Here is a 69,744-nt window from a genome sequence, read left to right as displayed (position 1 = left end):
GTGGGAAGTGGTCTTTCTGGCCACCAGGCCCTGAGATGGTCTAACTACTTGCAGCCTCCTCTCTGCTCCATGGACCTCTCTGGACTTCCAGAAGCCCCATCTCACCCAGTGGGGTACCCATGGGGGCGTGGGGGTGACTGTCATTTGATTGCTGAGCTTCTTGCTCTGTGTGGTACCTGTGGCCTCTCCAGCCAGGTGGCAGGCCCCACTGATAGTAGACCAGATTTAAAGTCAGCACGAGATCTAGATTGGAGATGCTTTCCTGACTGTAGCTAATGTCATTGGTGCTCTGCCTCTGCCCCTGTCCTTTGCCACTTCTGAGCACATCTGTCCACGTCGAAGCTGACCACTGCGGGTGTTCTTGCTGGAGGCCCCCCACCCCCACCTCCAGGCAGGTGGGACCTACTGTGGCGAGAGCCCCCCACCCCCCAAGGGCGCTCTCCAGGGTGCTGCCTAAGCAGAGGGACAAAGACCCCAGCTCCTGAGGGGCAGGGTGACTCAGAGGTGTGTGTTCTCCTCTGTCCCCTACCTTGCCTGACCAGTTGGACCCTGGTTGCCCACTGACTGGATGACACCCCCCCCCAACCTTGTCATCTTGTCCCTCCCCTGAAGGTGGGGAGTCACCTCACACTGTTCCTGGGGTCTCCCTTCCTAGAGGCACCTTCCAAATACCTCCTTTTCCAGGAAAACCCAAACTAAAATAAAATCACGGTTTACTCTGCCCACTCTGAAACCCAAACATTAAGGCAGGCAAGTGAGAAGATTAGAGTACCTCCTCTTAAAGCCAGGTGGTAGAGTTCTGCTGTTTGTGTCTGTTTTTATTATGTTTGCTCTGTGGACAATTTTGTCTCCTGCCTTAACCATTTTCCTCATATTCTTCATCCTTGGTTATGGTGATTCTTTTTTTCTCCCTATTTCCCCAACCCAGGAGCCCCTGATAAGTATGTTTCTCTTGTTTCCTGGGGGAGTTGGACTTTACTGCATCTAAGGGATACCACACACTATCTGTCTTCCTTTGTATGGCTCATCTCACTGAACATAATGTCCTCAAGGTCCATCCACATTGTTGCAAATGGCAGGATTTCCTCCTTTGTCCTGGCTGAATGATACTCCATTGTAGATATGTACTACACCTCCTTTATCCATTCATTTGTTGAGGGATACTTAGGTTGTTTCCATGTCTTGGCTGTTGTGAATAAAGCTACAGTGAACAGGGATGTGGAGATAGCTTTCTGAGATCCTGTTTTCATTTTCTTCGGATAAATATGGATAGTGAGATTCCTGGATCATATGGAAGGTCTGTCCTTAAGTTTTCAAGGAACCTCCACCCTGTTCTCCACAGTGGCTGCACCAATTTACATTCCCACCAACAGTGCATGAGGGTACCCTTTTCTCCACACCTCCTCCAGCATTTATCTCTTGTCTTGTTGATAATAGACATTCTGACAGGTGTGAGGTGATTTCTCCTACCTTGTTCAATTGCTAAGTCATGTCTGACTCTTTGGGACCCCACGGACTGCAGCATGCCAGCCTCCTCTGTCTTCCACTATCTCCTAGAGTTTGCTCAAACTCACATCCTTTGAGTTGGGGATGCTGTCTTACCATCTCATCCTCTGCTACCCTCTTCTCCTTTTGCCTTCAATCTTTCCCAGCATCAGGGTCTTTTCCAGTGAGGTGGCTCTCCTACCTGCGTGGTGGAAAATTGCACTTTTCTGATGACTATTGATGCTGGGCATCTTCCCTTGTGTCTCTCAGCCCTTCATATGTCTTCTTTGGAAAAATGCCTATTCAGTTCCTTTGCATGTTTTTTGAATTGGATCATTTGGGGTATTTTTTTTGCTATTGGGTTGTATGGGATGACTTTTAATGGCCTCATAGGTGGGAAGCTCTGGCTTGGCCTTGACCCGCTGGTTCTGTGTCTGCCCCTCGCCCCTGCAGGCATTCGCCCCTACAAGTGTGATGTCTGCCACAAAGCCTTCACCCAGCGCTGCTCCTTGGAGTCCCACCTGAAGAAGATCCACGGGGTGCAGCAGCAGTATGCCTATAAGCAGCGCCGGGATAAGCTGTACGTCTGCGAGGACTGCGGCTACACGGGCCCCACCCAGGAGGACCTGTACCTGCACGTGAATGGTGCCCACCCAGGCAGCGCGTTCCTCAAAAAGACATCCAAGAAACTGGCAGCTCTCTTGCAAAACAAGCTGACGTCCTCGCTCCAGGGAAACGCCAACCTGAGCGAGGAGGAAGAGAAGTAGGAGAGGGGCGTGGATGCCAACTCTGCCACGTGTCCACGGATTCCTGGTCTTGCAGGTCCCCTCCCCCATGTGCTATTCCAGAGTCCAAGTGGTCCGTTCATCTGTCCTGGGGGCCTCATTGGGGGCTCCGTGCCAACACTGTCGTTGGTAACAGTGGCATCAGGCCCCTGTTACCTGGGCCCTCAGGAACGCTGTCATACTAATGGAAGCTTGTGGAGGGCTGTGATCACCGTCTGGGTCTAGTTTTCGTGTTTTGTTTTGTTTTTAGGATTTTCACACATGGAGACAGGGGTGTTCTGAGAGAAACACCCTTGGAGAGATTGATACGGTGCCTTGAAATAAAACTACTTCCACTTGAAATGCTACTCCAGCAAGGAAAACGAATTCTGTTATTCTGAAAGCATTGGCCGGAATTATTCTAATAAAGGGAACATCCTTGTGGAATTATCCGGCTCAGAATGCAACAGGAGAGTGCTGACCTGGTGCTCCCTGTCCAGGGCTTATCGCGGGACCTTTGACTTCAGGTTGTTTGGGGGTCACTGTTTTGTATTAGTGGGTGGGTTTGAAGAAGCAAATCTTGAGCACTGGGTAAAGGTAAATACATGGCTGGTGAGCTGGGCAAAGGCTCTGGGCTCGGCTTGGATGGGCTCACAGACACTCTTGGTGGCGAAACATCCTGTGGAGATGCTCTAGCCTCCTGGGACAGGCCTGCTGGCTGAAGGCCGTCTTCCACTCTCCTTGAGCCTGGCACTGGGGCCGAGGCTGGAGCATGAGGAGCCCTGGAGCATGCTCAGTGCCCTTGAGTGGTGCTGGTGGGGAGACGACGGTGGCATCAGTACCTCCTTCAGGGCCTGTGAGTGCTGAGCGGAGTGACCTTTGGCCACCTGCACCTCATGGGACATGAGCGATAAAGTAGACCGGGACTGAGATGGAGCAAAAGGGAAACCGGGGTGGGGGGAGGGGATGTGAGGTGGTTTCCAGGGTTCCCCCCATGCCTGGAGGGGAGGGAGGAAGGATCTGGATCTCCTCAGAGCCACAGTGGCCAGGAAAGTTTTACCCCAGTCCCAGGAGCTGCCAGAACCAGTCAGGAGGTCTGATCCATAGCACCTCGCTGGACTTCGCTGCCCCTTGGCCCCTGGGCGCTGGCTGAGTGCACAGGTTCAATCCCCCTCTGGAAAGTTAAGAAAACCTTGACTTTGGGGCTAGTCTGGGAACGTTGCGACGACGTGGCCGTTTTCTTCTTGCCTCCCTGCCCGCATCGTCCTCCCCCTCTTCCCTCTCCCGTTGCTTCCACCTTCTCTCCCCAACTCCCTCCCCCCCGCCCCCAACACTGTGGTCAGGCCTCAGGCTGCAGTCTGGTTTAAGTGGTACATCCTATAACTCAACACTTCTCTGTGGAGTCAGCAGCACTTTTCTTCAGAAGGAAGGCAGGAGGAAATAAATTCTCTTTTCACACCTATGATGCACCAGGGACCAAGCCAAGCATGACGTTCTCTAGTCGCTCCTGTAGGGTCAGCATCTCTGTGCCCGGAGCTGCGGCTGGAACTGGCCGCTGGAGGAAGGGTCCAGGGATCCTAAATCTGGTCAGAACTCCTTTACCCCCCTCTCCCCACCCTCCCTTCAGAAAGGAAAGACAAGGCCTCAGGCTCAACGTCGGCTGCACCTGAGGCTGGTGTGAGACAAAGGCAGGCTTTGGGGAATCCTCACCACCTGTGTCACCTGCCCTGGGGCAGTGGCGAAGGGCAAGACAGCACTGTGCGGCCACAAGGGTCCTGTCCACTGTGTCTGAAGCTCTGGCTCTGTGGGCCGGGGCAGTGGTGCCCTGTGGTCTGAACAGTACATTCAAACATCAGCCGTGGCAGGGTTGCGACACGTGGGGTGGGGTGGCTGGCTGCCGGGTGCAGTCTCCTGGGACAGAGTCAGTGCTGAGGGCTCAACCCTGGCTCCAATGGTCAAGTGGTGTTGGGTCTCAGCACTTGACGCAGGAGAGAGAAGCTGGGAGGCAGCTGGTTCTTTTTCCTTAGTTATCTGACATCCCTGTAAGGGAATACCTAAGTGACTGTCTGGACCAGCTGCCCTGTGGCCGGTTTTGCGCAGAGAATTGTGAACTAGCTGACATGGTGTTCTCTTTAGGGTCAGATTTTTATTAAACAGAACTCTTCTGGTTGCAAGTGACAGAAAATCAATTTAAAATGACTTTAATGGACAAAAAGAATGTATTAGCTGTAACCGTCTGGGGTTTTTCCAGCTTCAGGGTGGCTGGGCCTAGGTGCTTAAATCATTTGATCCTGTATCTTTTTTTCTTTTAACCAGTTTTCCTTCAGGTGGCTTCTTTCTCAGGCAGGTTCAAATGGGGGCTGGATGACCATCCACTGTTCCAGACGGGGCTTTATCCTGGGCTGATGCTTCTTGTCTCTGACTGACCCAGTTTCTCTCTCATCACTGCCTCCCCTTGACCCCAGCCAATCATGTGCTCTGTGCCCAGGCCTGAGCCGGGGCTCCTGCCTCCTCTGAAGCAGGGCTGAGAGGGCAGCTGACTACCCCTCTGGCCTAGGAGAGGTCTGAGTGGGTCTCCAGCAGGAAAGCAGGGTTCTTTGACCAGAGAGGACATGGATATTGGGCAGGTGTACCAGCTAAGACAGGGCACAGCTGTGGGAACAAAGATTCCCAGCACGTGATGTGACTTAAAGCAGGATGTTTCCTCCTCCCCTGGTGGCTCTGGGTTGGCAGGTCACCTCCATGCCATTACTCAGGGACCCGGACTTCCCGTGTCTGTCGCTCTAGGACCTTGTGAATATGTGCTTGGTTGGAGCTGAGCCTCTGGGTTTCGGCCAGTAAGAGAATTGTGGTTTGGTTTCCTCCAGAAGCTGCTTCTGAGGTGAGAATTCAAGGTCAAGTTGCTGGCTTGGGAGATGATCCCAGGAAAGAACAGATGTAGGGTGTTAGGGAGTGGGACAGGAGAAGGAAGACAATACAGGGACCGTAACTAGGGAAGTTGGGCTTACCCAGGTGCCACAGTGCCAAAGAGTCCGCCTGCCAATGCAGGGGATGCGGGTTCGATCCCTGAGTTGAAGATTCCCTAGAGAAGGAAATGCAACCCACTCCAATACTCTTGCCTGGGAAATCCCCTGGACAGAGGAGCCTTATGGGCTACAGTCCATGGGGTCGCAAAGAGGGGGACGTGACTTAGCAACTGAGCATGCACACACAAGTACAACCAGGAAAGTTACTGGTGTCCCAGCGGGGGGGTCTCTGGGAGGCAGTTGCCCCCAGGAGGGGCACAGCAAGCCATTGTCTACTGGCTCCGCATGCCTGGGGTTTGGTTGAGGATGCTGGCATGGGAGCATTCATTTCTGGGCCTTTCCATCTTGCCCTGTGCACTGACCAGGCATGCCTCAAGTGCCAAGAAAACCCTCCGGCAGAGCCCGAGGGCTTGGCTGTGAGCAATGTTAATACACCAAGTACAGCAAATGCTGAGGGGACATGGATGGGGAGGCACTGGGTCTGGTTCAGGGGTGGACAGGTCCCACCCACCCTCTGAATCGGCTGGCCAGAAATGGCACATAGCCCTTTTAGTCACATTCCAGGGTGAAGACTGCCATGTCAGGGAGGGGGACTGGGGAGGGAACACAGGGTCTCAGCCATGGGCTCTCGTAGGCCAGGACAGAGGGGACAGATGATGGGAGCAGCTTGCAGATTCTGCCGCGGCAGGCAAAACCAGCTGACAACCACCCAAGCCTCTGTCCCCTCCTCCCACTCGTTTGCTTGTCCTGCTCTCTGCCAGTTGTCAGGAAATCCTGCTACAGCATCCAGGATCAGGATTTAGGGCACTGGTTCTCAGGTTGGCAGCCCTGGAAACTTAAGTCCATCGTGGTGAAGATGAACATGGATGAACTGTTGTCAGTATCTTCTGCCCTCATTGGAATCCATCCATTAACCTGTACGAAGTCAGGCTAGGTCAGGAAGGTCTTTGCTGTTGGTTGATCTTCGGTCGGCACCGAGAATGGAAACGAATTCTTGTGCTCGTCAGAAGTGCCTCCTGGCGGTTTGTTTTGGAAAGAGGGATCTGTTATCACCCGTGTGCTGTATGTGCTTGATGTCCTAGGTTGGGTTCCCTGAAGCAGAGCCTGAGACCGGGAATCGAGGGCATGTGGTTTGCTGAGGTAGGCTCTCAAGAGAAACCAGGAAGGAGGTGAGGGATGCCAGGTACAACGGAGAGAAACCAGGCGAGGATGTGGGTGCAGCTGGAGTCTATCCGCGGCATGATCTCAGGAGCCACACTCCGTGTCTCTCCCCGAGGCCGAGGGAGGCTGTTGGCTGTGGCTTATCCCTGGGAGGTGACGGGGAGGCAGGACCATCGGGCTGTTAAGCAGCCAACACTCTTGGAATCCAGGGGTGGTTCACATGGCAGTTTCCAAGGGGAGGGAGGGAGAGATCATAGGAATGGATTCTTAGCTGTGAAACCGATTGAGGTCCAATATTTACGTTTTGATAAGGGACCTCTTTTGGAGCTAAAGGAGTGAATCACTTATTGCAAATTATCTTGTGTTTGGGAGAGAAATAAAAAATAGTTTTAAATGTATGCAAAGACAAGTCCTTTCCTCACACATGTCTCTCATCTGCCAAGCCTCTCTACCATCCATCATAATCAACCACTGTTAGCTTCTTGGGAAACTTCTGGAGTTTCTTTACTCCTATAGAAGCAAATACGAACATATGTGTCCTTGTTCTCTACTGTTGTTTTTTAAAATTAACATATAGCATCATGCATACTCTTTGGAACCCTGCATTTTTCTTTTTTTCTTTATTTTTTATTGAAGTATAGTTAAATTACAGTGTTGTATTAGTTTCTGGTGTACAACAAAGTGATTTACTTATACTATACATATTCTTTTTCGTATTCTTTTCCATTACAGTTTATTAAAAGATTGAATATAGTAACCCGTGCTATATAGTAGGAGCTTGTTGTTTCTGTTTTATATATAATAGTTTGTATCTGCTAATCCCAAACTCCTAATTTATCCCTCTCCCCACCCCTATACTTTTCTTTTAATAATACATCTCATAGCTCTTACGGTAATAGTACAAAAAAGAAACCTCATTCTCCTTTATAGCTACCTGCTATTGTATCTTTTGGATATACCATTAATTTCTACTGATGGGCATTTATGTTGTTTCCAATATTTTGCTACTATAACAAATGCTACAGTGAGTAACTTTGTACATTTGTCATTTCACATATGTGCAGACATATCTGTAGGGTAAATTCCTAGAAATGCAATTGTTAGGGCTAAGGATAGACCCTGCATAACATTGATCAATATGGCCCAATTTCCCAACACAGAGATATACCAATTTGATTAGCAGTCTCACAAACAAAGTGTAAGATTGTCCTCTCCCCACACCCTACCGACCTTGTTTTGCCATGGTTTGTGATTTGGACCAAGCTGATAGGGGACAAATAGATTCTCAATGTAATTTTGTTTTGTTGTTATTGTTCAGTCACTAAATCTTGTTCAACTATTTGCAGCCACATGGACTGCAGCACACCAGGCCTCCTTGACCCTCACTGTCTCCTGGAGTTTGCCCAAGTTCAAGTCCACCTAGTCAGTGCTGCTGTCTAACCATCTCATGCTTTGCTGCCCCCTTTTCCTTTTGACTTCAATGTTTCCCACTATCAGGATCTTTTCCAATGAGTTGGTTCTTCCCATCACGTGGATGAAGTATCAGAGCTTCAGCATCAGTCCTTCCAGTAAATATTCAGGGCTGATTTCCTTTAGGATTGACTGGTTTGATCTTGCTATCTAAGGAACTCTCAAGAGTCTTCTCCAGTACCACAATTCAAAAATATCAATTCTTCAGTGCTCAGCCTTCTTTATGGTGCAATTCTCACATGTTTTGTTTCACATTTTTCTTATTCTGTGTGAGAGAAAGAGGTTGCATGCTTTTCATTTGATTAAGGCCTGTTTGTAGTTCCTTTCCCCATGAACTGAATGCCCATTTTCCTGTTGAGATGTTGGCCTTTTTTTCTATCCAACCAGTAGAAATTTGTTTGTTTTTTGCTGGTTTTCTCCCAGATCATCTTTCATCCTTCAATTTTGCTCATGCTGGCTTTTCTTGGCCAAGCAGGTTTTGTGATGTTTCTGTAGTTTGAATTGATCCATCTTTTTCTTTTATGGCTGCTGGAGTGTGAGTCGTAGTTAGAAAAGCCTTCCTACTCTAAGGTTGTATCGGAATTCTGTCATGCTTTTTTCTAGGACTTTAATGGTTTCATTTTATCGCGTATAAATCTTTGATCCGTTTGGACTATTTCCTGGCGTATAGTGGGAGGTATGGATCCAACTTTATCATTTTCCAGATGGCTGACAAGAGATATTTTTTAACAGGGAGCTGGTCCAAAACACACCAGAGAACGCTGTCTTCAGGAAAAGGTCTTATGCCTCGGCAGAAGGTATTGCGAATTATAGTGAGGAGCAGTTTTCTTTAATTAGCAGAGATTCGTGTGTTCAACGAATATTGACTGAGTGCCCACTGTGTGTGTGGTACTAAATACCGAGGCTGGAAGGAATGGGCCCAAGTCCTTGCCCTCCAGGAGTACTGTCTCTCTTTGGGGAAGACAGATGAGACACAAGCAATAAACATATACTTTTTGGGGGGCTGCGCTATGTGGCTTGTGGGATCTTAGTTCCTGGACCAGGGATTGGACCCAGGCCTATGGCAGTGAAAGTACCAAGTCCTAATCACTGGACCACCAGGGAAGTCTCCTATGTTACATAGTATAGAGAAGATCAGACTTGGTGTTCCAATCACTACGACCATAAACATTGTGCCAAACTTGGCTGGGTGGGGGGCAGGAACGGGGACAGGGCACAGCATGGGGTGGCGGGGGCGGCCGCCCTCCGCTGTGGGGAGTCCGGGCCTCAGGCCCATCTGAAGGCTGGTTCTCTTGAGCATCTGGTACCTGATGCTGGCTGTTGCCTGGGGCCTGTATTTCCCTTCCCGCGGGTCTCTCATCATCTCTCTGCGGGTTTCCTCTGATGTGGTGGGTTCCTAGGAAATGTTGAGTGTCAGGCTGCTGTCTCCTGTGAGGAGGCTGCCTCCAGAGTCCTGCTGGGTCACTTCTGCCACATTTTCTGTCAGAGGCAAGTCCCTAAGGCCGGTCCACATTGAGGGGAGGGAAATGAGTCTTCCCCTTTGATGGGAGGATGGTTCTAGATGAGCTAATGAGAACCATTCATGTCTCTGTGGCCCTTTTTGGGCAACAAAATCTTGCCATCTACAGCAAGGACGGTGGGACAAGGGAAGAGCGAGGGACAAGGGAAGACAGAAAAGGTGGGAGTTTTGGTGTTTTGTGTTGGGGAGGTGGGTGGGGACGTGTGGCCTGGAGAAAGTGAGGGCAGAGAGGAGAGCCAAGGCTGAGGCTGGGACAAGCATGTGCTCAGTTCAGCTTGTCTGAGAGCAGGGGCTGAGGAGAACTGGGTGAGTATAGACAGGTCAGTGAGGTGGGGCAGCAGAAGGCCGCTGCAGACCGTTGCAAAGATGGCAGCTTTTCTTTTGAATGAATTGGGAGACCATTGAGAGTTCTGAGCCGAAGAGAAAAGTGATCTCACCGAGGTTGGAGTGGGCTGGTTGTGGCTGCTGTGGGAACAGATTTGGAGGCGGGAGGCTTGGGTGGATGTGGGGAGACCAGCTCGGAGGCCACTGCAGAAATAAAGGCAAGACACGAGGAATGTTTGGACCAGGGTGATGGTGGAGGAGGTGGTGAGAATGCCCAGATGCCGGGTTATGTTTTTCAGAGTTGAGCTAACTGGGTTTGTTGATGAATTGGATGTGGGTTATTGTCAGACCATACATCTTTCTTTGTCTGGGGCAGTTTCATTTTAAATATGAATGACACGATCATCACCCTGGAGTCAGGGATGATAACAGAGCTTTTGTGCAAGAGTCGAAATGCCATTTATGGATCTGGGGATGACCAAGCATGAGGAGTTGGGTCCGGGGAGGTCTGGAGTCAGGAGTTCTGATTTGGATCTTTTCAAGTTGATGAGACAGACGTCCAGGAGTCTGGGAAGGTGAGAGCTCTGGCTCAAGTTTGGAGTTGGATACAGGAGCCTGAGCCTTGCTAGAGCAGAGAGAGTGTGAAGACATGAGTCTAGATGCCAGCGTTCCAGGGAAGAGAAGTGCTATAGGTTCATAGGCATGTGGGCAGGCCAACATGGTGGTAGGGAGTGAAGGAGGGCCCAGTGACAGGGAATACGAAGGAGCTGCCATCAGAAAGGAGGGACGCGGTGGGGTGGGCACAGCTTCACAGGTATTTTCTGTCACAAGCAGGTGAGCACCTGTTTGTCCCTTCAAATGAAGATCTTTCCCAGATGTATGTACTTCCTCATCTTAAACAGAAGATGGTGAACACAGTCTGATCTGTTATGAGTGACCCGGTCACTTTATAAACGTCGCCTGCTGTCACACCGTTTGTGGGCAAGGCTTCCCAAGACACCATGGCCCACAGGCTGCTTGTCTCCATGCCCTGCAGCTCAGGAGGCCACACCTGCGCTGGCCTCACTTTCTTCATGTCCTCTCACCGCCCCTCTGCCTTTAACCCAGGACTCTCTTGGCTGTGATGGTTGGTCTGAGGACTGGCTTGTGGGGCACACTGGGGTCACAGGTGAAGTGGAGGTTGTCCTGTGACCTGCAGTCTTCATTGAGGCTGTTTCCAAGGCTATCTTCTTTACTTCTTCTTTCTCCCTGGATAATTGCTTACTGGAAGGTGACTGAGATAAACGGAGTGAACTATTAATATAAGAGCTATTCTGTTGCCAAGTTAATTTAGTTATTCATTATTTACTAGGCAGTCCCGCCCCATATGTCCCAAACATTGTTAGATCAGGACGGGGGTAGGGGCGCTGCAGGGAGTGACCGATTAATTTGCTCAGACAACAAGTATTATTCATGGGCCTGCACACATAGCCTACCCAAATCCCTGCCTGTCTGTTCACAGTACATTTTAATTTACAGAAGGTCAGAAAGATCCCCTGGAGGAGAGCATGGCAACCCATTCCAGTATTCTTGCTTGGAGAATCCCAATGGACAGAGGAGCCTGGTGGGCTACAGTCCATTTGGTCGCAAAGAGTCGGACATGACTGAGTGCACATGCACACAGGACAGAGGTAAGATAAGTGAGTAAAACTTGGGAGTGTGTAGGGGGTGCTCAGAGCTGTGGAGACGTCTTCCAGCAGAGGCGGTACATGCAGAGCTGTAGAGGGGAGGCTGCAGGTGAAACAGGGTGGTCCTGGGGCCTTGGTGAGAGTGATAGGGAGTCTGGACCCAAAAGCCCATGATCCAGCAGCACTGAGACCAGAGGACTGTTGTGGGTCCTGGCAGGTCACAACTCCCCTACCCCCTTCCCTGGCCTGCAGACATGGCCCAGAGCTTAGCTCCAGCCACAGTGGACTCTGCTTTCCTCTCACAACCCAAGCACATCCCTGCCTCAGGGCCTTTGCACGCCCTGGATTGCTGCATGCTCACCTCTTCACTTTATTCTGGTCTCTGCCCAAATGTCACACCATCATCAAGGCCTCTGGGTGACCAGCGCCCAGTGAACCATGCCCCTCAGTGCTCTGTCCCATCAGCCTGCCTCCTACGTGGAATCTGAGTTGGGCCTGTGACTTACTTTAACCGACAAGATGTGTCAGAGGTGATGCTGTGCCAGCTCTGGACCTAAGCCTTAATGTGGCCTGGCAGCTTCTGCCTTTTTTTTAAAATAAAATTTTATTTATTTTTATAATTTATTTTGTTATTTTTTGGCTGTGCTGGGTCTTCATTGCTGTGAGGGCTTTCTCTAGTTGTGGTGAGTGGGGTCTCCTCTCTAGTGGCAGTGTGAAGGCTTTTCATTGCAGTGGCTTCTCTTGTGGTGGAGCATGGACTCTAGGAAGCTGGCATCAGTAATTGTGGCACACAAGCTTAGTTGCTCCGTGGCATATGGGAACTTCTCAGACCAGAGATTGAACCTGTGTCCCCCTGCATTGGCAGGCGATTGCTAACCCCTGAACCATCAGGGAAGTCCTGGCACCTTCTGCTTTTGAATTTGGGGCGCCTTGAGCTGCCACATAAGAAGTCTGACCACCCTGCTGGAAAGGCTGCAGGAAAGGCCATATGGACAGGCCAAGCAAAGAGGGAAGAGCCCTGAGACTGCAGGCAGAGGGGGCTCAGCCTTTTTGACATCCGAGCAGGGCCTGGGCTTCTCATCATCCAGCTGAGATACATGTGTGTGAATGAATCACCCCGAATGTTCCCACCCAGCGAAGCCTCATACAACAGCAGCCCCAGGAAAACTCTACAGGGAGCAGAAGAGCCACCCAGCTGAACCCAGTCAGCCCACAGAATCTTGAATGATAATAAAGTGATTGTTGCCATCACTCAGATTTGAGGAGGTTTGTCATGTGGCCCCGTGGAGCTGGAACACTGGAACACTGCCTGATTACCAGTCAAGATGTAGCCTCTATCTCTGTTTCCTTTCCTCTGGGTTGTTTTTCTTCACATCACTTAAAACTTCCTGACATTTATACATGCATTTGTTTACTATCTGTCTCTTTCACTGCCCTGCAATCTCTGCGAGGTGGGCACTTGGTTTGTTCTGCTCACTGTGTTATCCCTGGGGATGAGGACACTGCCTGGCTCATGGTCGGCTCTCAGTACATACTTGTTGAATGGATGAATGTGTAAGGACCCACTCTTCTGAGATCAAGACAACCTTGATGAGAATGACCCCTTTCCTCTGAGGAAAAAAAATCCCATCTCCAGCTCACAAGAACACAGAGATCTTAGTTTGGTCCGCCTGCAGCCCACTGCAGTGGAAGCATGAAGTCCTAACCACTGGACCACCAAGGATGTTCCAAGAATCCTCACACTCTTATTGTACTCCTGCCACCATGTACATGGAGGCTTGATTGGAAAACTAATAGATAAACATATTTAATAGCAGCTTTAAACATATCCAGTTTTATGTCTGGGGGGTTGCCTCTGTTCCCAGAGAGGGGACAAGAAGCAGGAGGGAAAGGAAGTTGAAGTAGGGCGGAGGCACCAGGCACCAGGTAGATGAGTGGAGGGAGATGGCCCAGCTGTTCACACCTCCCAGGGCCTTCCCTGCACCCCACACCATGGAACAATCCCCTTGGAGAGGCCTCCTGGGCCCCGGAGTCCGGCCTTCTGTGCCGAGGCTCGAGCCCTGCGGCCGCCACGACAGTCCACAGGGTTGCTATTTCGGGTTTCTCCTCGGTTCCATCCGCCTGACGTTTTCTCAACCGGTTCCAAGCCCAGTGCACCATTTTAGCTGACGTGGGGGAGTGTTTCGTGGGGACAGCAGATGGATGGGATGACAAATAGCAGGCTGGTGGGGACAGCTGAGAAGCGCTTTTCCTGTGCAGGAGCTGTAGGCTGCGCACGTGCCCCGTGTGGTCTGGACGCGCTGGGAGCAGCAGACTGTGTGGGGTGGTGGGCAAGCTGCACCCCTGTCCTTTGCTGCCAAGCGTCTTGTCCGTTCATCCAGTTGACCAGCTCACGACTGTCCAGGCAGCAGACAGGGCTGTGATGTGGTCCCAGGGAAGTTAAAGGGAAAGAGAAGACAGCCCAGAGTTAACCAGGAGCAGGTTACTCAGGAGCTGGGGGTTCAGGGCACCCCGAGGGGTGGGAAGCTGGCTCTTCATCCACCGCGTGTGATCTGTTGGTGGAGGGTGGCCCCAGGGGCATTTAGCCCCATGGAGCTTTGGTCCACCTGCAACACCATGAAACCTGCAGGCTGACGTTCTAAGCTTCTTACTAAGAAGCCTTAGCTCAGGCTGCTAACAAAGTACCATAAATGGGGTGGCTTAGAAACAACAGAAATGTATTTCTTCCAGTTCTGGAGGCCACAAGTTCAAGATCAGGGGTCAGCATGTTCTAGTAAAGGTCCTTTTCCAGTTGCAGATGGCCACAAAATTCTCATTGTGTCCCTGAGGTGGGAGGAGAGCAAGCCAGCTCTCTGGCTTCTTCCTGTAAGGGCACTGATTCCATCACCAGTGTGCCCACACTTGGTCATCTATCTATACCAGCAGCTAGCAGGCAGGCTCTCCCTTCCTCTAACTTCACCCCTTTGTCCCCACTTCTTCATGCCTGGCCTCAGGGACTATCCACACGACCTGCTCTGTTTATACAGTAGTTTACAGATTAAGAAGCAAAGTATATTGTAAAGTAATTAGCCTCCAACTGATAAAAATGAATGGGGAAAAAAAAAAGAAGCAAAGTGACATACAGGTTTGTTCACAATTGGGTCTCATGGCCACTCCATGAGGCACATGAGAAGTTACCAGCTGCATTCTGCCATTGAGGAAACCAAGGTTTCCTACATACCAATGGATGGGCCCATGGTTACGTGGCTAGGAAGTGACAGGTCCAGGAGGCACACCTGAGACCTTGTCCCACGTGTGTCCCCCATCTTAGAGCCCCTCAGAGGCTCATGGCCGTCACGAGGGTGGGAGGGGGCCAGACAGGCCATTCTCTCCCTCTGGTCACTGGTCTGGACTCGGTGTTTTCCTAATGACTCGAGACCATTCTGTGTGCTGCTCCAAATAACCTAAGCGCACTATGGAAAAGGCCTCTTGTCTCTCCAATTATACTAAGAAGAGAACCTCTATAGGCTGTAGCTTTTGGCGCTTCTTTAACCAAGAGAAAGTGGGCCTCAGATTTGACCTTCAGAAAGCAAGGGAACTGAGAATAAACAGCACTGTTTTGTTTCTGTTGTCTTTATTTTACATTGCCTTCTGTTTACAGCAGGTCATAGCTCTTTTTCAGAGTGGCGGTGAGATACAGTTTGCTTTTGAAATAAATTTCTTCAAATAAGAAGAGCGAGAGTGTTGAAAGAAAAACATTGTGTAAATAATTGTCTAAGTGGTCCTTGGGTATGGTGAACGTCCTGGTGGTGGTACAGGATTGACAGAAGTTTAGGAAACACTCGTGCCCAATAGAGATGAAATGTCTTCATTACTCACAACAATAACTCAGCTACTATTGAGTTTCGGTTATGTGCAAGGGACTTTACATTTGTTATTTCTAATCTCTATAAAAATCCTATGGAGTAGTTATTATCTTGCCCATTTACAAACTGAGGCTCAAAGGCTTTGTGTAACTTGTCTGGGTCATGCCATTAGCATGGTGGATTGTAAAAATAGCCCCATTTCTTCCCTTCTCTGGATTCATGCACCTTTGCAAGGTAACTTTTTGGCCTTTCTTTTCAAGAGGTGGAGTTTAACACTGGTATATTTAAAATGGATACCAAAGACAACCTACCATACAGCACTGGGAACTCTGCTCAATGTTATGTGGCAGCCTGGACGGAGCGGGAGTTTGGAGAGTAACTGAATACATGCGTATGTATGGCTGTGTCCCTTGCGGTTCACCTGAAACTATCACGATGTTATTAATCGACTATTTGCCAATACAAAATACAAAGTTTAAAAATTAAAAAGTTTAAAAATAATAATAAATAAAACAGCAACAAGAAAAGAGGTGGAGTTTATTTCTGTAGCTCTAGACTGTAAACTCCATGTCTGTCTTGCGTCCTCGGCGTCTTGCCCAAGTTGTCACAAAACAGACACTCAGTAAACATTTGTTGGGTGAAAGGGTGAATAAACCTCTAACTCACACCCTGTGCTTTTCTTGTCACGCTGTCCTCTATCCTGCCTCACAAAGCCCACTCTACAGGCCTGTCTCCTAGATATAATACCTTTCAAATTGCCAAGCTCAGGAGTGAAGCCACAGCCTCTCAGCAAAGAGCTGACCAGAACTAACCAGAACGTCTCTGGGGCCACCCTGACCCCCAGGTCTTTTCCTGCTCTTCTCGGGCAGGCTAGTTCCCTTTTGTTGCTTGTCCTTCCTCTCATCGCTCTTAAAACTGTTCCGTGTGACTTTATCAGCCTCTTTCACTCTCCTGGCCTTGCGTTCAGGATGCACCCAGGTTCACAGCTTGTGCCACCTGGCCCTTGGGTCGTGTCCTGTGGTGGTCACCAAGTCTTGGATTTTTGAAAAATTCCCCACCCTGTGTGTAACTGCTGATCATGGTGATGGATACATAAGCATTCACACGTGGGGCAGTTTGATGAGCACATACACGGATGTACTGAAGACCCCGCATCTGTCCGGCGCTGTTGATGCGTCCTGTGAATGGGGAGGTGACACAAACATCTGGAAGGGTGAAGTGAGAGAAACAGTAGGACACGACTAAGCATGCAAATGGGTGGTGACAACAGTGGCTCCAGAGGCCAGAGGAGGGTGGAACCCTCACGTGCTGATCGGTGCCAGCTCCAAGGAGGAAGGAACGGAGGCTTGTCCAGTACCCCTTCCATCTCCAGCATCATCACACGTTTCCTTGCATTAGTTTTCCCGATAGCACTGAGGTCAGAACTGTCCCCACGTTACCTGATGAGGAGAGAGACACAGGGGAGGGGAGTGACTCGCCTGACACCCGATGCTGAGGCTCCCCGTCTCTGTTCTGTGCTGGTCAGGGCAGGCTGGGGCTCAGGTCCAAGCACTTAAAGAGCTAAGGCTCGGTCAAACAAAGGGATGAAGGGAAGTTGTTTTCAGCAAAGGCTTCGGTGCAAACATCAGCTCAGAGACGTGGGAGCCCATGCTATAGACAGGACTGGCCCGAATGTATGTTTCTAATCACAGTTGACCTTTGCTTGTCGTTTAGACTTTGTTTTCTTTTTCTATCGTTTCCTATCCCATTTAGTGACAGTCCTGACTTACAGACATGTTATATGACATCTTAGCATCATTGCTTTTTTTAAAAAAAATCATTTAATTAATTAAAAATTTTATTGGAGTACAGTTTCTTTACAGTGTTATGTTAATCGTTGCTTTAAAAAAAATAATTTTATTTATTTTTGCCTGTGTGGGGTCCTTGTTGCTCTGTGTGGTCTTTCTCCAGTTGCAATGGTTTTGTGTGTTGCTGATCATGGGCTCTAGGGCACATGGGCTTCAGTTGTTGCAGCTCCCAGTTTTCAGAGCACAGGCTCAATAGTTGTGGCACACAGGCATAGCTGCTCTGTGGCACGTGGAATCTTCAGGGACCAGGGATTGAACTCATGTCCCCTGCATTGGTAGGTGGATTCTTATCCACTGTGCCACCAGAGAAGTCCCAGTCATTGCTTTTTAACACTGTATTGTTCATGGAACATTTTTTCAGAGATCTTTTAATATGTATCTCTAACTTTGATAGTATGGATTAATATTTTCGTGTTGGAAAGTGTCAGATTTCATTTTCTTGGGCTCCAAAATCAGTGCAGGTGGTGACTGCAGCCACGAAATTAAAGGACACTTGCTCCTTGGAAGAATAGCTATGTCAAACCTAGACAGTGTTTTAAAAAGCAGAGACATCACTTTGACGACAAAGGTCCATCTAGTCAAAGCTATGGTTTTTCCAGTAGTCATGTATGGATGTGAGAGTTGGAACATGAAAGCTGAACACCTAAAAATGGATGCTTTTGAACTGTGGTATCGGTGAAGACTCTTGAGAGTCCCTTGGACTGCAAGGAGATCCAACCAGTCAATCCTAAAGGAAATCAACCCTGAATATTCATTGGAAATACTGATGCTGAAGCTGAAGCTCCAATACTTTGGCCACCTGATGTGAAGAACTTACTCATTGGAAAAGATCCTGATGCTGGGAAAAATTGAGGGCAAGAGGAGAAGGGGGTAAGAGAGGATGAGATGGTTGGATGGCATCATCGACTCAATGGACATGAGTTTGAGGAAACTCAGGGAGTCGGTGATGGACAGAGAAGCCTGGTTTGCTGCAGGCCATGGGGTTGCAAAGAGTTGGACATGACTTAGTGACTGAACAACATTTTCGTGCACTCATCTTTCTCAGCTGTAATCTTAGAAGTCTTCACAGCAGAACATCCAAGGCCCTGGTTTGGAAGGACATCGACTGGGGCTCAGCTCAGCCCTGGGAGGCAGTTTTCGGCACAGCCCTGATGACTGCCTGCTCCTGAACCTCCCCCCATGGGAAGATGTTTGCTCAGGGAAAGCCTCCCTGGCTGGAGCCTCAGAAGCCTCCGTTCTGTAAACAGCTTTGTTCCTAATCTACCCCACTGCTCTTGTGAGCCAGGGACCCAGAGTCATTGGCTGGAAGAGGCTGCCCAGCTCTGGGCAGCCAAGTCTCCACAGTCGTACCAGAAAAAGTGAGGAATCACAAGTTGCCTCAAATGCGAAGAAGAGAAGAGAAGAGCTCTCATGTGGTTTGCTTCAGTTCAGATGTGTGTGAATGACTGAAATACCCAATGAGGTACGCATGGGTCCACCTGTACTTGGGCTTCTTGCCCTAACTGCAGGCCATCTTCTCCCACCACTAGGTGGCAGTCCCGTTTTAACACAGATTTTAGAGGAGCCTGGCGGGCTCCATTTATTGGGGTTGCAGTCGACACAACTTAGCGACACAAACAATTCGAGCAGTAATGCTTTTGAAGCTATAAAGTAAAAATTTTCACCCCATCATGTTGGCATGTTACACGCTCTTAATAGTAAAGATGCAGGAAAGCAGGACATTTCAGCAGCACTGGTGGGAGCAGGAAGGGCTTCCCAGGTGGCGCTAGTCGTAAAGAACCCGCCTGCTAATGCAGGAGACATAAGAGCCAAGGGTTCGATCCCTGGGTCAGGAAGATCCCTGGAGTAGGAAATGGCAACCCACTCCAGTATTCTTGCCTGGAGAATCCCATGGACAGAGAAGCCTGGAGGGCTACAGTTCATGGGGTCGCCACGAGTTGGACACGACTGACAAGACTTAGCATGGTGGGAGCGGGAGCTGACATCACAGTGGTGGGGGGACTGGGCAGTGACGCCCACGCCGGGCACGATGGGGACCTGGTGGACATGGCAGGCCTCATCTCGATGGAGATGAGGATGGCCAACAGGTACTGGTTCCTGCCGTGTGCCAGGCATGCAGCCACATTTAATCTGCATAGCTCAAAGAAATGCTCTCATTTCCCCTCAATTTACAAATGAGGAAACCAGCCACAGAGAGATCAGGTAACCTGCCCAAGGTCACGGAGCTGTAAGTGGGAGGGCCAAGACCCACACCTGCTTCTGCTGCACTGCACGTGCCCTGCGTGTCCTGTGAACAGGCACACATGGGGTGCTCACTGCAGTGATGTCAGCAGGAGAGAACAGTCTAACAGTCCACAGGTGAGACTATGAAGCAGGAGGGGACACGCAGAGCGGCTGGGGCTCCTGCGCTGGATTTAGGGGCGTCAACCTGGATGGTCTTGAGACTAGTATTGAGACACAGAGGTAGAAACCAACACAGAAAGCAGAACTGCCTGTTATTCATGGAGACCAGCACATGTGTAAGTTTTAAGACTGTAAAAGGACGTGCTAGAAAGAGAACGCACCAAATTTATGATGGTGTTTATTTCAAGGGAGGCTCTCCTGGTGGCTCAGATGGTTAAAGAATCTACCTGCAATGCCTGAGACCCAAGATCTATCCCTGGGTCAGGAAGATCCCCTGGAGAAGGGAATGGCTACCCACTCCAATATTCTTGCCTGGAGAGTCCCCTGGACAGAGGAGCCTGGTGGGCTACAGTTCATAGGGTTGCAAAGAGTCAGACACGACTAAAGTGACTTAGCAGGCACACACACATCTCAAGCGAGAGGGAAATAGGATTAGGGAGAAGGGCTTTTATGTGTAATGCCTATTATTTTTTCTGTCTCCCCATCTTCCTCCCTAAATCTCTTGAGCAAAAAGGAAAAATCTCAAACCCCACTCTAACTTCGAATAGTGTTTTATGATTGATCTTCACGAATGCATTTCTTAAATCTGACAGCTGTGGTTGTCAAGGCACCAGGGAAGCCTTTGCTCAGGTAAGGCGGTCTCCCTAGGAAGCCTCTTTAGTGTAAATAGCTTTCAAGTTCAGTGGGTTAGATGCCAGCCAGGACATCTTGTTAACCTGGGAGGAAAGGAAGGAGGTGGTGGGAGCCCAGGAGAGTCACTTGTCTTTTACTTAGTAATTAATTGGTTTGGTTTAAGACAGTGTTTCTCCTTAGGCACCAACTCCAAACGACTAAGGTGTTTCTTTAAACATAAAAGTTCCAACCTTCCTTGCTTTAGTTTTTGTGTGTAGGAGGATGGTAGGGTAGGTTATAATCAAATGTTTAATTGCTCAGGTGGAAAGATTGGTGATTAAAACAAATTACCCCTTCCAACTCCTTCTAATGCCTGTAGGCAAATTAAGTAAGTAATGAGTTTATGTGCACAGTTGTGTCTGACTCTTTGTGACCCCATGGACTGTAGTCCGCCAGGCTCCTCTGTCTATGGCATTCTCCATGCAAATGGGTTACCTGGAAACACAATGACTTAGGACAAACCCGCTTCCTGTATTCACTAGGATGAATGCTTACAGAAATCGTATGTTGGATTTTGTTGACAAGCTTTCCTAGAACTGGAGGAGGTTTATAGAGGTTAATGGTCCCAGATTAATGGGGGCTGATGGCTCTGAGCGAGAAGCCAAGTCTGAGGGGGAAAAAACTGAAAATTGGCTTTCAGTGCCACCATGGAGCTTTTGCTAGCTGCTAAATGCATTAATAACAATAGTGCATGGGGAGTTTCCTGGTGGTCCAGTGGTTAGGACTCTGCACTTTCAGTGCTGGGGCTCAGGTTCAATCCCTGGTCAGGGAACTAAGATTCCACAAGCCACACTGCCAAAAAAAAAAAAAAAAAAAAAGGTGTAGGATTGCAGAGGAAGAAGGGGAATGGTTTTCGAGTAGACAGCTTTGCATCTACCGGATGCTCTCAGAGCTCAGGGCAGTTTGGCTGTTCTGCACTTTTGTGAGGAAGTCTCAGTAGAGCCATCTGCACCTCCTTTTCAAAATGTTTGAATTATCCTCAACTAGACTCTCTCCTTGTTGCAAATCCTGCTTCACTTCACTGGAGGTTAATACGCCAAGTCACATACAGGAGCAGGAGGAATCCAAACACTGGTAACAGCCATGGCAACTCTTGAAAAGCTGTGGCTCCTTTAGATGTGCTCTTCTGAGCCTCGGCAGTGAAACAACTGCTTTTTGCTTGAGCCCCCCAGACCCCCAGGGCTGAGCGTCCATCACTGGGAAAGCTGAGGGGTGGGGGCTGCAGGGAGGCTGTAATTGTCCTCACTCCCAGCAGGGCTTCCTGGGTGGACTGAGGGTCCTTCATGGGACAACTGGTGCCACCTTAGCTTGGGAGCAAATTGCCAACATCTGTTGGATCATAGAAAACGCAAGAGAGTTCCAGGAAAACATATGCTTCATTGACTATGCTAAAGCCTTTGACTGTATGGATCTCAACAAACTGTGGAAAATTCTTCAAGAGATGGGACTACCAGACCACCTTACCTGCCTCCTGAGAAATCTGTATGCAGGTCAAGAAGCAACAGGTAGAACTGGACATGGAACAACGGACTGGTTCCAAATTGAGAAAGGAGTACGTCAAGGCTGTATGTTGTCACCCTGCTTATTTAACTTGTATGCAGAGTACATCATGTGAAATGCTGGACTGGATGAAGCACAAGCTGGAATCAAGATTGCAGGGGGAATATCAGTAACCTCAGATATGCAGATAACACCCCTCTTATGGCAGAAAGCAAAGAGGAACTAAAGAGCCTCCTGATGAAAGTGAAAGAGGCGAGTGAAAAAGCTGGCTTAAAAGTCAACATTCAAAAAACTAAGATCATGGCATCTGGTCCCATCACTTCATGGCAGATAGATGGGGAAACAATGGAAACAGTGACAGACTTTATTTTCTTGGGCTCCAAAATCACTGCAGACAGTGGCTGCAGCCATGAAATTAAAAGATGCTTCTCCTTGGGAGAAAAGCTATGACCAACCTAGTCAGTGTATTAAAAAGCAGAGACATTACCTTACCAACAAAGTTCCATATAGTCAAATCTATGGTTTTTCCAGTAGTCATGTATGGATGTGAGAGTTGGACCATAAAGAAAGCTGAGTGCCGAAGAATTGATGCTTTTGAACTGTGGTGTTACAGAAGACTCTTGAGAGTCCCTTAGACAGCAAGATCATACTAGTCTATCCTAAAGGAAATCAGTCCTGAATACTCATTGGAAGGACTGATGCTGAAACTGAAACTTTAATACTTTGGCCACCTGAGGTGAAGAGCTGATTCAGTGAAAAAGACCCTGATGCTGGGAAAGATTGAAAGCGGGAGGACAAGGGGACGACAGAGGATGAGATGGTTGGATGGCATCACCGACCCAATGGACATGAGTTTGAGTAGGCTCTGGGAGTTGGTGATGGACAGGGAGGCCTGGTGTGCTACTTGTCGCAGAGTCAGACATGGCTGAGTGATTGAACTGAACTAGCTCTGGGTGTAGACTGACAGGTCCAGGGTGTGACTATCTGCACCAGAGAGAACTTGCTGGGTCTGGGCTTCTGAACTCCAGGGTGGTGCTTGGTGGGGCTGGGGCCACACCAGCTGGGACACTCCGAATATTTTCACGTGATCCCTGACTTTGGAAATTACTGGAATATAGGATGCTTGAAAGGCTTCCCTTGTGGCTCAGCTGGTAAAGAATCTGTCTGCAATGTGGGAGACCTGGGTTTGATCCCTGGGTTGGGAAGATCCCCTGGAGAAGGGAAAGGCTACCCATTCCAGTATTCTGGCCTGGAGAATTCCATGGACTCTATAGTCCATGGGGTCACAGAGTTGGACATGACTGAGCGACTTTCACTCACTCACTCACTCACTAGGCTGCTTGAAAAGCACGCGAGGTGTGTGGAGGCATCACAAGGTCTCCCTCAATCCTTCGCCCCACTCAAAGCTCACTTTCCCTGCGAGGTGACCTTGTGTGCATATGTATGTAACACACCCCAAAGCTACTGGGTCAAGATTAAGGTGGGTAAGATACTGAATTTACAAATAAAATCTAAACAATTCCAGGTTTGTGAAATCACCCTATAAATGCACACATTTAAATAAAAAGCAAAACCAAAAGCCTTTACTTCATCTTTTATTTCTTATAATTAATGGCTAATGAAAGAAAAAAGTGACTGTAGCACCTATTATTTTAAAGATAGCAACTATAACTTAAGTGCTAACCTACACCATGAAACAGGGAGCCATCCCCCAGGGGGGTAGTGGGCATTTTATTTAGGTTTCCCAAACCCAGTGACTACTAATCAATTTTATCACTGATCAAACACAGAAAAAAAAAACAAAACCCAAAGATGTCATTATTGTTCCCCATAGCTGGAAAATTCCATAAACAATTTTCTCCATGTACACGATTCCTTGACTCAAACCAGAAGATAGCTACCAAAATACCCAGAAGTACAATTCTCAGAGGGGGCCCAGCCGCTTCCAAGGATTATCTGGCAGAAGGTCAAGGGGCAATGCAGCGATACAGGGAGTGTGCACAGTCTTTCCGGAGAGCAATGTTTATTGGAGGCTAAGAGATCACATGTTTATTCTTTAAAAATGGTAAATGGATGCTTTCTCCCTCAAATGAAATACAGGGAACCCCAAAAGCTAAGGCATGATTTAGGAATCTCCACTGGCATTCTCACTGCACACACACTCTGGGGGTACGTGGCCTGCTCCCCACGGTGTGCCCCAGGGAAGCGCTTGGCACACCAAGCCTCACTGCCCTGAATGTCTCAGGGCAAAGACTGAGTGTACTGCCCTGGACACAGAAGGTCAGAGAGTCAGCAACACTGTGGCAGTCCAGTGCTACCTGCCCCTTATCCAGGGAAATGCCAGCCAAAGGTGGCAAAGCTGGTCTTCTATGGGCGCAAGTCAGATTCTTTGAATTTAACTTTTCTGGCTTCACCTTTTTGGTTGCAATAATTCCAACAAGTTACTGGTTGTGCCTGTGTTGATGCAGCTCTCAGACCCTGTGACACCTCATCTCAGGTCATAGAAAATAGCAACACATCTTCCTGACTGTGAACAAGAGCTTCCTGTTCCAGGGCGGCTTCCTGCCCCTAATCTAGTTTCTGGATATTCTGGCTCTTTTCCTTCTTTGTATATTCTTCCAGTCGAAGAAGCCACTTTGCCCAGTACTGGGAGCAGAGCTCGGCATCCATGAAATGTGGGTGGGCGGGGGACCCGTCTTTGTAGGCCACCACGATCAAGCCGCACTGAACCTAGGAAAGAGCAGGGCGATTCCAGAGTTTGCAGCGGCACCAGGACTGAGGCTTGCTCCCTTCTCACTCCAGGGCAAGCCCAGAGCAAAACAATTAGCAGTGAGAGCTCCCACCTCAGTTTCTAAGACGGGCTGATGATACACAAGAACAGAAAGAAGAACATAAAGAACCCACTGTAATCATTAAAGAATTATTAACAACAAAAAGCCCAGGAAGTGGGGAAAGTGCTCTGTGAAGTGTAGAAGGACAGAACAGAGGAAGTGGTCGGATACACACAGGATAGAATTTGAAGGAGCTATGACCTGGCATGGGCAAAGCCTGAAGTAAGCCAGGCTCTGCGTCCTGACCTGAAAGCTGTAGTTGGCGTCGTGGTTCACGGCACCAACATACGCCACGACTTGCAGTGGGTTGTCAAACGTGTTTCGGATGAAAGGCTTTGGCTTCTCTGATGTCTTCCAATCAATCACACAAAGCTTGCCCCTAGAGAGAAACCAAACGAAGCCCTTGAAGGTGACAGCTCAAACTGCGACTCTGTTAGGCTAACCCTCTTCTTACTATAGTTTGCTGCTTGTCACCTGATGACTATGGCTTCCATTCCCCCCAGTTCCAAGCAGACAGCCCTCAGAACTTTACTTGGAACTGAAGAGGTGTTGAGCCCCTCATTCAGGTCAGTGACGAGGTGTGAAGGGGTTCACCACAGGGCTACAGTGAGGGGCCAGGTGCCAGGGCTGGGAAACAGTCTCCCCAGAGCAAGCCTCTCAACTTTCTAGGCTTCTCTTTGGACTTCCATGGTTTAACAGTTGACAAGGGAATTGAAACTACATCTGCTAGTATGTTAGTTGATTTTGCTTCAAACGTCTATCAGAATGAACCACAACAGACCAGCAGCAAAGTCCCCATTGTAAGGGACCAAGCATCAGGGCGCCTCAGAAACCAAAGCTGGAGTTCAAGTCCATCAACACTTAAAAGGTAGCAGCAATATGTAGAAAAACAAATGAGAAGACCTGGTTCCTGTCCTAAAAGTTTACACACAGGGCAGGTATATATTACTTTCTATTAGGGATCTTGGGAAAAGAAAAAAGTCCTGCCACTTTTTTTTTTTTAGTAAAACAACCAGTACATTCCTCCCTCTCCCCCATCCTGGGGCCAACCGCACATGTCAAAAGGACTGCAGGGTGGATGAGTTGAGAACCAGTGACTCTCAAGCGCTCTTACTGCTCTGTCTTGACTTCAGGTTCAAAACCAGCTGTTCAGAGGGAGATCTTCCTGTTAACATAACTCTGAAGTTAGAACCTATGCAAGGTATTTATAAAACCAGGCTAGAGGAACGCTGTCTAAAAGAAAGAAAATGTGAGCTATACACACCATTTAAAATTTTCCAGTAGCTACATCCAAAAAGAAACAGGTGAAATTTTAACATTTTATTTAACCCAATATATCCAAAATATGATCATTTCAGTATATAATTAACATTAAAAAGTTGTTAATGAGATATTTTACATTCTTTTTTGTGCAAACTCATTGTTATCTAGTTTGTGTATTTACAGCACACGTCAGTTTGGACCAGTCCCAGTCAAGTGCTTAGTGGCCTACAGGGCCCACTGCTACCCTAACTGGATGGTGCAGATGTAGAGGTAGTATATCATCTTTGTAACTGTTTTCCATTCCATAAAGCTTGACAATCTCTGCAAATGAAGAGAGGCCCCAGCATCCCCAGGGGGCTACCATTCCCAGTTCTCTCCCTTGATAAAATAAAAATATCCTACAGTATCAAGTTCTGCCATGTACCACTGTTTCCAGAAATGTACTATAACTTATAGAATTTAATACCATGGAAAAAAAAATCTTAATAGTATAAACCCAAATTAAAATTGCAATAAGACAGTCCACAAATAGCTCTTTAACAAATGAAAAGGAGCTTAACCTAATTTATTTTGAAACGCAGACTGAAATGACGAGACACAGTCTTAAAATATCCATTCCCTGTGACCCCACAATTTCCCTTTCAGGTCTGTACCGTAGAGCAATGGTTTGATATCCTGGGTGCAAGAGACAAGTGCCTGGAGAATTTAAGAATCATTCATGCCCAGGCCTACTTCAGATTGACTGGATTTATTTGTATCTCACAGGTCACTCACCAAAACAAACCGATGACCCTGTGCACCTGCCGAAAGAAACTGTCAGGACAGGACACAAGAAGACCTGGTCACTGCTGGTTTGTGACTGCGAAACTCTAGAAATAACCTGAGAGCTCCCAACATGGAAGCGGATACACTTCATTCACACTAAACAGCAGTTAAAAAGAGAGAAGAGGGTGAAAATAACAAGGCTACCACTTTCTGAGCAGATAGTATGCATTTTAAGTACTGTACCAGGAATGTTACCTCTGTAACAAACCTGTGAGGTAGGTACTATTATTTGCCCTATTTTACAGATGAACAAATGGAGGTACAGAGAAGCTAAGTAAGTAGCCCATAGTTAAGAAGAAAACCCAGAAACCAAACTCAGGCAGCGTGTCTCCAGAGCCCAGTATCTTTATTAACTAGAGTTCCATGGGTTATACTAACAGATTTTGCCCCCACCCTCTTTATTGCTCACATGCTTTTTGGGGGAATACGGATATCTGCAGGTTATATCTACCCTTGAAATCTGGAGTAAGTGGGGAAAACAGCAGCAACTTAAAGATCACAGGAAGTTTTAGTGAGCTCAGCATTCCTCTGCATGTCAAACACTGCATGGAAGCCTTGAAGAAAGTTGATTTTCAGGGCCAATAGACCAAGGTGTCATTTTTAGCAAAACAGGAAAAACAATGCAGGAATCAAATTGGATCTTATGGCTGGCACCTTGCCTGAGGGTGGGGAGCGGGAGAACATGTTGGAAAACAGGCCATCCTAGCCATACCGGACAGTTGCACCTTTCTTCTGCCAAACACCCTGACTTGGGCACACAGATTGACAAGGATGACGTGGCTCTCACCTGATGTGACTGCACAGGCTCTACCTTGAAGCAGGAGTTGAGAGGAGAAACTAGTGCTGAATGGGAACCATGCGTCCCACCCAGAATTAATTCACCTCCACATTTGATGTGAAAAACCAAATATACTTACTGATAATCAGCCACACAGTCCAGCAGACCCACATACTGTAAGGTCTCATGTTTAACTGCACTTTCCAGGGCCCGCACTCCACTGATGTCTTTCAAAACATGCTGCACACTTTGGACGTAGCCAGATTCAAGGAGACTTTCATCTCTCTCTTTTAAGTTCCCCTGGGGTGAAAGTATGCTTTCCAAGGCTCCATGAAACTGCTTCCCTTGTAAAAACATGTCTGAAAAGAAAATCAGAGGAAAGGGACAACAACAAAAAATACCCCAAACAAAGCTAGTACTAAAGAACAAATACTCTATAAGACTCTGAACAGTGAAATTAAAAATCACATGAATTTCCTTTAAGTGATAACCTCTAAGACACCATATTTCAGCCTCCTGTGAAACCTAAGAATGCACTTTGAGAACAAAAGGGACTAGAAGAGTTTAGATAATACAACGGATTAAAATGAAGCATTTCTAGTAGAATTAGGCCAAAGCTAGAATTGAAGATTTGGGGGCTGCAGGATCATACCTAGTGAATTCACATAGCACTGTGAATTTTAGAATTCATTTAATGTAGGTAACCAGTAAGTTAACCAGCTGTGATAGTTGTTAGACATTTAGAGAACTGCACTTGTTTATAGTTCTTTTTACAACCAAATCTGACTTATGAACACTGGTGGAGGCGTCCTTTACCAATAGGCTTAGTGACAGGAAAGGCATGAAAATCAAGGCATGCAGGAATTAATGTTGTGGGGCTTGGGGGAGGGGAGGAAAACATGACATTCTGCATCTGCGCTTGCTTTTAGGATGAGGGCAGCCTGAGAGTGGCTCTGTCCTCATTTTTTTTTTCCCTCATATACTTCTAAGTTAAGAAAAGGGAACACAAACATATTCAACAAGTTTGAGATATACTATATATTCACTTGACTCTTGATTAAGGAAGGAAAGACAGAGGGTGTTGCTATACTAAGCGCTAAGTTTGGCACTTTCAAACTGTTAACTTTGAAACACAGCAACCTGGCAAGATAAGGATCTTCTCCCCCATTTTAATGAGTCCTAGGCAGTGCTATTAAATTGCCCAAAGCAAAAAGTGGCATGGGCCTGGCCCCAGAGTCCATGCTCATTCCAGCCCGTCACCCAGTAGAGCAAGAAGAAAACTCAGGGGCCATCAGGTAGAGCAACACACAGAAACAGAGGAACAAATATACGTGCTTGGAGACCCGCTCACAGAAAATGGGGAAAGTCATCTCAGCTAATGAGGCAATGGCAAACCATATTACCTTTGCCAAATAGTTTTTACAAAGATTTTGAAAGGTCAGTTCTATTACTGGCAAAAAATGGAATTGCTTTGGGGACACGACTTGGAAAGTGAAGTGAAATTCAACTGAGGACCTAAGTTATTCCACTCCGAATTTACCTGCCTTAATTGGACTTATCAGTACATAAAAGGCCTACAAATGTTTAAGACTTATGGAATTAAAACCCAGGGAAAAGAAGTGTAGTTTTCATCTACAGATTAGCTTTAATGAAGCAGAACACAAACATGTTAAAAACAGGAAGGAAAAAAACGGCTTTATCAAGAGCCAAGCTAAGACACAACCCATTCTCCACTGCAGTCTTTACCCCCTGGCGAGCTCTTCACATGTAAGGTGCAAGGCAACAAACATGAGGATCTGGGTTACAGGATCCCTTAGGATTGTAAAGCTAAGAACATTAAACATGTTTCAACTTGTGAAAATAAATTTTAAAAGATTTAAGAGTTATTCCAGATAGCAATTAAGTTACAGTGTTCCTTGAATAAATTAAAGGAATAAAAGTGCAGTGTTTTCAAGTCTTATATTAAAAACAAAAAAATCATGAATCTCCTATATTCTAACAAGCATGGATATTTTAGAATTAAAAAAAATTCAATGTAGCAAAAAAAAGAAAAAAAAGGAAAATATAAACTCCAGCTTTCCCACTAGGATCAACACAAGTATAAATCAAAGTCAGACTTTCTTATCCTCCACAATCTTCAATAGGTAAATTGGTGCTTGGGAAACTGACCCTATGTTTTGGGGGTTTTTTTGGTCACACTGTGCAGCATGTGGCATCTTAGTTCCCTGACCAGGGATGGAACTAGCGCTGCTGCAGTGGAGGCACTGGACTGCCAGGGATGTTCCTTCCTGCTCTTTTTCTTTCTTCTTTTTTTTGGGCCATGACATGAATCTGTATGTGACTGCCACATTATTAAAAAAAAAATAATAATTCTGCCTGTTTAAGGTTGATCCTAAATTGACAGAGAAATCATATCCTAGTAATCTAGATCTATAAAGTTGATTTCATGGAGTCAACCAGTTTTCTCTCCGCCTGGGATAGTGGGCTGGCTCAAACCAAACAACTCCTCTCCTTTATGAAAGAGCCAGCAAAGTACTTCTTTCCTTTGTGCCAAGAGCTACACACCTAGGTACGCAACATCCCAGCAGGTTTCTTAGATTCCCACAAGCTGTGATAGTTCTGGTTTAAAGAGAATAAAACAAAACAAAACCAAACTTTCCATAGGAAACAATGTCCATTTTAAATTCTAGTGTTTCAGATAAAAAATTTAAAATGCCACTAAAATATTTTTTTAAAATGTTGCTCGTTTAACAAGCTGAGAAATTTGATGGTTGTTACTACTTAACTATATTAAGAGGGCAGTCAGCCCTGGCATGCAGTCCTTGGCTGAGGCAGCTGAGGAATTTATATGGGGCTTGATAATTTTCGCCATATCCAAATGCCACCTAAATACTTAACATTTTTCCTTTAAACCACATGTGACCACAGGTTTAATGTGTTACGCATACACATATCTTTGTTCAAAGATGCCTCAAAATAAGTATTACTCCTATATTAAAGTGCTTCTGGACCACTACGGGTGCATGTCCTGCTCTCTGGGAAGCGTGGACTAAAAAGGATGCTCAGTGTAAACTTAGCTTTAACAACTGTGATCCTGCTGGGGAGCAGCGAATTCACCTGTACTAACGGTCTCTTCTTTCATCTTGCTTTTGGGTGGAATCTATTTTATGAAAGCTATTTTCCTTGGTTGTACAAGTTAGTGAGTTAGGACAGGAGTTGCAGGCTCTGAACATCTACCTCCGTTTACTAAGATCTAAATACAGATCACATGTTCTGACTTATTGCCAGTCTTTAAATTTATGAGTAACCAGAGCAAGGGGGCATTTACTAGATTCTGAACAGAATGCCTAGCAACAACTAGAACTCCATTATGTGATTATCGACTATTCCATTAAAAAAAAAAACCAGGAAATTCTAATACTTAAGTCTATAGCTTATAAACCGAATGAATTTTATACATCTTTTAGTCAGAGTATTTGATCTCTCTGCTTTAATTTTATCTGTAAAATGGGGATAATGGTATCTGTGCTTCATAGGGTTGTCGTGATAATAAAGTGAGTTATAAAAAACGCTGTTAATACTATCATCTGAAAGCAGCTCCTCACTAGCTATAGTGGTGCCTTCTACTCTGGGAAACATAATAACCGTAAGAATCAGGATTGAGAAGATTACTTGAAGTATATTCGGCAAAGCCATCCTCTCCCAGTTCCAGAATCATGCGCTGCCTCCACTTCTCCAGGTAGAAAGTCTGTTCTGATGTCATGGTCTGCTGCAGGACTCGGGTCACGCTTGGTATCGCATTCCTTTGAAAAGGGATTTTCAGAGGAACTGGAGGATCCCTTGCTGGGTCTGGTTTTATGCTTTTCTCTGGATTGAACAGAGGAAACCAATTTTGTGGAACTGCTTCTTCTTGCTTTGGGGCCTTACTCTTACTCACTGGTCCATAGAGTAAAGCATCTTCCTCGAACAGAGACTGTGGAGTCCGAGCATGGCCTCTGAACGACAAGACAGACCTGACCAAATCAGAGTATTTTTCCTGGTCCACTTGTTCATAAGGGTTCACTCTTTTCTTCCGGCCCCACAAATAAGAGGAAGTGGAGAAAACAACACGGGGGGCTGTTTCTACAAAAAGCGTCTTTGAACTTTGAAGCTGCCTGCAGATGGTCTGAAATACCTTCATCTTCAGACTTTTTTTCACTTCCCTCTCGTATACTTGTAACGTTGAAGGCCTTTTCAATTTTTGCTTTCCTATCAAAGAGAAAGTGGTATTAGATATTAGATGTGTTAAACATTTGAACCATCCAAGTGAAAGCTGCAACAGTATGCTATTGCTCTTTAAAATTGTATTCAATAAGCTTTTTCAACATTTTTTTTTCCCCAACATGTTTAACAGAGAACAAACCTGACTTTTCTATTCCTTTAATTCTAACCTTAGTTCCCTGCTAGGGCTTAATGCAGGCTTTGCACCTTTTGTAGGAGAATGTTATGGCTACAGCCTGGAATATACAGAAGGGCCCATTCTCAGAATTCTGATCTTTAAAGGTACTAACACTTTTCCAAGCATAAAAAGTTACAGAACAGAAAATAATTGTCTTGTTTGAGGTTTTTAGGAGCATTGTGATCAGACCTCCCTGGGTAGCTACAAGAACAAAGGATTCCTGCACCAAGAAGTTTGCAACAACCAGCAACACTCCCTCCTCTTTTAGGATAAAAGAAGTCTCAATTCTAACTCTGGAAAAATGGCTCTTTGGGAGCACTAGTCCACCATCCTCTGGGTCTGCTGGCTTTCCAAATAAAGTTGCTATTCCTTGTCCCAAAAGCTTATCAGTCAATCTCTTGTCTTGTCCTGCAGCTGAGCTTGGAATTGGTACTATTTGTACAAAACTACTTCTGAAGGACCAGCATTTGTTAAATGTGAAATAGTAGACAGCATAGCACAAGGTGTCCCTAACATTCACTATGGTGCCAACTGCTGCCTGTGAAGGGAGCTCTGTGCGATACAAAGAAACACAGGACAGGACGCTAGAGGAGCCTGGTGGTCACACTTAGCAGTTTAACCACTAATCCCTAAACATCAGATTTCTAAAAAAACATTTTTATTGGAGCATAGCTGATTTACAATGTTATATCAGTTTCAGGTGTAGAGCAGTGAGTCAGTTATACATACACATATATCCCCTCTCTTTAAGATTCTTATCCCATATGGGCCATTGCAGAGTATCGAGCAGTTTTCCGTGCTTTACAGCAGGTCCTTGTTTGCCTCTGTGCTGTGGTGTCCGACTCTTTGCGACCCCATCCATGGACTCTCCAGGCAAGAATACTGGAGTGGGTTGCCATTTCCTTCTTCAGAAGTACTGGGGTATGTGTCACAACCCTTTCCAATTGTGGTGCTGAAGAAGACTCTTGAGTCCCCTGGACAGCCAAGAGATCAAACCCAGTCAATCCTAAAGGAAATCAACCTTGAATAGTTACTGGAAGAGCTGCTGCTGAAGTTCCAATAGTTTGGCCACCTGATGTGAAGAGCGGTCTTTCCAATTAGACCCTGATGAGGAGAAAGACGGAAGGCAAAGGAAGAAGGGGGCAACAGAAGATAAGCCGGTGAGATAGCATCACCGTCTGAGCCACCAGGGAAGCTCACGTCACGAACTTGATAGGCACGGATTTGATAAAACGCCAGAAGACGGTGGAGGCCAGAGGAGCCTGGCGTGCTGCAGTCCACCGGCTGGGCTGCAGTCCATGGGTCGCAAAGAGTCGTGCACGACTGAACAAGAGCAACAATATGTCACTCCCAAATCTCCCATTTATTCCTCCCCCCTTCTCCCCAGGTAACCATAAGATTGAAAACCAGACTCTGAAAAGTAGCATAGAGGGAGAGCTCTCATCTAACCCCTCACATCCGCTACAGCGGGCGCCGCTAGGATCCACTCAAGACTGGGCACTCGCGCTCCCGACCGGTCTGAACCGCCAGGGGCGGTCAGTAGTGCCCCGCCGCCCTGTACGCGCTTCGGCGGAGCCCCACAGGACCAGGCCGGCGGCGGCCCCTCGCGCGAGAATCATGGTAGGGAACAGCCGGCAGGTAGGTACCTCAGAAACCGGTGCCCTCCGCTAGCTTCAGCGCGCGAAAGACCCCGCGGGCCGGTTCTTTCGTCCGTCCCGCGCTTTGCCCTCAGGCTAGGCCCCGCCCAGGCACGGCGGCCCCAGCAAGCATTGCGGCGCTCATGCCCCGCCCCTATCCCTGGTCCCCCAGATCAGTCCATTCTCCGGCGCTCAGTGGGGAAACCCTCCCTCCGCCGGGAGGGCGGGCGCCTCCAAATCGCGCCGTTTCTTTCTCGCGATATCTCGTTGACGTCAGAGCTTGTCGCCATATTGGGCTCTGGCTGAGTAATAAATTCCCCCGGCACAGGCGCGCGCGCTCTTTCTTGAGACGCGCCTCGGTATCAGAGTGTTTGGCTTCCGCGTCCCCAGGGCGGCCCTGCGGTTGGCGGCTTCCGCGTGGCCCGGAGCGAGGGTAGGCCCCCGCGTCGCTTCTTTGCCCGGCTCCAAGATGGACGGCAGCGGGGACGGGGGAGGCCGCCCTGGGGGAGCACGTGGGGGCGCCGCTCGCCTTTCCCGGGGCTGCTGGGACGGTGGCGGAATCTCGAGGCCTCCCGCAGCCGTCGGGCAGGGAGGCTGGCGGAGGCGGGGCCGCGGCCGCCCCTTCCCCTGAGAGGCGCCCCGGCGGCGGCGGCGGCCCAGCCTCTTCTCTCCTCGCACAGCCAGGCGGCCCCGCTCGAGACCCGCGTCGCCATGGCCGCGGTTCCCGAGGTGTTGCAGCAGCAGGAGGAGGACCGCAGCAAGGTGAGGCCCTGGCCTCGCTCGGGCTCCGAGCTGGGAGGCCCCGCCGGCCCTCTGGGCCCCACGCTCCTTCCCCGGGCCCCTAGGGGACCCCGCTGCCCTCCCTCCGCGCGGTCTGGGGCGCTCCCGCGGGACCCGGGCCGGGGGAGCACGCTGCGCCTTTGTGGTACACGGTTCTCCCACGGGGAGCCCGGCGGCGCACGTGAGACCCACTTTGCATGGTGCGACGGAGCTCCGAACCGCCCCCACCCCTCCAGAAATTCTGGGGAGATTCCGCCCAGGCCGAAGTCGGACCCGTGTCGCCTGCAACTTCACTAAGCGCTCAGTGCGCCGCTGTGGGACTTGTGTCATTGTATGAGGTTATCAAATAGCTGAAGTTTTCGCCCTTTAGACGTGTGTGGACGTTAAATTATCCTTCCCTGCCACCCGAATCTTTAGATCTAAAAGGTAACCAGTGCAATAAATGCGTGTCACCGTAGCCGATTAAAGATAGAATTAGGTCTCCGCTTTTATCGGTCCTGTCTCCAAAGCAACTTGCTTTGGAGAATACAGGGGTTGGTGTGAGCCACCGCGGTTTGTGCAGAACCGTCAACAGAAAAGTTTTTCTAATTGAAAATTGAAAAATGGTAATCTAGAAACTCGAGGTGCTCTCAGATTTTGTCTGGAAGGCATCGCTTTAGAAACCAAAGCACGTTTTTTGGTCCACAGGTCTTTGGAGAGAGACCTTTTCATCTAGTAGGTGGCGAACCTCCGTAGGGCTGCTGGGTTAGTTACTGAAAGTGTGAGGAGAGTGTTTTCGTTGGGGGGGGGGGGGGGGAGGTTTCTTTCTTTCAAAGCTGAAAGAAATTTTCTTTTTTCTCCCTAAAGCCGGAAGTGGGAACTTGAGAAGACTTTTGCTGGAAGATTCCAAAAGTAGTTTTCTCTCTAGAAAGAGATGGACTCATAGAAATTTTGATATCCCCCACCTTGCATCTCCTTTCTCGATCCAGAATTAGTTTTACACTGCTGTTTAAAACTTCACTCGACCTTTCTGTTTCTTAGTATTGTATAGCCCTGCTTGGTTTTAAGTACCTTTACCACCCTCCAGCACGACAGGATTGTGAAGGCTACTTCCTTCTGGTTTTAGTGACTACAGGAAAGGAATTATTTCCCCAGTTTTCTTTTAATTGCAGAAGTAAGGAAATAGGAAACTTAAATGTTACTCTTAACACGTAGCTTCATTTTTCTTTCTCATCTCTGATATTGGTCCTGTGATGTGGATTAAAATGGTTTTTTGAAGTGAAAGTTCAGGCTTGTTCGACTCTTTGACTCCATGGACTGTATAGTTCAAGGAATTCTCCAGGCCAGAATACTGGAGTGGATAGCCTTTACATTCTCCAGGGGCCCTTCCCAACCCAGGGATTGAACCCAGGTCTCCGTTGCAGGCAGATTCTTTATCAACTGAGCTCTTGAGGTTTTAAAGAAACCAACATTAAGATGGTTTTTAATGTTCATCAAAAAAGGGAGTTCCAAATGGGACAAGAGTGAAATAGGAGGACAGATCTTGGGCAGACAGTTATATTGCTGTAATACAGCTTTATTAGTTAGCTGAAAAGCTTTGCTTTTTTGCTGAAAATATTAGAAGTTCAGACTTGCCGATTGTCTGCTTAGGGATTTCCATGAGAGATAGGGATTCTTCGAGGTTGGCCCACTGATAAGGCAGGGAGCATAGTTGATCTCGAGGATTTTTAATCCATCTATGCAACTTTTTGGCTTGCAAGACAGGAGAATTGGCCTGTATCCAGTAGCCTGGTGCTTCCATTTAGTGGTATCCTTTTGAGCTGACGGTGTTGATTTGTCCCCGTCCCCAGAAAGCAGTTGCATGATTAATTTGGTTTTTAACTAATCCGGTACTGATGGGAAAGATTGTGTTATGGTCCTTTGGGGACCATAAAAAAAAGATTTAGAAAAGTAAGGTTTTGCCAAGTCTAGCCCTTGAAACAAACAGTTAACTAAAACTTTGATACCATTAGGTTCATCTCCAAGATGAATTAGTGCAGTACTGAGGTGCTGGCGCCACCCCCCCCCCCCCAAAAAAAAAAAAACCACATACTGGCTGGATCAACATCCTAAGGTGTCTGTAGTTTTTAATGGTTTGGGGGGAAAATTGGGTTAGGTAGAACCTTGTTCCCCTAAGGTGTCCAGTCATTTGCATGTTCTCCAGGTCTCCTGTTCACCTCAAGGTGAACATCACACTTAAGTTCCCACCCACAGACTCATTGTGTGTCTGTTGTGGTCCTGTGAGTCTCGCCAACCTGTGGCAAATGGAGTGTGGGTCCTGATTGTCTCCAGGGGTATTTTTTGATTAGTGAACTGAAGTCAATGTGCCAGTGTACACAGAAGCTTTGTAAGCCCACTCCCCACCGCAGCCTAGCCTTGTTACTTTCACCTTAACTTTTCACTAGTTGGTTACCTGGGCTTTGGATGGTGTTTTCCTTTTCAGAACCAGTCATTAATGTTTTACCTGCTACTGCTCTGGTTTGTCTTACGACCAACCTAGATAGCATATTAAAAAGCAGAGACATTACTTTGCCTACAAAGGTCTGTCTAGTCAAGGCTATGGTTTTTCCAGTGGTCATGTATGGATGTTAGAGTTGAACTGTTAAGAAAGCTGAGTGCCAAAGAATTGATGCTTTTGAACTGTGCTGTTGACTCTTGAGAGTCCCTAGGACTGCAAGGAGATCCAAACAGTCCATCCTAAAGGAGATCAGTCCTGGGTATTCACTGGAAGGACTGTGCTGAAGCTGAAACTCCAATCCTTTGGCCATCTCATGCAAAGAGTTGACTCATTGGAAAAGACCCTGATGCTGGGAGGGATTGGGGGCAGGAGGAGAAGGGGATGACAGAGGATGAGATGGCTGGATGGCATCACCGACTCGATGCGCATGAGTTTGAGTAAACTCTGGGAGTTGGTGATGGACAGGGAGGCCTGGTGTACTGCGATTCACGGGGTCATAAAGAGTCGGACCCGACTGAGCGACTGAACTGAACTGAACATGTGTGGATGTTGTCTGTAGGGACACCACTCTACCAGCCTAGATGGAGAGACCTATAACTTATTACAGGGACAACCTGAATTTTCACCAATACTGCAAAGTCCAGAGTAACTTATTGTTGTGGGCTGAAGTTTTCCACTGTGTTTATGACATGACTTTAAATTCGAGAAGTATGACTTCTCAAGAGTTGCCCACGCCTTAGTTCTGGATCAGCAACTTGCACAGAGTGTCTTAAGATCTCCCTTTGTGAATACTACCGTGACAGATCACAATCTGCCCACTTGATCTGCTGTGGGAAGAAATGGCCCAGGGGAGATTATGAGGGAATTTTTTGGATTCTGAGATCTTAAGTTCTTTGGTATGAGACCTAGTAAGAGACTAAGATCTAATAATTTAGAGCTTCAGCTTGAACCAGTGTTTCTTAATCTGAGCACTACTAACAGACATTTTGGGCTTCCTTAGTGGCCATCAAAAATAAATGCAGACATTGTCAAATGTCTCTTGGTTGAGAATCCCCAGTTTAGACTTTCTAAGATGGTATGATGGGGTAGGTCAGTTTATGTTAGAGGCTAATCTTTTTTTTTTTTTTTTTTTGAGGCTAATCTTTAGTGTGCCAGTTTGTTTCTAGTTTTTTTCAGATGTTTGATAAATTCTAAAGAAACAGCATAAAACATAAGCATTGTTGACTGTCTTTGACATTGATAGAATTAGCCTTCACCCAGTATTGAGGAACCTGATCGAAAGATGGTAAAGGGTTCCGGGTAGTGGAGGGTTACAAAGGCTGCTGCGCTTACCGTGTTGGAGTTCACCGGCCACTTTGGACAGTGGAAACGAGGCTCTGATGCCAAAGTGGTGCGGGGCAGAACTGAAGTTGAGTGAGACTGTGCTGCAGGGTAGAACATGGTTTAAAAGCCTGCTTTTTAAATATGTTGCTCTCTGTTGTCCTGATTGCTTGAGGAAATTAGGATATAGTTCTGTAGGTCAGCAGTACCGTTGACCAGTGGTGAAAGGCACATGCAGTGAACTTAGGTAGTATTTACGGAAACAACATTTCAGTGAACCCAGCTTTATAGAGGGAAGGGATGGTGGGGCATCTTGTCTTGCATGAATAGCAGATTTGTTTTTTATGGGTCTAAATTGAGAAGTATCTTCACATTACTGTGAGAAACTTGCTCCTTCTACCCCCACCCGAAAAGGATACTTCACCCCCAACACCTGTATGTTTTCTGATTAGCCATTGAGTTGCTTCTTTAAAAAAAAAAAAGATTACTTGTGTATTTTAGCTGCCCAGTTGCCTGACTAGGGATGGAACTTGTGCGCGTCACACACGCCCCCACCCCCGCAGTGGGTAGGGCAGTCTCAGTCACTGGACCATTAGGGAAGTCCCCACGGAGTAACTCTTAAGAAGAGATTTCCCCCCTCTAAAAGGGGAAAGTGGAATTTCTCAACTGTCTCGTACCCCAAAGGCAAAACATAATTACATAGGTAAGAGTGAAAGTGCAAGAGCAACTGACCTTCAGTACAGACATTGGGTCCTTGACTTGACTTCCCCTCTTTTTACACATTTGGTGTAAATTGTTCAGACACTGATACATGCTCTGGAGAGAGAACTACTTTTCTCAATGGTTGCTTATGTTAACCTGTGGTATGTGTTTTCTGTCAGAGAGTTTATGGTTTACTTGTTTCTGAGGGGTAGCTCCACAAGCCCTTGGGTCTAGTTATTTAGTGCCTGTGATATGGGGCATAAATGCAAATTTTGCCAGCCCTGTCCTCAAGAGCAGGACATAAAGAGCTTGGATGTTGTGCTGGGGGGTGCCAGGTAGCTGGTGAGTGATAAAATGAGGTTAAAACACTTATATCTGAAAGATCTGGGAAGTGTGGTACCTTTACTAAACACAAGAATCCCACCAGGAACAGGCAGCCTTCTCTTCTCTCTGTTGTCTTTTGTGTCTCAAACTCAGAAGACACAATCCTAAGCTCAGGCAGCTCTGTCCGTGTTGCTGAGTAACCTTTGTTGGTGGTAAAGGTAAGTTTTTTTTCTCAAACTTTTCTCTTTGATCTTAGGTTGAACATAAAAGAAGACTGCTTTGTAGTAAAGAGTTGTGGACTTGATAGAGTGGGAACTTTTGGTAGGGAGACTTTATGAGATCAAATAGTAGGTGAAGTGAAGGTCATTCAGTTGTGTCAGACTCTTTGTGACCCCATGGACTATACAGTCCATGTCGTTCTCCAGGCCAGAATACTGGAGTGGGTAGCCTATCCCTTCTCCAGTGGATCTTCCCAACTTGGGACTCGAACCCGGGTCTCTTGCATTGCAGGCAATACTACAGTTGAGCTATCTGGGAAGCAGTAGATGAAGCACTTTAGCTGTAAAAGGAAGAAACTAGTCTCTCTCTGTGTGTGTGTATACGCACGTGTGTGGCAGCTACATCTGTAGCAGTGGTATGTTGATTCTCAATGGAATTTCTGTGCTAGGCGATGTTTATAGATCTTGTAGTTCAACCTTTCACCTTGTGAACTCTTGAAAATAATCCAGATATCTTGTAATTAGATGGATTTCTCAATGAATTTCATTTTAGCCAGTGATTCATCTTAATCTCTTTTTGGTTCCATGTTGGCATCTGATTAGCTCTTGGACTTGCAGCCTTGTGAAATGATGATTCAGTTTATCCATTCGCTGAGTGCGCTGCACTGACCTTCTTCCAAGCCCGGGTTCCTGTTCTAGGAACTCTGGGTTACGTGGTTGCCAAACGCCCTGCAGTCTGCTGTGTTCTACTGTGGACGGCTTGTGTGTTGGTGGACTACTGGTGAGAATGGCTGGTGTCAGCAGGGATGGGTCCTCGCGGGCTCATCTCACCAAGATGAGTGGTGGAAATCTGATCACTTGCTGCAGCTCTTTACCTAGTTTTTCATTAGTGACTTTCCATAGCTGTTATGTTTGTGAGTAGACAGATCTCGAAGTCTTTGGTTCTGTGTTCCTTGAAGACTGAGGTACAATGTTGGCAGGGCTGGAATTACAGGGAGGGGAGAGACAATAGTGGAGGGAGGAAATAAACCACAGATACAGTGCTACTTGGAAGGGCAGAGCTCTTCTGTTGCTCACAGTTCAGTTTTTCCATGTACTGGTGCTCCAGGGGTAAGCTGGCATAGAACACAGACAGGTTTCCATTAGCTTCAGGGCAGAAGAACTTGAACCATAAAGAAAAATTCAGAGAAAGATATGATACTAGAATTTCTTACAGAACACTTCCTTCCTGTGAGGTGAAACAGTAGCAGAGTAATGTAGGTTTCATAAGTATGCATCATGTTAATCTGCTTTCAGAAATTGCTGCAAATCCAGTAATTTGGATTTTCTGCAACAGAGCGTTTTTGGATTTCCTTACTGAAGCTTATTGGACTGGGCATGGCATCCCTCCCTTTCCAGGGGAAATAATGGCTCCATGCTGCTTACAAACCATGGGTTATCTGTGGTTTTGGTCCTGTCCCCGGTAGGGGTCTTGGGTATGTTAGGCAGTCAGGTGAAGGGAAAGCAAAGGAACATCCTTTGGAGAGCATCCGTTTGATGGGAAGAACCTGGTGTAGCTGTGCTTTCTGCTCTGGGACTAGAGACAGGAGAGGCACTTAAATGTGAAAGGCAGGCTTTTCCTCTGCCTGTGCAATTTCCATGTAATGTTCATGTTAAGCTGGAAATACCGGGGCTGGCATATTCAATTTCTTGCATGTATACAAAACTGGTTAGATTTAAGTAATGTTCAGCTAGACCCCATTCTAGCAGATGAGAGTCACAGTGAAGATGGTTTCTTCCTATTGTGGCTTGTCATTTGGCCATATGGCAGTAGTGTAAACGAGTCTGTAGCCAGTGGTAACATTTATTATACTTATATCTTCACTGAAAGTTCTGAATATCTGAATCTAGCTTTGTGTGTTGTCCAGCCATAGAGGTACTCTTTGCCATCTCTGAACCGCTTCACCTTTTGAAGAGGGGGTTTTGCAGATGGTGTTAACTTAGCCTTGTACCAAAGTGAGTCGAGTGCGAGATCTGGACCCCTAAGTGTCCTTAGCAGCTCATAACTCTGCACACCATCCTTTGGCCAGTGTCAGGTGCCCCAGCGCTGATGAACAGGGGAGGGAGTGCATGGGGGTTTGGTTTTAGTTTTTCTCCTTTTCAAGTTCTCTTATCAAGCATTCATATTCCCTTTCTGGGGGGTTGCGAGGCATATGAGATCTTGATTCCCTGACTAAGGAGCACGTCTGCACACCCCATAGTGGAAGCACCAACTGGTACCACTGGGCCACCAGGGAGGCCCCCCAGATTTCTTAAAACAGTGGAAGTTTTGTTTTCCAAATGAAGAAATGCTTGTTTACTCCCTGTTCTGTTCCCAGATCACTGTGGTCCTTACTGTAAAGGTTAATGTGAGAAGTATTCTGGGGCCTGAAATTCCACCTAAAACTTGGTATGTGATGCAGTGGTTTCTGTAAAAATCTGCAAAAGAAAGTCTTTTTAAACTTGCCTTCCACATAGAGTAAATATGTGATAAATTTGGTTCTCACAAGTAGCCTAAGGGAATGAGAAAATTAACAGGCCTAATGGTTCTGAAGCCCCCCTTCACACGGTGGCCTACAGGGCTGAGGCAGCCCTGGGATGCTTGCTGAAACCAGGGGATGGGTGGTGGGTAGGGGCTTTAGCAGGGACTGTGGCATGGGACTGTCAGAGCAGAAAAAGGAGTGCTGAGCTTTTAATCATGCTGGATACTTCCGGAGTGAGGATACAGTACTGACTTAGAAGCTTGAAACATTTCACAACTTTTTACTTCTTTGTGATTTATCTCTTCCTTGTCTGGAGAGCTACAGTACAAGGAAGTTTGTTAATGACTTGTGAATAGGGGCCATTTTTGAGTTGGTGAGGGTTTGCCTACTCAGAATTTTGCACCTAACTTTTTTCAGGGAATTCCTTAAGGCCCAAATGTAAACTTTTTGTGTTAATCTGTTTTTTTTTTTTAAATTGTTGATTGTTTTATTTGTGGGAGAAGGGTGTTATATCATGTTTGGGGTGAGATTGTTCAGACTCCCTTCCTGGGGTGATGACAGCTAGTGAAGAAGCTGGGTGCTTGATGATGTCTTGTTAGGGTGCAGTCTTTCCAAGCTCGGGTGGGTTTTGTTAATTCTTTTGTGTCCTTGTCACACTATCTTACACTAAAGAATGAAATACCTTTTGCTGACCAGAAAGGAAAACAGGAAAACAGTGAAAAGTCTGGGGTTACCTGTGAGATTGGAGGTGTGGGAACAGGGCCGACCTCAGCGTCCACCTGTGAAGCGCATTGCAGGTTTGGCTCCTGCTGTGATGAGCCCGTGTTCATCCGCCTGGGTGCTCCAGCCCTAATTCCAGAGGCAGTGCAGTGGTGCCTGCTGGCTCATGGGGCTTGGCACTTAGATGCAGTTGTCAGCATGTCCAGAAATTGAGAGGAAGCCAGGATTTGTGACCTCTTCAGGCAGCAGAGTTTCAGGAAACATGGCTCTTGTTGCTGAGCTCAGGGAAATGCTCCTTAGTCCTGGCCCTCGGTCTGCCCCACCTTTCTTTCCACCATTAACCAGACCAGCTTTATTCATGTACTGATTCTGACACATAGAAACGAAAGATCAGGTGGGTGGCCAATACTCTGCAGTCAGACTGTTGCGAGTTGTGTGTGTGTTGTGAGGTCTTTCTGAATGCTGTATTTCCCCAGTCATGAATTATCAGGAGGGAGGTTTTATCAGAAATGTATCAAGAGCCAGAGCCGCAGCTCTGAAGTGAAGTATCCCTGACCTTGAAGCTTTATCTTTGTTTGCAGAGATTTCATAAATGGACATGTGAAAATTAAGCCAAACAAGCAAATATTTCATAGGCGTCATCAAGAATTTATTTGAAATATGTGTTTAGGTTGACATGGCAGGAACTGTTAAGTATGTTGTGGTCTCAAAAATACCTGATGTTAAAATGAAGTTCTGGTGGGAAGAACATGAGGCTTAATTCTAGCTAGGAAAGCTGTTGTTATAAGGCTAATTCTGGCTATTGCAATCAAAATTTTTTTCTTAGTCACAGTGCTGAAGAAAAACGGGACATACTGACTCTTCCTGAGATACTACAAAGAAGTAAGAAGTAATCCTATGCGTTTTTAAAAAAATCTGTTTAATCTTTTTATACCCGGTGGAACCAATTTTTCTGTCTTTGGTGGTTTTATTTTGAAGAAAAGAATTCAGAGGGAAATACTTGGGATTCCCTGTTCCCTCATCTTCTTAGGTCCAGTCTCCACTTGGCATCTCCATCTTGCTGTGTTCAGTAACTGAGTGTCCTGGCAGCCTCACTTCAGCTCTAGCTTACAGTTGTGGGCCTGGGGAGGGGTGAGATGCTTAATCCATGCAATTTCTCATCTGACAGGCCTTCAGATCCACTGTCAGCCTATCTCTCTTAAGAATGAAAGAATTTACCATATTTTAGATTCAGTAGGAATTTCTTTCTTTTTTTCTTTTAAGGGAAACCATTTAGCCACTTTTTCCCCCAGTAATCCATTTCTTTAAAGAATTCTTTTAAAACTGGCAAAATTGGAGTTGAGTGTTATTTTCCTCTTGAATTTCCAGCTCACAAAAATCAGTTATTTTTGTTTCCATGGTAGTGCTCACCCTTCTGCTTTATTTATATGGAATCACAGTGGAATTCTGATAGTTTATGCCTTTGTTGGTTTTTACAGTTCATCTCCTGTTCTAGATCTCTCATCTCCTTGAGACAGTCCTTAAATATACGTAGGTCCCCTCTGGAGTGGATTTTTCTCTCCATCCAAGACCTCATACCACATGACTGTTCTTTGTACCTTCTGTCTCTAGGTTATTCCAGCCTCTAACTTTTAACACCCCTTGACTGTTTTTGTAATTTGGGCACGTATGTAGGAAGTTCACGATTTCATTTTTATCTATTTGAAGCCTTCTTAGTACAGTTCTTTAAGTTTTTGGTTAAATGTATTTTTCACACAAAGTATGTAATATACATGATATTAGAATCATATAGTTGCTTTGCTTGGGTTATAGGAATTCACTGTACCCACTCATGCACTTAAGAGCAGTTGTCCCCACAGTTGCAAATAGATACCTCAACTGACTTTGTTCTAAATGGTCATGGATAGATTGCTAAAAGTTATTACTAGCTCCCCATTTTTGGATGGATGCTTTTTAGGACTAAAGTGGACTTGTGACTAATAGCTAAAAATTGTATTTCAGCTGAGATCTGTGTCAGTGGACCTGAATGTTGATCCCTCGCTTCAGATTGACATACCTGATGCACTCAGTGAGAGAGATAAAGTCAAATTTACAGTGCACACCAAGGTAAGTGACAGAATGACTTCAGTAATGAAAACAGTGCCAGATTACATCTCTGCTACAGTGGGTGTGAGCTAAAGCACTCCTGAGTGAGGCCCCTCCTCACTCACTCTCATCAGATACCTGCTCCTGTTACAGCCCTCTGCTCTGTGGGGGAGCCTTGGGCCCCACTGCTGGTGTGAGTGTGGCTTGTGTTCTGCCTGGGAAGCTCACCAGTCCTGCGCAGCTCCACCTTTGTTTCTAATTTGCATGCGTGGCAAGTGCTTGCTTTTCCCATCTTTGCTCAGTTCTTGGCCATCACCCAACCTATTATGATTTAAGACTTTTTCTCCTGAGTTTTAAAAATTTTATTTTCAAGTGTAACTGATTTACCATGTGTTAATTCTCCACGTTTCTAATTTGACAAAAGCACTATGCCAGTCTGAAAACTACAGGAAGTTTAACTTCCCAGAGCCTTTTCAGGAACATTTTTAGCCTCCTTTCTCCTTCTATGCTAGTTAAGTGTACTCAGTGCTTGTCTTATTCCAGGCAGTGTTTTAAAAAGGGGTTGCATGGACCTGATTTTCTGGACATGATTTCCATTATGATGTTTTCTGATGGCCATCTTACAGGTGAGGGACTGAGGTACAGGTCTAGATAAGGTAAGTGGTGGAGGCACAGTCTGAGGCAGGATGTTTGGAAGGAGAGCTCTTTGCGGGTGCCTCCCATCTGAGTCGACCTGAAAGGTGGAGCTGTGTGACTAGAATTCCTTGAAGAACACGTTGAATCTTATCTCTGACTTTCCTAGTGGTAGGGAGGTCATGTGTTGCCACTTTGTTCTTTATTATTAGATCTCTTAAAAACCGGATGATTTGTTGTGCATTTTTCCCATTGTGCACTACATGAAACCCAAACCACTTTTCAGAAAATGGTAGTTAACTGTCACTTTGTCTTTTCTTTACAGACCACACTGCCCACGTTTCAGAACCCAGAGTTTTCTGTTACAAGGCAACATGAAGACTTTGTGTGGCTACATGACACTCTTATTGAAACTACAGACTACGCTGGGCTTATTGTAAGTGCATTTTGAATAATCAGATAATTATCGAAGCCAGTTTCTAATACCTTGCTATTCATTTTGTTTTGAGAGATTTACCCACATTGTATAGTGGGTTGTGAAAATAGTCTGAGTTCATCTGTCAACTAGCGTATATGTTCGCTGTTAACTGGTAAAGTCTAAAGTAAGTGAAAACAGTGTTTAGAAGCACAGTCTTACAGTCCACAATCTAAGAGGGCAAGCAGCTCCGTGGTGTAACGTCTTGTCTCCTTTTGGGTGTGGCGTTTCCTTTCAGCCATCAAGTTGAATTGATTCCTGGTGGTGGTGGTGGTTGGTGTGTGTAGTCTGCTGAGAAGGCAGTTGTCTTTGTGCTCAGCTGTGGAGAGTTGATGCCTGGCTACAGAAAGACACTTAGCTGATTTTAAAGGACAGAGAAATGTGGCTTGATCTGCCAGGCCAAGAATCTGTCCAAATAGTTAAAACAAAATCAGAACTGAAGCTTATGTTTAAGAATGTTCATGCAAAATTAGAATCTTTTGTCCTGGAATAAAAAAATTCCTTGTAAGTCCAGAGGTTAATACTTCATTGGTTTCATTTTAGCACTGGTTGTAATATATAAATTAGATAGTTGCAGCAGAATATACAGTTTGCCTTATAAATTGTTCAGTTATTAACTGAACAGATGTCAAAGTGAGTGCCCAGTTATAGGAAGGACCCTTCTCTTTTAAATGGCCAAAAGGAACGAGGGTGAGAGAAAGTACAGTTGACTTTCAGAGTGCCCCCTCCCCTGCCTCTTGAGGGTGGGGGTGGGCTGGGAGGGTGCTCAGGAAGTCAGTGCGTTGCCCGCAGATCCCGCCAGCGCCCACCAAGCCCGACTTCGATGGCCCTCGAGAGAAGATGCAGAAGCTGGGAGAGGGTGAAGGGTCGATGACCAAAGAAGAGTTTGCCAAGATGAAGCAGGAGCTAGAAGCGTAAGTGGCTTTCCTCGATGGGGCCCTGTCTTCTGAGGAGAAAAATGATGAGAATCTGACAGCTAAGTTTTTCAAGTGTAGCAGTTAATGAATTGCATGACTACTGTCAATGAGTTGCATGGGGGTGTGGGGACCTGGTCTTTAGACGATTCCCTGGTGATACTTGGAGAAGGAAATGACAACCCACGCCAGTATTCTTGCTTGGAGAATCCCATGGACAGAGGAGGCCTGGCAGGCTACAGTCCATGGGGTTGCAAGAGTCGGACATGACTTAGCACCTGAACCACCTGGTGATACTGGACAGACTAATTTTTCTTTTGTAAACCATGCTAGTCATGGAATGTTGGTCTGGCAAAATGAAGAACTAAACCTTTGACTGTAATGTACAAAAAGCTTTCTTCCCTGACATTTGTTTACTGGAAATACAGTTGAAACTAGATTGTAGCAAGTGCTGTTAATAAGGAACCATTCTAACAATGGCTACATTGATGGCTTGAAAGAAGTCCAGGTCTGCAAGAAGCTTACTTTAATCTGATTGTAATTCTTTCAAACAAAAATGGATTCTTTATGCATAGTTGAAGGAAGGTTTGCACGAGCTATCCTCCTGCTCCTTCCTCTTGCCCTTCCTCTATTCATCGGGGTCCATTTTAGCAGTTCTTGCCAATATGCTGCCCCAGACCCAGGTGAGCTAGGCCCGGGCTCACACTCCTGCCAGGCCTGCCTGGGCAGCTCTGAGGACAGAGCACCAGACTTGCAGACTTGGTTTCCTGCTGTTGAGCGTGGAGTGTGTAGGTTGAGATAAAGCCACTTTGTAATTTCTCATAGTTCCCAGCTTTGTTAGACTCCTCGCTGTGTACATGGCTGCAAAATTAAAGGCCTGTCATGGTTTTGAAGAAGCCATTGTTGTGTGCTGTAATTGCACGTGGGTTTGGGCTTCACAGACGTGTCCATCAACTCTGGTTATGTCACTTCCCCTTCCATGGCTATTTCACAGATTCCAAAATGAGAGCTGCCTCGTTACCTAACTGGATACTGAATTATACCAGGCTGCTTGGGTCCAGTTCAGGTGTTGTGTGTAGCTGTAGGACAGCACGGTGGTGTCCGGGAGTGGTACTTGGCGGTGAGCTGAGCTGAGCCTTATGCCTTGTATTGCAGTGAGTACCTTGCTGTCTTCAAGAAGACTGTGTCTTCACACGAAGTCTTTCTTCAACGGCTCTCTTCTCACCCTGTTCTCAGTAAAGACCGCAACTTCCATGTTTTTTTGGAATATGATCAAGATGTAAGTCATTTTAATTCCATTTCCACAATCTAATTGCAGTGTACAAAAAAATACATATTTTCTGAAAAATTGACTTTCAAAGTTGGATTTCTTATCAATACAATGGAAACCTTTCTTAGCCCCCACCCCCCCCTCACTGCCTCCCACAGGGCAGTAAGTCCAGTGTTTAAAAAACGTTGCATGCAAAGATTTTGACACTTTTCCCCCTCAGTTAGTTTTGGGATTATTTGAAAGTTGATCCACATTCATTTTTTTCATTGAAAGGAGACATGGCTGCCTTAAAAGAATACATTCTTTTTCTTATATACGAGGCAGTCACTGACTTACACATTTCCTCATAGTCTTCTAACCAGTGAATAATAGTATAACAACAATTCTACCCAGAATTTAAGGACAGTAAGCCTTGATGCCTAGATAGTTTTTCAAAATATCTCCTGAGTCATAGAATTTGCAAGAGACTCTGGTTCAATCCCTGAGCCAGGAAGATCCCCCAGAGTAAAGGATGGTAGCCCACTTAAGTATCTTGCTTGGAAAATTCCATGGACAGGGGAAGCTGGTGGGCTAGAGTCCATGGGGTCAAAAAAAGTCAGACATGACTGAGTGCGCGCGCGCGCGCACACACACACACGCACACACACACACGCACACACACACACACACACACACACACACACACACACACGACTTGATACATAGTTTTTCTAAATACCTCTTGAGTCAGAATTAATCACCTGTCCTTAGGTTTAGTTGTTTTGTCTGATAATTTAGATGTGGTTACGATGGGGTTAAAGGTGTCTTGTGTGTGCTTATACTAGTGAACAGTTACTTGGGGTGTGTTCAGAACTCGATGGAAAATATATGTACCGTTAACTATTTTTAATTTCTTTTCAGCTAAGCGTCAGGCGGAAAAATACCAAAGAGATGTTCGGTGGCTTTTTTAAAAGTGTGGTGAAAAGTGCTGATGAAGTTCTTTTTTCAGGAGTTAAGGTAAGTGGTCTTTAGCTGTTTAAGAAAATTCTCTCTGTGTGAATAGGTGACCTTTTCTTTCTTCAGAATAGGTATTTGTGAAACAAATGGTATTAGCCTCTCAAGAATGGAAGTATTTTCAAGTTTTGGTTATTTTTATCAACTTACTGAACTTTCGCTCATTTTCCCAAAATATCTGTTCTTTCCCAGGAGAAGGGATGAGCGCCTCACTCTTCAGTTTTCGTTGTCTCCTTTTCTGTAAGGAAATGATACTCAGTTATTCGTAAAAAAATAAGCCATGTGACCAGTCTTTGGTGCTGTCTCCACAGCTGCACTGTCCCCGTAGCCCCAGCCTTGTGTGGAGTTGAGCACCTGACCAGTGCGGTGCCTTGGTGTAATTAAGGGCATATTTTGTCTACACACTGGATTTGTAGGCCTTTGGTAATGAAGAAAACAAAAAATGAGAAGTAATTTTACCTGTTTCTTTTTATACTGTGACTACTAAGTAGAAAGTTCTAAGTGGCTTGTTTGGCTCACTTTATTTCTGTTGGACTGTGCTGTTCTGGCACATAAATAGATGTCCCAAGTTTCTCAGTAGCATCCTAGGTGTGGTTTATTTCTTTGCTCCTCAGTTACTGTCTGGTGTCTGACTTTGCCACTTGTGGTCTTGAGTAAGGAGACTAGGATGTGGGTAACGCAGGCCCAGTCAGAAGTTTGGAAGCGCTCGGGCTGTCTCCGGATGGCGGTGAAGGTTTGAAGTGGGGCCTTCGGCATCCCTGGTCAGTGCCCCCAGATGCCAGTATTGCGTCCCAGGCCATGTTTCAGAAATGCAGGTGTCTGAGGCAAGGTAGCAACCCACCTGGCCGGACCACCACTTTGGAATTTTGGAATTGCTGCTGGAGGTCAGCAAGCTTTACTGGGCTGTGCTAAATGGCTCTTCAAAATGGTTCTCTTGATGTTTCTTGCCAGCCTTTCACTTTTCGCTAATCCCTGATGTGAAATGTTAATTTAAAAAATTATTTAAATTTCCCTGGTCCTTAGAGGGCATTTCTTATGCCCAAGCTTATTTTTTTGTTTGTTTGTTTTTCCCAATTATTTTCAAGCTTATTTTTAAAATATAAAATACATATTCATATGTAGAAGTTTTGTTTCTTTGAAACTTTTTTTCCTTCCCTTTTAGGAGGTAGATGACTTTTTTGAGCAAGAGAAGACTTTCCTCATCAACTATTACAACAGGATCAAGGATTCCTGTGCAAAGGCTGACAGGATGACCAGATCTCATAAAAGTAAGTGCACTCACCCACTAGCCCCCTACCTCTGCTCAAGTGCCAGCTCTGTTCACATGAAAGGACTGTCCTTGTTCCCACAGGTGTCGCAGACGATTATATCCACACCGCAGCCTGCTTGCATAGCCTGGCTTTAGAGGAGCCTACAGTCATCAAGAAGTAAGTTTTCCTTGGGAGACATTTTCTCTCATCCCTTAATTGAAAACTGTTATGCAGTTAAGAATATAATGAATAAGAGCTGCATGGTTCAGTTCTGTCTTGAGTACAAGCTCATCGAGGGTGGATGGTCTCCAGCATGCGTTTTATACACCCTCCAAACAGGAGTACTTCTAAGCCGTCAGCTTCAGGTAGGGAATTCAGGGCACTTCTGTACCAAGTGTGGTAGCTGTTGTCTGTGTCGTGTGTTTGTTGTTGTTGTTAATTTTTGACTGCTCTGGGGCTATTCTCATTATGGTGCATGGACTTTCTGTTGTGGAGCTCAGAGCTCTAGGCATGCAGCCTCAGTAGTTGTGGTACACGGGCTTGGTTTCCCTTTCACAGCTTGTGGAATCCTGCCAGACCAGGGATTGTCTCCTGTGTTGGCAGGCAGATTTCTATCACCTGAACCACCGGGTGGTTTGATTAGTTTGATTTGGAGTTGTCAGTGAGGGAGGTTTTTTAGCGTCTCCATTCAGGTTATTTCTGGTATGAGATGGTACAGTTGGCCCCCTCCATATCCATCTGCATCTGCAAACTAGAAGAAACTGCAGATAGAAAAACATTTTTTAGAAAGTTCCAAAAAGTGAAACTTGAATTTGCTGCACATCAGCTATTATTTGCATAGCATTTACATTGTGCTTAAAACTGTTTGCATCCCTTTACATTTTATCATGCACAGGAAGTAATCTAGAGATGATTTAACATATATAAGAGGGTGTGCGTGTATTATATATATCAGGGGCTGGAGCATCTGTGGATTCTAGGGTCCACGAAAGGTGTGGCTGGGTTCTAGAGCCAACACCCAGCTGTTACCATGGAATGACTGTTGTACTAGGCTTGGTCTAGTGGGTGGTAGTATATTTAAGACCTTAAGTCAGAATCATGTATATTTGCAGGTACCTGTTGAAGGTGGCTGAGCTGTTTGAAAAACTTAGGGTAAGGATTTTTACGTTAGTCTTCATAGTATATATTTTATAATCTAGATTTCTGCTTACATGATGGTGGCCTTTTTTTTTTTTTTTTTTTTTTTAACAGAAAGTGGAGAGTCGAGTCTCCTCAGATGAAGACCTGAAGCTGACGGAGCTCCTGCGCTACTACATGCTCAACATAGAGGCTGCCAAGGTGAGGGCTTCTCCCGAACCAGGCCTGGTGGTGAAAGTGTGTTCTCTGGGTTAGAAATTAAGGGAGATGGGTATTTGTTAGCATCATTCATGTAAGTTATATCACCCTAAATAAAGAAGTAAACTGAGGCAAGCGCCAGTTTATTCAGGAAGAGCAGAGGAATTGTATGCCGCATGGGAAGCCACAGGAGATTTCATTGAAGGTCTGGAGTGGGCTGTATTTTGGGGCAAGGAGTACAAAGACAAAAGAGTCTGGGAAAGCATGTCATTGGCATGAGGGCGCTGGTCCTGAGCAGAAGCTCATTGGCTAGGCGCTCGGTGCTCGGAAGGGGAAATCAGGCTGGGTCTTCTGTGCGTCAGGTATTTGTGGAAGTTAGTCTCTCGGTTCCTACATTCTATTCTGAGGGTGCATGATCCCCCCGGGTCCATCTTCGATTGAGATCTTCTCAGTGACGTGCCTCCTTAGGTCTGATACCAAGTCCTTAGTGTGTGTTCTTCAGGGGCCTAGAGCAGGAGGGCTGGTTTCAATAAGAGTTTGGGGAGTTAATATGCTGCTGGATGGGGGCATAAGTGGACATACACCTAAGGGGCTCTTTCTGAGGCAGGAAAGGCTTTGGGGTTTGTTATCTTTTATTGAATTGTAGTTGTCACTGCATCCTTTGAGTCATGAAGCATTGCTTAACCAAAAGCAAGATGAAGTGTAAGCAGAGTGATTGAAATGGAATGCACATTCTTCACTGTCTACACTGTCCTGACGACATGTTTAAATTATTTTTATGTCATTGTCTTTCATTCACTAAGTCATGTCCAACTCTTTGCGACCCCATGAACTGCAGCACACCAGATTTCCCTGTTCTTCACTATCTCAAATTTGTCTGTTGCTCAAACTCATGTCCATTGAGTCGGTGATGCCATCCAACCATCTTATCCTGTTGCCGCCTTCTCCTGTCCCCAGTCTTTCCCAGCATCCGGGTCTTTTCCATTGAGTTGGTTGTTTGCATCAGGTGACCAAAGTATTGGAGCTTCAGCATCAGTCCTTCCAGTGAATATTCAGGGTTGATTTCCTTTAGAATTGACTGGTTTGATCTCCTTGCTGTCCACCGGACTCTCAAGAGTCTTCTCCAGCGCCACAGTTAGTATCAATTCTTTGGCTCTCAGTCTTCTTTATGGTCCAACTCTCAAATCTATACATGACTGCTGGAAAAATCATGGCAAAGTGGTGTCTCTGTTTTTTAATATGCTAAGTTCATCATAGCTTTTCTTCTACGGAGCAAGTATGTTTTAATTTTGTGTCTGTAGTGATTTTGGAGCCCAAGAAAACAAAATTTGTCAGTGTTTCTCCACTTTTTCCCCATCTGTTTGCCATGAAGTGCTGGGAACTGGATGCCATGATTTTTTTTTTTTTTAAATGAGTTTTAAGCTAACTTTTCCCCTTTCTTTCACTCTCATCAAGAGACTCTAGTTACTCTTCACTTTCTGCCATTAGAGTGGTATTATTATCTGCATATCTGAGGTTGTTATGATTTTTATATGAAATATACTAAATTAGGCAGCATAAATTTTAAGCTAATGGGAAAAGGTCATCAGGAAGTAGAAATTCTTTCCCCCATAGTTTAGTTTTATTTTAAGCGATTAGTCTTTTGACATGTTTTCTTTTGGGAAATAACCCTGTGGTCATCACTGTTTGGTTCCTTCTCTTGATGCATGTTGAGATCTTAAGGAGTGGGAGTACATGAGGTGGCTGCCGTCTGACCTTTCAGGCAGTAAACCAAGGTACTTGTCTGGTTCTTAGAGACTTTAGATGGTCTTCCTGTTCTGTTCTAGAGATTTTTCAGTGTAGGTTTAACTACCATGTATCATGTCTATCGATTTTCCTTCTAGGATCTCTTATACCGACGCACCAAAGCCCTCATCGACTATGAGAATTCAAACAAAGCTCTGGATAAGGCCCGGTTAAAGAGCAAAGATGTCAAGCTGGCCGAGGCACACCAGCAGGAATGCTGCCAGAAGTTTGAACAGCTCTCTGAATCTGCAAAAGAAGGTGAGTGAGGCCGCTTCTTTCTTTTTTGTTACCTTTTTAAAAAATACTTTTATTTGCTCTGTCAGATCATCATTGCAGGATGTGAGATAATTTTGTTGCTGTGATGGACTCTAGTTGTGGCACGTTGGATAGCTTCGTTGCTTCTTGGCACATGGGATCCTTGTTCCCTGACCAGGGATCAAACTCATACTCCCACTATTGCAGTGCCGATTCTTAACCCACTGGATCTCCAGGAAAGTCCCTACTTGCACTTTTTATTAGGAAACAATTTAAAAAGTTTACAGAGAGAAGTTGTCCAAATGGTGCAGAGGATGCCCACATGTCCTCTGTCACCTGCACACGTTCATGTGTTCCTGCTTGTGTAATTTTATAAACACATCTGAGTGTTTTTTTTTTTTTTTAACTGCTTAAGATTAAGTTATATCCTTCTTAGTTGTTTTATCTGTAAAAACTTGGCTATGTTTCTGCAGTACAGTTACCAATGTGGGTTGTATTTAGTTTTCGCTCTAAAATCTCCCTTAATCTGGAAGGAACACATCTCAGGTTTAGTTTCTTTTTTTTTTTTAATCACATTTGTCTTTTGGAAGACCGATTTCTTTTTGCAAATATTAATAGATGTCCGTCACTTTTGTTTGGTCTATCTCCTCACGATTGGATCCTGGATGCTGTGTAGTTGTGTCCTTTCGAGGGCATCATATTTGAGGATATGTTGTGTCCATCTTCCCCTCATATCTGTGTGTTTTGATGACACAGTCAGGGGGTTGTCCACTGTGTACTTGACTTTTTTTTCTGTGAGCAAGCTGATGAACGGACTGTAGGAGACAGTGTGAGAGCAGGCATCGCCCTTCCTCCCTGGATGTAGCCAAAGGCAGTTGTCTCTCCTCCACTCCAGCCCTCCTTTTCCAGGTCAGCTTTCAGTGCTGCCTATCCTTTATTAACACAAGCTTTCCCTTCTCTCCCTTCCTTTTTTAAAATCATTTTTACTAGAATTCTGGATTCCTATTTTCCAGAAGTTTAAAATTTTTTCAGTGTATTAAGCTATTTTGGTGTTTATAGTGTCTGGAGTGAGCCCATGGCATGGCTTTAAGCTGGCGTGTCCTATGACACCCCATATTTTTGAGCGTTTTGATACTCTGCTTTAGTCTTAGACTTCTACTCCAGCCCTGAAAATCACCATTTCTTCCAGGAGCCCATATTGAGTACTCTGTGTGCCCATTGTTTCTGGGGTGCTTCTGCTCCTGGACCCTTCCACTGACAGTGAGGAAGTGTCAGGGTGTGTGCATACACACCTACTCCTCAGGGATCATGAATCCATGATAGTGACTCAATTCTGGTCCATCTCCAGGGCTCTTTCTTGCCCTCTACCATTCCAGGATAATGGGATTTTTAAAATTATTTAGGACTTCCCTGGTGATCCAGTGGTTAAGACGCAACACTTCTAATGCAGGGGGCATAGGTTCAATCCCTGGTCAGGAAACTTAGATTCCACATGCCAAAAATAAGATAAAATATAGTTTTATAACTTTATTGGGAGATGGCATACCATTTCCATTAAACATGAGTGTAGTAGGTAGTCTTTTACATAGGGGATCTCAACTGCCGTGAAGCTCTTAGGGGCTGTGGAACATACCAGAGCAAAAGTTGAAGACTGTGGTCTTACAGAATATGAATGTGCATTATAGTGGATTCTGTACTTGAGTCATCCTCAAGACACCCTCCCCCTTCAAAACTCTAGGTTTCCGTGTGAAATGCATATCATCATAAGACTGTTATCTCAGAATGTTCCGCTCCTCCGTGGTTCTGAAGTCTTAGTGGATCTGGAGGGTTCTCCTTTTTTTAGCTGAGTCTGGCCAGGACTATGGGACCCTCCCTGGAAGGGACTGGGCTCCTCTGTGCAGAATCTCTGCTCATGGCCTGTGGACATGCCCATGTGGCTGCCCTTGGGATTCTTTTAGAGAGGCACCTCTTCCTTACTGCCCTGTACTTAAAGTAAAATTTTAGCTTTAAAAAAAAGTAGCTAATTTAGATGTATAAGGAAAAAGACTTCAAAGCTACCACATTGAAATCTCAGGTAATTATATAGACCAGAGTTAGTGGCTTTGATAATTTTGGTGTTTTTCTTAAAATAGTGCCAATTTAGCACGAACTTTGTTGCGGAAGGTTTGTGCCGGTGGCATTTGATAAGCCTGGGTGTGCTGCCTGTAGAAGTGCAGTGTGCTGTCGGATGCCAAGATGGGTGGCTCTTGGCCTCACGGCCCCAGGGTGAGGCTCTCAAGTCGTGGCTGACTAGATGGGAGCTGTTGAACAAGCACAGCACCGCGGGCAGGCGTCCTGGGAGACGGATGGGTGGTTCTGGAGGGGAGGAGGAGAGCTTATTATGACATCCCACATGACCAGCCTGATAATATCTGAACTACTGTCATTAATATCAGTATATATGTTTGAGTTTTTACGTGGCTCTTAACATGACATTTCTTTTCTACTCAGTGCTGTGTAGGTAAGGTTCGAGAGGGTGAGTTTGCTTCTCAGACCCTCAGCACCCGCTGAGGCTGAGGGGAATTTGATCAAAGGAAGTTTAAAATAACCCATAAAAAGACCCTTGCTGCAAGCCTGCAATCTTGGAGGGGAAAGGCCAAGCAGCTCAGCTCAGGGAACCCTGAGGTATTTCAGGAGCGGTTTCCATGTCAGGTGTGTGTCCCGATGGCAGAGAGAAGTGAAAGGTGAGGTGTAGTGGGAACCAGAGCTCTAGAGATCATTTTGTTTGTGAAAATGAGGTATGGAAGTTAAAGATGGAAATTGCTCAGTTTTTCTTGGTAAACTTTGTTTTGTAGAGCTAATCAATTTCAAACGGAAGAGAGTGGCAGCGTTTAGGAAGAATCTAATTGAAATGTCTGAACTGGAAATAAAGCATGCCAGGGTAAGTCTTAATCTTCACATAAGTCAGCTTTGGAGGGCGTTTTTCAAATTAACTTCGCAATTCACTATTCCAGTATGTCATGCAGTTGGGGCTGGCTTTGTGGTCTTAATCCCCTGTGGGTGGATGGGAGCCAGTTGATGGAGTATTTTTTTCCACTGCAAACCAAAAATCTGAAATGTAGTCTTGATGAAAAGCTGCTTTGTGAGAAGAGCAGTCTTGGTGGCAGTTACCCTGCTTCTCTCCTGACGCCCTGTGGGCCATGCTGTGGAGGGCTTGTCCTAGTAATTTGTTAGCAGCCATCGTAGCAATTGAAAGCTCAAGTTTGCCAATTTGCTAACTTCAGGTTTCTGATACTAATTCCTTTTTGGTTTAAAAAGGAGGGCAAACGTCCTTCTGGATGTGATGTGTGTAGGGTAATTTAGCCCAGAAGAGATGGAGAGCAGTGGCTCTCAGTGCTTCAGGGTTTTCTGCCCACGCCCAGAGCTCTTTGGGCGGTTCCCGGGTCAGTATCACTACTCATCCGCACTGGTTAAAGCAGGGAGTCTGGACAATTTGTGTGTGTTTTGAATTCCTTTATTTTGATCACAACAGAGATGTTTCCTCACTTGGTTCTTTAAATCCTACCATATCTGACCTTCTAAATTGGAGTTTTAAAAGTATCATTTGTGTGTCATTTATACATAATGTTCTGAGTATTCTGTTATGTGAATTCCTTTAAAGTGAGAACTTTGTAAAACATATCCTGCTAAGTCCTATGTGAATATTTATCATTTATAATCTCACCCACAACTGTTTTTAGCAACTTTTTATCCAGTCTTTCCAAGGCCTTTGACCTCTCATATCACGTGTAGGTTCAGCCACATCAGTGGGATTGGCATGGCTGCAGTGGGAGCAGACCTGGGGTGGTGGTGCTGACTGAGGGCAGTGACCGGCGCGAGGGGACTTGTGGTTCAGGTGTTACTGCATGAAAAACAAGCACCAGCCCAGATGTCTGTGGGTCTGAGGCCTGACTCAGGTGACTTGGAGGTGGGAGGCCTGGAGCATTCACTGGATTCCTTTTTCCAGAACAACGTGTCGCTCCTGCAAAGCTGCATCGACCTGTTCAAGAACAACTGAGTGAAGGACTGAATGTGAAGAAAGCCAGCATCACTTGCACTCAAATCATTACCACAGAAGATTTGATTTCTCTTGACTTCAGCTTAAAATTATGTGAATACGTATTTTGATTTCTAAAGATCTTAACACTTAACCATGTTGGTTTAAAAATATTTCTATTGCATGCTCCTTGGACATAACTAATCTTGATGGCAGTTAATACCTCAGTGGGTAGAATCTTTAAGTACTGGGTTCTCCTCTAATTTGTAGTGATGAAGAAAGGGTGCGGAATCACGTGCCTTCTGGAGCAAATGTAATCAGCAGGGGCCCCACACATGTTTCAAGTTTCATGTGCCCGGGTCACTGTAATTTAGAGTAGGTGCCTGTTAATAGCAGATGAGTCAGCTACTTGTTACAGGTAACAGACATTCCATCCCTTTGTCGAGTGATTTTCCCCTTTCTTACTCTCACGGATTGGTAGTCACCTTCAGTTGTTTGTACTATAACAAGAGCAAGAAAAATATCATATCTTTATATATACCCTTTGCAACTCCATTTTTGTAGCTGGGATACAAATATTTGTGGGGAGAGGCTTATCTTGAGGGTATAAGAACAAGTAATGTGAACCCCTCCCTTCCTGGTGGGGGTGCAGTATGTGTGTGCTTGGACTTTTTATAAAGCATCCAATAAAATAATCGATGCTTTCCTGTCTGGAGTGATTCTGGGGGGAAACAGGCCCAGTGCGCTGAGGCTGCAGCCCAGCTTTGGGGTGGTGGGATAGCTGCCTGGCTCTGTCTTGGCCTCTCTTCTCATTCTTACATTCAGGGAACAGGCCTGTTCATAAGGGTCCATTTGCCCCATCGTCCATCACTGAGCCTTGAGGTGGTATCCACCAGATTTCCAAGTTTTATTACATCTTTTATAATTATTTGAAAGATATACTTTGAGACTGTAAAAAAGTTCACCCATCCCACTGCTTTTAGCAGTCTTAATCAGTTGTAACTGGTGTGGGGGTTGCAAAATATTGGTTTTGAACAAATGTTAAACTGATGTTGAAGTCTTGTCTTCCCAACCAGTTAAGTAACTAAAATTTACTCAACAGGCCTGGACAGTTGTTCTGCTCTCTTGTTGATTTAAACAGTCTGGGTTCCTAACCGTGTCTCTGTCTTGCTCACCTGGCGGCCCGGTAACCAACACTCGCCCCAGCCACAGTAGCACAGGTGTGTTTGGGGTTGCACCTGGACCCAGGAGTTGTGGCTGCTGGCCCACCTTGCATCAGGGCTTGAGGGGGGCACTTGGTTTGGACAGCATGGCCGGGTGTGGTAAAGGTGGCTGGGATACTGGAGACCAAGTTCTGCACATGCTTAGTGGCTCAGGGGGCTCCCCTTCTGAGCCAGCCAGGTCTGTAGTGCAGCAGGGCTTTAAACTAGGTGCCCCTTAGGGTCGTGTGCTTGTGTTTACCTTCTGATCATGATCTTGCTGGTCCTGAAGCTCCATGGGGTTCTGAGTGGGTGGGGGCATTTTTAGTCCTATCGCCTCATGTCTGTCAGTGGAGCCATCACTGCCTTTCTGCAAACATGGGCTCTTCCCCAGGGGCCAGGTGAACTGGGCTCCAAAAGGACAGGCTCCCCTGTCCCCACACACTTTAGCATGAGTAGACCTGTTGAAGCAGAGCGAAGTGATTCCTTACTGCCATTCAAAAGGTGTTCACTTTCTGTTTATAATCTTTATTTCTGACTACTAGAAAGGAATTCAATCTATAAACTAGGAAGGAGAAATCCTCAATCATATTGCATCCCATGAAAGTCAGTTACTGAATGTTTCTGATTTCCCCTCTACCTATGTGTGTAGTTGTTGGTATTTTACAGAAAACTATCCAGGGCTTGGTCTCTGGAGCCTCTGGAGTCCAGAAGCCTGAACACTTCTGCATCTTTTTGTCCGGACTGTCAGTCCCACCAGAAAGGGCAGGACCCCCTGCAGTGTGGAGGAGGTGAGGGTGGGCCACACACACACACAACCCCACCCCGGCTCCAGCAGCTGCCTTCTCCATGCTGCAAAGGCTTCACTTAGATGGAAAGATTTAGCACAGCCATTTTAGGAGGATTTTAATTTTAATTGGGTCTTACTTTCATGCTTTACAAAACCTCTTTTTAAAGCTTGTTAAATTGTGAGACCTGTAATCTTGGGAAAAGAGAGCCCGTAATCCCAACCCACAGCCACTTCATCCTACACCTGCCTTTCAGCTCTTGAATTAATTCATGTGGTGCACCCTCAGCCTAAGGAGGGTTTTTAGCATCAGTTAAATGGGTGGGGGTTTTGAGGGGGTCAGGAAAGACGCCTTGTTTTTTAACTACCATGTTGCAGACTTTTCATTTTGGTAGAGTTTGAAGATGGGTGGAAATGATGTGTCTGAAGCCTGGTGTGCTGCAGTCCCTGGGGTCGCAAAGAGTCGGACACTCTGCACTGCAGGTCACGGGAGGGGACTCTTCCCTGCTCTGAGACCTAAAACCAGGCGAGATTCCCAAGCAGCAAGTTAAAACCCTGCTCGGTTTAGGCTAGGACCAGTTTTTCCCAGATTCAGGCTTAATATGCTAATTCCTGGCCTAGTGATGGAATGCCCAGCTCCCCACTGGCCTGGCCTGCCGGGGAAGGGAGGTGCCTGCAGACAGCTGAGCGAGTCACTCAGGGGTGAGTTACTCATCTCTGCTCTGGGCGGTTGATTCTATCATCAACCTTTTCAGTCTCTCTAGCAGGCATGTGGCCAGGCATGGACTTAGGGGCAGGAGTGGGAGGAAGAAGAACCCAGGAAGAGGCCTCTCAGGACCAGGGGAGACGCCCACTGAACACCCACAGGCAGGGGCTGGATGAAGTCCATTTGTTCCGGGAAGCTGCCCTGGCCCAGAAAGCGGCAAGTCTGGGTGGATTTTTCCAGAAGGAAACTGCTGTGAAGCCCGTGGGGCTTGCACAAGTGTTTCTCATTTGTGTCTTCAGTCCTCTGGAGCTGTCTGCACTGTCCACAGAGCGCTTGTCCCGCAGAGCGGGGCTGGGACAGAGTCAGGGCCCCAGACAGGCCAGTGTGGGCAAGCTGAGGAGGGCAGCAGGGGTCAGGACTGTCGGGAAGCCCCTGCGTCACCAGAACTTTCAGCCTGAGTTCACTCTGGCCACGTCTGATCGTGACCCTCTGTCTACAAAAGACCCTTCTGATGCGACATAAAGGCCCAGTCCTCACAACTGCAAAGCCCCACCTGATTTGCAGACGATGCCCTGAGGTGATTTGCTCCCAAGGCATCCATACCCCACATGTGCTTCTGTAATGGGACTGCCCGGCCCAGGAGTCTGATCTCCCCTCGAATCCAGGCTGGCTTTGGTGACATGTTTGTAATCCATGGGATGGGACAAAGTGGCCCTGTGGATGGGTGGGGGTGGAACCTCCCTGCAGGGAGAGGAGGAAACCTTGCTCTCTGCTCTCTCTGGTCTCTCCCAGGGTCGGTCGGTCTGTCTCTCCAGCTGCAGTGCTGGGAGAAGCCAAGCCATGTGCAGGAGGGGCCAGCTGAGCCCAGCCTTGAAGCCCTCCTGGCCCGGGAGCCAGGCAGGTGAATGAAGGAATCTCCAGACCAATAGGACCCTATGATGGATGGGAAGGTTCTGTGTGGTCCAGAGGAGTGGACATCACGTGGTAGCTCTGGCTCAGAGCTACTGTGGGAGACTTAAAATGCTGAAGCCCAGGGACTCCCCTGGTGTCCAGTGGTTTAGACTCCTAGATCTACATGACCTCCCACCCCCAAGGTTCTAATTCCAGTGTAGGGGGTTCAGTGGACAGCACTCACCCCTGGTTCTGATGTAGAGGCAGGATCAGAGCCCCTTGTTTAGGTGAATCCAGTCATTACCATGAGCCAGAGTGCTCATTAGACCCATTTTACAGATGAGGAACATGAGTCAGCTGGACACAGGTCAAAGGGTGCCTGTGGGAACCCTTGGTCCTCCTAGAGTGAGAAGCCAAGCTCAGAAGGCTGTGGCTGGGGCCCCCCCCAGGCCATGGGGTGGGTTCTGTCTCCCCAGGGCCTGGGCTGGGACTGCATCTAATCAGCCTAATGAGAGACTCTGAGCCGCCCGCTCCTGCCCTGTGGCTGCTCACTGCCCTTCCCTCTAATTCTGTCTCTTCAGCAGTCTACCAGGACCTGGGGGCTGCAGAGGGAGTCCCCCCCACCTTGCCTTGATGAAGGGGCTGCTTTTTCCAGTTGGCTGACTCTGGGGAGCGGGGACGGTGCAGAGCCCTGCAAGGGGAGGGAGAACCTATTAGCAAGTGCTCTAGCGTAGAGCAGGAGGCAGTGGTCCACCTAGTGCTGTTCTAGGTGCTTTTCCAGATGCTTTGTAGAATCATCACTGAACTGTAAAGAGCAGGGGCGTGGCAGTCGGATTCCCAGTGTCTGGCTCTGGATGGTTCCCTCTCCTACATCCCTGCCTCATTTTGGGGTTTAATTCTGCTCATTTTCCTCCCGGGCTCGTTCCTCTGTGTCTCTTGGGGGTGAGGACTCTGATGCTTTCTCATCACCCAGTGGGTTGGCTTCTGCCTCCCTCCGTCAGCCACTTGCAAAGCTCACACCTCTGCATATTTGCATGGGGACAAGGGTGGGGTGGGGGTGGCTGCAGTGCTGGGGTGGTTGGGGGGTTGCTCTGAGCACAACAGGACGGCCAAGATGGGGAGCTTTGGGGCCTTTTATGTGTACCTAAGGGGCGTTGGGACATTAGTCTTGTCCTGGGTAATAGTCCCAATTAGTTGGAGGAGCTGTGAGGACGAGGGAGGTGGTCCAGGCAAAGGGTTTGGAAGCACAGTACTCAGCGCATAGTAGGTGCTTCTTGAAAGTGACGTTGTCCCCTTATTTGTCCCCACTGGCTCTTGGCTGAGGGCCACGCACACAGCAGACTCCCAGTTAGGGCTGTTTGTTTCACTGGTTTGGAGCCTTTTAATAACAGGTGCTCAGACGCTCAGTCGTGTCCAAGTCTCTGCAGCCCCATGGACTGTAGCCTGCCAGGCTCCTCTGTCCATGGGATTCTCCAGGCAAGAATACTGGAGTGAGTTGCCATTCCCTTCTCCAGGGGATCTTCCTGACCCAGGGATCAAATGTCTTACATCTCCTCATTGAGTGTGAGATAGTGAAGGACAGGGAAGCCTGGCGTGCTGCAGTCCATGGGGTCGCAAAGAGTCAAAACACAACTTAGCGACTAAACAATAACAAAAATATCTGGGAAGCTATTTACCTGGGAGCTAATTCTAGGAATTCCATCTCTGCCTGGGTTCCTATCTCAGGCCTCCACAGGGCAGCCAGAGGTGGACAGGCTGTGACTTTTCTCTGGTCAGGCAGGCAGCACCTGCAGCCCCTAGACCCCGCCCCGGGGGTGGGGGGCACCCCAGAAAACCCAGCACTTGGCCTGAAGGGGGCGAGTCAACCACACGAGCCCTCCGCTCCCCCTACCCTGCTCTGTGGACACCCCACCCCCTGGGAGCCACTCTGGTCTCTGTCCCCCTGGGCACTGCAGGTACCCTGGGATCAACACTGACCACCAAGGCCACCTGCTGCTGCCCCTGCACACAGTGGGCCCTCTGCCCTGGGAGCCCAGCTGCTCCGCCAGGGAGAGACCTCACCCAGAAAGGGGCAGGAGCTGGGGGTCCTCGGCCGTGGTGGGATGAGTTGGAGGTGGGGGTCCACAGGCCCAGACTCTGGCCCCCTCGCCTCCGCACCCCCTGCTAGGCCTCCTGGACCAAACCCTCTGCCCTGATTGTGCGAAGAGCCTGAACCCCACAGGTGCTCTCGGGAGCACCAGAGGCTCGCACTTGGTGGTTTTTCTCCCTAGTTACAGAGGAGTCTGGCGGGTTACAGCCTGTGGGGTTGCAAAGAGTCAGATAGGACCGAGCACGCAAGCACTCCTGAATGACCAGTCTACTTCAAGGGGCCACAGGGGCGAGGGGGAGGTTGAGGGGCAGGAGGCAGCTGCCCGGAGGTGGCAGGGCACCCCCTCCTTGCCCCTCTCTCTTAGTCTCTGAAGGTCTCAGTGCAGAGGGGCCCCAAGGCCAAGGTCCAAGAGACCTGCTGTTGGCTTCACACTAAACAAGGCTGAGCTAAGGTCAGCGTCGTGAGGCGCCAGGGATTCTGGAGCGTCTACTGCAGGGAGGGCAGGTCAGGTGCAGCCTTGAGCAGGAGAAAGGGTTCTGGTGGGGTCTCCCAGCTGGGAGTCCTGTAGGACCCGGGGCCAGGAAGCAGGAGGCACCTCTATCCAGTGGCCTGAGGGAGCGCTGCACAGGGTGTGCCTCCAATTACCCCCATCTCCTTGGACAAGTCACTCAGCCCCTGGTTTCCCATCTGAAAAGTAAAAGTGGAAGTGTCCCCAGGGGCGGAAGCATCCCCAGTGGTGAATGGAGGGAAAGGGGACCACTAGGCGATATGGAGACCCATTCACACTCTAAAGGCATCAGTGTTCACAGGCAAAGACCAGGGCAGTGAGTGGAGTGAGGCAGGCTGAGGTGGGGATGCCCAGAATGCATCTACCCAGGGTGGTCTACAACTTGATGAACAGGAGTCACAGAAGCATGAGGCGAACGCATCACTCACTCTACCAACAGCCTGAACCACATGCTGGGCGCGAGGGACATCAGGAGATGAAACACACACTGTCCTTGGTTTCCTGGACTTTATTCTGCTGTAAGTGTGGGGGCGAGAGCGACAGTGAAAAAACGAGCAGGTTCGTAGAGGTGTTGCGATGCTGCTTTGCTGAGACACATGTCTGGGAGGGTGAGTGGGGCTGGAGCCGTTATTTTACATGAAATTGCCAAGGGTGGCTTCACTCAGCAGAGGCCTGAGGGTAATGAGAGGCCGGTGGGTGTTGCAAAGAGAGTCCAGGTGGAGGAAAAGGAAAGAAAGAGCAAGGATATTCAAGAGGGAGGGGACATACATATACCCATAACTGATTCCTGTTGATGTTTGGCAGAAATCAGCAAAATTCTGTAAAGCAATTATCCTTCATTTTAAAAATAAATTAAAAAAAGAGCAAGGATGATGGTTGTCCTGTGGGGCATTTTTAGTGTCTGTTAGCTAGTGCTGCGTAACAACCACTCCAGCACCTAGTAGCTTAAAATAACAGCTCTTGATTTTTAATGGCTAGACCCAGCCAGGCAGTACTTGTGGTACGTGGGCTTACTCCACCAGCCAAGGTTGGCTGCCAGGCCGGCGGGGGCAGGGGTTTAGAATGACCGCCCCTGGGAAGGCTGGCCTCGGCTCTATGGAGTCCTGGCCCCCAGCAAGCCTCACCCAGCTTATGCTCATGGCCACTGGACAGGCTTCCAGGAGAGTGAGTCTGGGCTCAGAACTGGCACTGTCACTTTATTTTTTAATTAATTTTTATTGGAATATAATCGCTTTTACAATGTGCTGTTAGTTTCTACTGTACAACAAAGTGAGTCAGTCAGACGTATACATATATCCCCTCCCTTTTGGATTTTCTTCCCATTTAAGTCACCACAGAGCACTGAGGAGAGTTCCCTGTGCTATTATAGTAGGTTCTCGTTAATTATCTATTTTGTGTTAATACACAGTATCAATAGTGTATATGTTAATCCCAATCTCCCAATTCATCTCACCCTCCCAGCACTGTCACTTCTGATGTATTTGGTTAACTTATAAGATTCAAGGGGAGGGCTATTTGACCCAGCTTTTTGATGGAGGTGCTGCAAACATCAAGGCCACATTTGCAACTTCCTACAATCCCCTGTGTTGCAAGTGAGCAGCCAGGGCTCAGAGTGACCCATCCGAGGCCACATGGCCACGGAGACTGCAACTCAGCCTGGTTTAATGTCACAGTTTGTGCTTTTTTCATGAAGACTTCTTGTCCCCCAAGTTTCTTAAATTGTTTCATTTCCCCCAAATTACATGTTAAGGGAGAAACTACAGAGAAGTAAGGGAAGTCACGGAGTGGCAGGACAGAGAGGTGAGACACCTAATAACCTTGCAGGCTTTCCTTCTGCACAACTGTGACTCCCCCCTCCCCTGCTGACACCCTAACCCCACGGCCTCCTTCCCGGGCTAGAGATGGGGGTCCTATAGGCAGGGATGAGACCCCTTGGCCAGAGGGATGGTCTGGTCAACCTGGTAGAAGGAGGGAAAGGCATTCCTAGCCAAAGTGGTGGAAGCAAGCTTGCTGCTTCTGGGGGCTGGGAGAGGTGAGGTGGACGCCTGGCCCCTCCACCCTCCCTTGCTGCCCTCCCCTTACACTCGAAACCAAAGGAAGCTGTGCCCGCCCACTTCCCACTCTGGGTCTCGACTTACTCTTCTGTGAAATGGGTCTAATGGGCCTCACACCTGAATGGGCATAGAGTCACCAGGGAAGGTGCTAAAAATGCACAGTCTGAGGCTCCATCCCTGAGTGAATGGAGGGGTGTGGGGGTGGGAGGGCTAGAGGGAGGAAAGCACATTTTTACCCAGTGCCCCTGGGGGGGTCTCTGATGACAGCCCCGCACCCATATCAAGAAGTTCCTTGCCCCCCCGAGGATGCTGGCAGGACCCATGGCCCCGGGACCCATGAAGCACCCGCCGAAGCAGGATCACATTTACCTAGAATCTTCCAGACCTGGCCCTCGTCATAGACCACGGGTGGCCCTTTGGGGCTACGCCTTTGCCAAACACCATCCACCAAGTCCCTGGCGTGGCTCCCGCCCTGGCCACTGACCCCGAGTGCCCCAGCAGTATCGCAACCAAAAAGCCTTCAGGGTGACATGTGTAAGGGCCCCTCTCTGAGGCCCTGCAGAGGGGAGCTCCATGGCCTGAGGATATCAGGGCTCCCTCCAAGGACTCGTTCTCAGCCTTGTGCTGCTCCGTACTCCGTCAATATTTGTTTCTCCCCTGGCTGCAAACAGCCCAGTATTTGCTTAAAGGGCTGAACAGACGTGGCAGCCCTGGGGGCTCCCTCCTGTCTGCAAACAGGCTCCCCGGACAGCCCCGCCTCTGCCGGGCCCAGCCCAGCTCTACCAGGTCACTTCACGTTGAACCGGTCCTCTGGCCCCCCACATGTTGGGTCTGGTCCCAATCACATTCCCCCAAATGTTCCCCAAATGCTCCTGGCTGCAGCAGGGCTCCTGATCCCAGCTTGAACAAGCCACATGGAGGCTGTGGGGACAGGATGTGCTCTTGAATCAGATTTCCTCGTGGTTTTCTAGGAAACCAGCTCCTGGCCTGGGCGGGTGCAGCACACAAGCCCAGGAAGCCCCAGCTGGGACCCCAGAGTTGTGAAATGCTGTTATGAGTGTGTCACTGGCCCTCGGACAGGCCACTGAACATTTTTTTTCTGCCAAATTTAATCATATTGGTGTTACTCAGTCGTGTCTGACTCTTTGCAACCCCGTGGACTGCAGCACACCAGGCTTCCCTGTCCTTCACCATCTCCTGGAGCTTGCTCAAACTCATGTCCATTGAGTCAGTGATGCCATCCAACCATCTCATCTTCTGTCATCCTGTTCAGATGGGATCTTGTAATTTTTACCTCCTCGGAACCTGGGGACCTTGACTTACCTCCCTCCCACACACAGCAGAATATTTTGAGGTCCGTTGCCCTAATTTTGAGCATCGCTCACATCAACACAGGTGTGGCGATTGTTCCTTTCCTAAGATGGACTTTAATGGCAAACTGGACATTTGTTGCTTCTTAACTTTTCATTTTGAACTACATTTCAAGAAGTACTAGTAGTAAAGTTGCAAGGACAGTACAGAAAGCTTCCCATCCTCCTCTCCTAGCCTCCCTAAACATGTAACCAGCAGTCAAGTCAAAGTTTAACTCTGACACTAACACCCTGAATCCAAGATGAGACCCTGCATGAACCTCGCCAGCTTTTCCACTAAAGTCCTTCTTGTCTCCAAGAACACATCCAGGACCCCGCACGTGCGTCTGCTTGTTCTATGTCCCTGCTGTGTTGCCCTTGGCAAAGGTTCCCAAGCTGTTCCTTGTCTGTCCAGACCTGAATACCCGCAAGGAGTGTTGACCAGTCACCTGGCCAAAGGCCCCTCAGCCCAGGGTTGGTGGGGTCGTCACAACTGGGTGGAGGACCTGCGCCTGGCCAGGGTACTGCAGACATGGAACCTGGGATCCCAGGCCACAGGGTCACAGCGTTGACTTGTGCAATGATGCCTGGCTCCCTGGGCTCCCCCACTGGCTCAGCTGGTTAAAGAACCCGCCTGTCAGTGCAGAAGATGCAGGAAATGAGGGCTCGATCTCCTAGGTCTGGAAGATCCCCTGGAGAAGGGAATGGCTAACCAGTCCGATGTTCTTGCCTGGAGAATCCCATGGACAGAGAAGCCTGGTAGGCTACAGTCCACGGGGTTGCAAAGAGTTGGACATGACTGAACTCGCACATGTGTGCACACGCTGGGCTCTCTGGTCAAGTGGTCCTAAGGGGCTTTCCTTCTGCGAGGTTATAGTCACTTCTCACCCCTGCCCCGTGAACAGACACCTCAGGAAAGATTCCTGGAGGCTGTTCTAGTGCGCTTTCTCCTCAAACTTTCCATGGTTCTAGCCTCCATCAGCCAGCAGATCTTGTCTTAAACATTGCTCTGTTTTTCCCTCCCTCCTTACCTTATTTTCTCTCTGTATTGATCAGATTTACACAGCAAGAAAGAGCTGTCCCTTCTGCTCCAGGACTTATTTAATCAGGTAGCTATTTCTATCAAGGTGGACTTAGGGATCTTCTATTTTGTTTTGGTCACTCTGCACAGCATGTGGGATCTTAGTTCCCCAACCAGGGACCGAACCCATGCCCCCTGCAGTGGAAGCGCGGAGTCTTAACCACTGGACCACCGGGGAAGTCCTGGGATCTTCTATTTTGTGAGTGATAATCTGATACAATCATTTTTTATTTTATTCCCAGTTTTGCAGCCCTGGCTGCTAGGAGTGCTATCAGGACTCCTGTGTCCTGTGGACCAGCCCCCATGTTTTCTGGCTCCTTATGGTTTCCCAGGATTTTGCTGCCCTTCCTTCTCACTTGGCTAATCATTAGATATTCTGCTCGGGTTCCGTGGGCCTTTGAGAGCAAGGTTACACCTTCTGTTTGATATCCATTATGGGCTAGACTATACGTAAAACTTTTCCTTTGTTGACTGGTATGCATTGGCACAGCTGTGTCTTTGAAGGAATCCCTGCCACATGAGTTGGAAGTTGTGGTTTTTGTATGGGGAGCTGTTCAAACCAGGCAGAGTCCAAATCAGCTCCAAAATGACTGCCTTTTACAGTTTCTGTCCCTTCTATCTTGGAGTCCCCCCAGGGAGCCCCCTAGGGTCTGAAAGCTGGAGGACACCAGAGTCACACTGACTAGGAGCTCCGTTTGTGCAGCACACGGGGTCGTGCCAAGAGGTCATGATGTTAACCTTAACCTTTGTTGACAAGCTTCACCTGATCTCACCAACTCCTGAGAGAGCTGGGAAGGTCCTTAGTTTGGGTTCCCTCAGAAGTCGACCTTGTTGCAAGGATTCAAGGGCAAGGGCTTTCTACTGGCAGTGATCCCTGGGGGTAGGGGGGCGTGGGGAAGGGAGACAGAGCTTAGGGTTAGGGTTAGTTCTGGCTTCTTATTCTGACTCCTCACAGCCCCACCTGCGTTCCCAGTCTGTTCTCCTGCTGAGCTCCTGGGCCTGGGCTTTCCTTCTGGGTCTGGAGTGAGAATTATGGGCTGGGAGACCTGGGCTTTGCTATCAGCTGTCTGTGGTTCGTTGTGGGCCCCGGGTGCAGCCCTGCCTCCTTGCACAAAGAGGGAATCATCCTGGTCTGGCCCACCTCCTGGGACCACCTAGGACTTAAAAGCAGGTGAGGTGAAAAAAGGGTTGTCACAGTCAGGGCCTGGCTGACTTTCTGGGCTCCAAGAAATGGAAAGAGACAATGAATATACAAAAAGAAGCTCTACCTTCCTGGTTTTCGGGAACATGTGAGTTAAAAGTTCAACTGTGGGAATTCTCTGGTGGTCCGGTGGTTAGAACTCTGTGCTCTTACTGCCAAGGGCCCAGGTTCCATCTGTGATGGGGAACCTAAGATCCTGCACAGGATGGCCAAAGGAAAAGAAAATACTAGTGATTGTTGAGGGTGTGTGGAGGTGGGGGGAGGCTGTCTTAGCCCCTTTGAGGAGTAAGTTGACACAGTCTATTATGATACAAAAATGTCCACATCCTATAACCAAGAGAATCACTTCTTTGAATCTGCAGAAGTGGGACAT

The 69,744-nt window shown here is 47.2% G+C and overlaps 3 protein-coding genes and 1 non-coding gene across 6 annotated transcripts in view; 3 read left to right on the top strand and 1 right to left on the bottom strand.

Moving 5' to 3' along the window:
• The window catches only part of OVOL2 (ovo like zinc finger 2), a 25,123-nt gene extending 22,486 nt beyond the window's left edge, over window positions 1-2,637 (top strand). The window contains exon 4 of the mRNA XM_065919589.1: window positions 1,939-2,637. Within this exon, the coding sequence (XP_065775661.1) occupies window positions 1,939-2,252 (314 nt within the window). The 3' untranslated portion in view covers window positions 2,253-2,637. The remainder of the gene's footprint in view (window positions 1-1,938) is intronic.
• A 20,631-nt stretch (window positions 2,638-23,268) lies between these two features.
• Window positions 23,269-33,579, bottom strand: MGME1 (mitochondrial genome maintenance exonuclease 1). 2 transcript variants are annotated; one of them, XM_065921274.1, is made up of 6 exons: window positions 33,465-33,553; window positions 32,548-32,792; window positions 31,053-31,628; window positions 27,520-27,739; window positions 24,761-24,893; window positions 23,269-24,413 (listed from the first exon to the last, which is right to left on the bottom strand). In XM_065921274.1, exons 3-6 carry the CDS (start codon window positions 31,558-31,560, stop codon window positions 24,252-24,254), a joined length of 1,023 nt encoding a protein of 340 aa, XP_065777346.1. In that variant the 5' UTR covers window positions 31,561-31,628; window positions 32,548-32,792; window positions 33,465-33,553; the 3' UTR covers window positions 23,269-24,251. The 2 variants fall into 2 exon arrangements, with proteins under 2 accessions (XP_065777346.1, XP_065777345.1); XM_065921273.1 differs by lacking the exon at window positions 32,548-32,792 and having other exon boundaries at window positions 33,465-33,579.
• Window positions 33,580-33,743: 164 nt separating this feature from the next.
• SNX5 (sorting nexin 5) lies at window positions 33,744-58,210 on the top strand. 2 transcript variants are annotated; one of them, XM_065921272.1, is made up of 14 exons: window positions 33,744-33,888; window positions 34,136-34,217; window positions 44,498-44,602; window positions 45,540-45,650; window positions 46,482-46,603; window positions 47,759-47,882; window positions 48,774-48,869; window positions 50,029-50,134; window positions 50,218-50,293; window positions 51,229-51,268; window positions 51,368-51,454; window positions 53,335-53,494; window positions 56,326-56,411; window positions 57,477-58,210. In XM_065921272.1, exons 2-14 carry the CDS (start codon window positions 34,167-34,169, stop codon window positions 57,525-57,527), a joined length of 1,215 nt encoding a protein of 404 aa, XP_065777344.1. In that variant the 5' UTR covers window positions 33,744-33,888; window positions 34,136-34,166; the 3' UTR covers window positions 57,528-58,210. The 2 variants fall into 2 exon arrangements, with proteins under 2 accessions (XP_065777344.1, XP_065777343.1); XM_065921271.1 differs by lacking the exon at window positions 33,744-33,888 and having other exon boundaries at window positions 33,969-34,217.
• LOC136162305 (small nucleolar RNA SNORD17) lies at window positions 39,898-40,133 on the top strand. The gene has a single exon (XR_010662108.1). It is a non-coding gene; the product is annotated as a small nucleolar RNA SNORD17 (small nucleolar RNA).
• Window positions 58,211-69,744: the final 11,534 nt, after the last annotated feature.

This window comes from Muntiacus reevesi, chromosome 2 (assembly GCF_963930625.1).
Source record: "Muntiacus reevesi chromosome 2, mMunRee1.1, whole genome shotgun sequence".
Classification (NCBI taxonomy): domain Eukaryota; kingdom Metazoa; phylum Chordata; class Mammalia; order Artiodactyla; family Cervidae; genus Muntiacus; species Muntiacus reevesi.
The sequence above is the reverse complement of the archived record's forward strand: the minus strand, read 5'-3'. Positions and strand labels throughout refer to the sequence as shown.

Bases quoted from the DNA above. Each gene is read 5' to 3' on its own strand.
- SNX5 (XM_065921272.1), top strand. From the start codon at position 34,167: ATGGCCGCGGTTCCCGAGGTGTTGCAGCAGCAGGAGGAGGACCGCAGC. The intron at 45,651-46,481 runs GTAAGTGCATTT...CGTTGCCCGCAG, and splicing joins CAGACTACGCTGGGCTTATT to ATCCCGCCAGCGCCCACCAA. The intron at 46,604-47,758 runs GTAAGTGGCTTT...CTTGTATTGCAG, and splicing joins ATGAAGCAGGAGCTAGAAGC to TGAGTACCTTGCTGTCTTCA.
- MGME1 (XM_065921273.1), bottom strand. From the start codon at position 31,560: ATGAAGGTATTTCAGACCATCTGCAGGCAGCTTCAAAGTTCAAAGACG. The intron at 24,894-27,519 runs GTAAGTATATTT...GTTTCTCTCTAG, and splicing joins GACTGTGTGGCTGATTATCA to GGGCAAGCTTTGTGTGATTG. The intron at 24,414-24,760 runs GTCAGGACGCAG...GCTCTTTCCTAG, and splicing joins ACGCCAACTACAGCTTTCAG to GTTCAGTGCGGCTTGATCGT.